This window comes from Triticum urartu, chromosome 5, assembly GCF_003073215.2.
Source record: "Triticum urartu cultivar G1812 chromosome 5, Tu2.1, whole genome shotgun sequence".
Classification (NCBI taxonomy): domain Eukaryota; kingdom Viridiplantae; phylum Streptophyta; class Magnoliopsida; order Poales; family Poaceae; genus Triticum; species Triticum urartu.
The window spans coordinates 610,665,119-610,734,735 of NC_053026.1; the positions used below are offsets into that span (position 1 = coordinate 610,665,119).

General features: G+C 46.1%; 7 protein-coding genes across 10 annotated transcripts; 5 read left to right on the plus strand and 2 right to left on the minus strand.

Annotated features, from left to right (window-relative positions):
- The first annotated feature begins 2,712 nt into the window (after nt 1-2,712).
- Nucleotides 2,713-4,331, plus strand: LOC125511213 (protein trichome birefringence-like 19). Its single transcript, XM_048676532.1, has 2 exons — nt 2,713-3,306; nt 3,410-4,331. Exons 1-2 carry the CDS (start codon nt 2,833-2,835, stop codon nt 4,181-4,183), a joined length of 1,248 nt encoding a protein of 415 aa, XP_048532489.1. The 5' UTR covers nt 2,713-2,832; the 3' UTR covers nt 4,184-4,331.
- A 3,347-nt stretch (nt 4,332-7,678) lies between these two features.
- On the plus strand, nt 7,679-10,702 carry LOC125511214 (probable mixed-linked glucan synthase 7). Its single transcript, XM_048676534.1, has 2 exons — nt 7,679-7,858; nt 8,376-10,702. Exons 1-2 carry the CDS (start codon nt 7,713-7,715, stop codon nt 10,651-10,653), a joined length of 2,424 nt encoding a protein of 807 aa, XP_048532491.1. The 5' UTR covers nt 7,679-7,712; the 3' UTR covers nt 10,654-10,702.
- Nucleotides 10,703-13,576: 2,874 nt separating this feature from the next.
- Nucleotides 13,577-14,349, plus strand: LOC125511215 (cyclin-dependent protein kinase inhibitor SMR4-like). The gene has a single exon (XM_048676535.1). The coding sequence runs from the start codon at nt 13,685-13,687 to the stop codon at nt 13,952-13,954; it is 270 nt and encodes an 89-aa protein (XP_048532492.1). The 5' UTR covers nt 13,577-13,684; the 3' UTR covers nt 13,955-14,349.
- Nucleotides 14,350-16,066: 1,717 nt separating this feature from the next.
- LOC125511216 (hsp70-binding protein 1) lies at nt 16,067-19,893 on the plus strand. 2 transcript variants are annotated; one of them, XM_048676536.1, is made up of 6 exons: nt 16,067-16,408; nt 17,035-17,189; nt 17,986-18,036; nt 18,136-18,357; nt 18,502-18,604; nt 19,217-19,893. In XM_048676536.1, exons 1-6 carry the CDS (start codon nt 16,308-16,310, stop codon nt 19,728-19,730), a joined length of 1,146 nt encoding a protein of 381 aa, XP_048532493.1. In that variant the 5' UTR covers nt 16,067-16,307; the 3' UTR covers nt 19,731-19,893. The 2 variants fall into 2 exon arrangements, with proteins under 2 accessions (XP_048532493.1, XP_048532494.1); XM_048676537.1 differs by having other exon boundaries at nt 16,072-16,408; nt 17,035-17,177.
- Nucleotides 19,894-23,423: 3,530 nt separating this feature from the next.
- Nucleotides 23,424-27,994, plus strand: LOC125511217 (kinetochore protein NDC80 homolog). The gene is made up of 4 exons (XM_048676538.1): nt 23,424-24,601; nt 26,035-26,281; nt 27,398-27,544; nt 27,637-27,994. Exons 1-4 carry the CDS (start codon nt 23,484-23,486, stop codon nt 27,829-27,831), a joined length of 1,707 nt encoding a protein of 568 aa, XP_048532495.1. The 5' UTR covers nt 23,424-23,483; the 3' UTR covers nt 27,832-27,994.
- A 9,932-nt stretch (nt 27,995-37,926) lies between these two features.
- On the minus strand, nt 37,927-41,268 carry LOC125511218 (putative B3 domain-containing protein Os04g0347400). 3 transcript variants are annotated; one of them, XM_048676540.1, is made up of 9 exons: nt 41,040-41,268; nt 40,312-40,375; nt 40,032-40,140; nt 39,662-39,941; nt 39,500-39,585; nt 39,097-39,391; nt 38,954-39,022; nt 38,682-38,872; nt 37,927-38,459 (listed from the first exon to the last, which is right to left on the minus strand). In XM_048676540.1, the coding sequence occupies exons 3-9, from the start codon at nt 40,104-40,106 to the stop codon at nt 38,220-38,222; spliced, it is 1,236 nt and encodes a 411-aa protein (XP_048532497.1). In that variant the 5' UTR covers nt 40,107-40,140; nt 40,312-40,375; nt 41,040-41,268; the 3' UTR covers nt 37,927-38,219. The 3 variants fall into 3 exon arrangements, with proteins under 3 accessions (XP_048532497.1, XP_048532498.1, XP_048532496.1); XM_048676541.1 differs by lacking the exon at nt 40,312-40,375 and having other exon boundaries at nt 38,954-39,013; XM_048676539.1 differs by lacking the exon at nt 40,312-40,375 and having other exon boundaries at nt 41,040-41,267.
- A 20,191-nt stretch (nt 41,269-61,459) lies between these two features.
- On the minus strand, nt 61,460-62,400 carry LOC125511220 (photosystem I reaction center subunit IV, chloroplastic). The gene is made up of 3 exons (XM_048676542.1): nt 61,989-62,400; nt 61,835-61,900; nt 61,460-61,730 (listed from the first exon to the last, which is right to left on the minus strand). Exons 1-3 carry the CDS (start codon nt 62,259-62,261, stop codon nt 61,623-61,625), a joined length of 447 nt encoding a protein of 148 aa, XP_048532499.1. The 5' UTR covers nt 62,262-62,400; the 3' UTR covers nt 61,460-61,622.
- Nucleotides 62,401-69,617: the final 7,217 nt, after the last annotated feature.

The following is a 69,617-nucleotide window of genomic DNA, read 5'->3' on the forward strand; positions in this document are numbered from 1 at the left end:
ATCCCACAATACCGCTGAAGCAAAATAAGACTAGTAGCGGCAAGAAAGTTGACAACATCTATGCCCACAACAAATTGTGTTCTACTCGTGCAAAGAGAACTACGCATAGACCTAGCTCATGATGCCACTGTTGGGGAACGTTGCAGAAAACAAAAATTTTCCTACGGTTTCACCAAGATCCATCTATGAGTTCATCTAGCAACGAGTGATCGGATTGCATCTACATACCTTTGTAGATCACGCGTGGAAGCATTCAAAGAACGGGGATGAGGAAGTCGTACTCGACGTGATCCAAATCACCGGAGATCCTAGCGCCGAACGGACGACACCTCCGTGTTCAACACACGTACAGTCAGCGTGACGTCTCCTCCTTCTTGATCCAGCAAGGGGGGAGGAGAGGTTGATGAAGATCCAGCAGCACGACGGTGTGGTGGTGGATGCAGGGCGTCACCGCAGCAGGGCTTCGCCGTTATACTTCGAGAGGGAGAGGTGTGGCAAGGGAGAGGGAGGCGCCAAGACTCAAGGGTGTTGCTGCCCCCTCCCCCCCCCCCCCCCCCCCCCGTTATATAGGCCCCCTAGGGGGGTGCGCCGGCCCTAGGAGATGGGATCTCCTAGGGGGGCGGCGGCCAAGGGGTGGAGTGCCCCGCAAGCCAGGTGGGGCGCCCCCCCACCCTAGGGTTCCCAACCCTAGGCGCATGGGGTGGGCCAAGGGGGGCGCACCAGCCCACTATGGGCTGGTTCCCCTCCCCACTTTGGCCCATGGGGCCCTCCGGGATGGGTGACCCCACCCGGTGGACCCCCGGGACCTTTTCGGTGGTCCCGGTACAATACCGGTGACCCCGAAACTCTCCCGATGGCCGAAACTGCACTTCCTATATATTATTCTTCACCTCCGGACCATTCCGGAACTCCTCGTGACGTCCAGGATCTCATCCGGGACTCCGAACAACTTTCGGGTTACTGCATATTCATATCTCTACAACCCTAGCGTCATCGAACCTTAAGTGTGTAGACCCTACGGGTTCGGGAGACATGTAGACATGACCGAGACGGCTCTGCGGTCAATAACCAACAGCGGGATCTGGATACCCATGTTAGCTCCCACATGCTCCTCGATGATCTCATCGGATGAACCACGATGTCGAGGATTCAAGCAACCCCGTATACAATTCCCTTTGTCAATCGGTACGTTACTTGCCCAAGATTCGATCGTCGGTATCCCAATACCTCGTTCAATCTCGTTACCGGCAAGTCACTTTACTCGTACCGCAATGCATGATCCCGTGACCAGACACTTGGTCACTTTGAGCTCATTATGATGATGCATTACCGAGTGGGCCCAGAGATACCTCTCCGTCATACGGAGTGACAAATCCCAGTCTTGATCCGTGTCAACCCAACAGACACTTTCGGAGATACCCGTAGTATACCTTTATAGTCACCCAGTTACGTTGTGACGTTTGGTATACCCAGAGCACTCCTACGGTATCTGGGAGTTACACGATCTCATGGTCTAAGGAAAAGATACTTGACATTGGAAAAACTCTAGCAAACGAACTATACGATCTTGTGCTATGTTTAGGATTGGGTCTTGTCCATCACACCATTCTCCTAATGATGTGATCCCGTTATCAATGACATCCCCATGTCCATAGCCAGGAAACCATGACTATCTGTTGATCAACGAGCTAGTCAACTAGAGGCTCACTAGGGACACATTGTGGTCTATGTATTCACACATGTATTACGATTTCCGGATAATACAATTAAAGCATGAATAATAGACAATTATCATGAACAAGGAAATATAATAATCATTTTATTATTGCCTCTAGGGCATATTTCCAACACCTTCTGCATGTCCAGACGAGCTCGATCCAGCGCCGACCATGTTGATGTGGTGACGGTGGTGTCGTGGACAGAGAGTGGATGACAACGGTGGTGGAGCTTCCCGTGAGCACCGCGCTAACCCTAGATCGGTAGGGAATATCGGTGGGGTTTGTGGCAGCGGTGAACCTCGTGACTCGTGCCCCGGACCCCACCTCTGTTAATATAGCGCGGGTCACAGGGGGCCACCAACCATGGTTTGGTTGGGTGCCCCCGATCAGGACGCGATGCAAGGGTCCGTTCGACCCGTTGGGTTCGAACGGGGAAGAGATCAACCTAACAACTTCATCATAAGGCGCCGAGTACATGTCTGCATATCTGCATGTCGCAAGCCAATTGGTAAACTGGCTACACAAAGAAGCGCTGGTCCTCGGCTCAACGAGTGGCTGATCAGCGGCAGGTGCGTGTGGGAGAGATACAGATGACCTCAGTTTTTTTTTTTTTAGGGAAAGATGGCCTCAGAATGTTTATCAGTTTTTGAAGAACCAGGAGTCGAACCTGTTTGGATCATCACAGGTAGTTCAATCCTGAGATCGGTATCTTCTGCAACAAAGACTATCTTCTGTCATGGACTCTTCTTGAGGCTATGGCTGGTGAGGTTTGGTTGGGCTGTGGGCTGGCTGTGGTGGGAGACCACTGTAATTTGAGTGAATCGTTTGTTTGAGTGCTACTTTGACGTATCATACCACGAATGATTCGGCGTATAGAGGCTGATTAGTACAGTAGCGCATGTGCGCAGCCCACTGTTGCAGTTTTATATTGGCATAGAGAAGAGAAGAAAACAATTAGTGAGCCAATCATCCTCTATCAAGGACGATGGATCAAGATAGCTGCTGACCACACCGGCCGGCACCAGTGAAGTGATTGCCTCGCCATTCTCATGCATGATCATCATCATATATGGCTGGCTAATGCGCACAATCGAACTCAAATGCACACCGGACCATGAGGGCCCTTCTTCACATGTGCAATCCCCATGTCCATGTGAGCAGCAGCAGATGCTTCGTCCCCGTCGTGTCCCTCATGCTCCTCGCTGCTCTTCTCGCGGCTTCCAACCTGCTGTGCACCACCTTCCCACACCCATGGCGCGTGTTTTCTTCTCACCTTCACACAGGATCACGACCTGGCGAGGGCGGGGGCTGCGACATCTTCAGGGGCGACTGGGTGCCCGACCCGGACGCGCCCTACTACACCAACGACACCTGCTCGGTCATCCACGAGCACTACGACTGCATGAGGTTCGGCAAGCCCGACCTCGGCTTCGTCAACTGGCGGTGGCGCCCCGACGGCGACGGCTGCGACCTGCCCCGCTTCGACCCGGCCCGCTTCCTCGCCCTGATGAGGGGCAAGACCATCGCCTTCGTCGGGGACTCCCTCGCCAGGAACCACAAGGACTCCCTCATCTGCCTCCTCACCAGAGTACGTACCTCCGATCCTAAGCGAGCTCTCAATCATGGAGTCTCGCACCTTTCTCCTAATGCTATAATGATCTGCCCTGCCTCATGGCCGTGCGTGCGTGCAGGTCGCGGAGCCTACGACGAGCTGGCCGAGCAGCAAGCACACGGTGTACCACTACGGCGAGTACAACTTCACCGTGGCCAGCTTCTGGGCGCCGTACCTGGTCCGGCACGAGCAGATCGACGACGACGGGCCGGCGCACACGGGCCTCTGGAACCTCCACCTCGACGAGGCGGAGGACGTGTGGGCGGCGCGCATCCCGGAGCTCGACTACGTCGTCGTGTCGGCGTCGAGCTGGTTCTACCGCCCGTCCATGCTGTACGAGGCCGGCCGGCTCGTCGGCTGCCACTACTGCCAGCTGCCCAACGTCACGGACCTCACGCCGCGGTACGCGCTGCGCATGGCCACGCGGGCCGCGCTGGGGGCGCTGTCCGGCGCCGACGGCCGGTTCCGCGGCACTGCGCTGCTGCGCACCGTGGACCCATCGCAGTACGAGGGCGGGCAGTGGAACAGCGAGAACGGTAACTGCGTGCGGACGGCGCCGTCCCGGCGCGGCGAGAAGAGGGTCGAGGGCTTCGAGCGCGACTTCCGCGAGCTGCAGCTGGAGGAATTCGCGGCGGCGGCGGAGAGGGCAGCGGCGGGCGTCAAGGTGAAGATGATGCTGATGGACACGACGGAGGCGATGATACTGCGCGCGGACGCGCACCCCAGCAAGTACCGCGGCTGGACTCCGGAGAAGCACTTCACCCTGTACAACGACTGCGTGCACTGGTGCCTGCCGGGGGCCATCGACACCTGGAACGATATGCTGCTCCATATGCTCAACTCTACTGCATAAAATAACATGAGTGGTCGATCGATAATAAATATATAGTGTACTTCAGTTGGATTATAAATCAGCAAGCAATATATAGCAAATACTGCCCTGCTATATGTAGAACCCATTTGACTATCGAAAAAAAATGTAAAACCCATTTGTACAGCTACTTGTAAAATGGCTGCCGTATGTCAAGAGTGCATCAGTGTGTGTGAGAGAGCCGAGTACTCGTTGATGATGATGGAGCTTTGCTAATCTATAGGCCATTTCACACGGAAAGGAAGTTACGGACTGACATGGCCCAGTTAAAATCAAAGGATGGGGTCAGCTAAAATCAATCCGTGGCACTCTTTCCGTAAGTGTAGAATTTTCGATGATGATGCCGAGTTACCTAAGTTTGGCCAATTGAGAGATCAAGGGCCCACAAACACGGTGGTGATTCCCAGTATAGATCCGAGCGTCCCGTTGCCGGATCTAGCGCACATCGCTCCCCCAGTCGTCCTGGATCACTGCAGGCCCGTGATGTAGTCATGGTGTTGCCGTGCTTCACCTCCCTTCCTAGGTCGGCCTCGGTATTGGATCTGGTCTTTCTCGGTCGCCATCAATGAGATTTGGCGGTGAATTGGATGTTTGTTATTATGGTCGTGGGTTCAATTTTTTTCAGTCGCAACTCCCTATTAGAGAGGGGAGTACCTAGAACTTATCTAGATGAGACGTAATTTGGTCTCATTCACCTGAAAAATAAGAACCGATACAACCCACGTCAGCACACACGCATCTTATAGCACCACATTCAATGGTTATAAAAGGTGAATGAGACCAAATTAAATCTTATCTAGATGAGTTCTAGCAAAACTGATTAGAGAGATCTGGCGATAGCTCCGCTGGATTTGGCGCATCCGCCCGGTCGGCCCTTCTCCAACCGAAGGGTGAATTTTGGTTTGTGGTCGTCTGGTGGTTCCTCGCTGGCTGGTCGTTGGTTCAAGCGTTGTTCGGAACGCGTCGCCGGCTCCCCCAGTAACCCAGTTCATGGTTGGCTTCACCCTCTGTGCCTGTGTGCGCCTTTCTGCTTCCCCGATTTGTGCCTGTTCACCCCCATGGCTCCTCTTTTATGGCCTAGGTGGATGCAGGTCCGACGATTTTGGGCACATAGCCTTGTCGTTCGGTGATGTTGCGCCTATATATACTCGTGCAAATGGTTTGGCTCAAGACTTGTGACGGATCTATCCCTATGATGTTTGGGCTTCATTCACCTTTGTCATCTTGGTAGTCGTGCTTGGATTGTGAAGTTTGTGGTTGTGTTGTAGCCTTGTAGGTTTCGCAGTGCACGGATCTCACTTTCATGCCGTGTGATCTGTGATGTATCTTTTGCCCTAGTATAAGTTGGGTTCAGTAGTCTTCTACTTGCCGATAGCTGAGGTCGTGCCTCTATGTCATTGCATGGGCCTTGTCTTCTTTGAGGTGTATCATCTTCTTTCTTAATGAATACACATGCATCTCTTCTACATTATTTTTTAATTTACAGAAGTGGTGATTCCGGTGAATAAACAAGTTCCCTTTTTCCTGGCATAAAAAGATTAGTAGCGACTAGTTACCTATATATAACCCCATCAACCAGTCAAACGACGTAGATGTATACACCACACACACATCACAATGCACTCAAAATTTGTTGGTTGAACTGACGTACGTCCCAACTAGATTACCTTGTGCTCCTTTTCTATCTAGTTGAAGCGACGTAGGATTGCTAAGTGAACTGCATGCATGCGCATGCGTCATCCTTATGAGTAAGATAATGCTGATCGAAACCACACTGAATAGTGGGTTCCAAGCAACGCAAGTGTATGCACGCGATATGCATACACTGCATCTCTTGCGATATATGGGCTACCGTGCTTGCACTGTCAGCTTCCTAAGAACAAAATTATTCTCATGACCAAATAAGACATTTGTAACTTTGCATATACAAATTAGCTAGTTGGTAAGGAGCAACTGAATGCAAATGACAACATGGATTCCATGTATGCATCAACAACAAAGTGGATAGCAGTCTATGACCACCACCACTACAACACACTAAACACATGTTAGACAGCTTGTGTTGGGTCCACTGTGCATCACATGTCAATCCCTAGATCAATAGCTGATACACACATACTTAGCAAAATGATAACATAACCCAGTGGGATACTGTATTACCTAAAATAATACATGATACGAAGAAACAACGGAACGGTAGCCCATTCCTAGTGTAGACGTAACCATAATCTTCGATAATGCTTCGGTGTCTTCTCACATGAATTCAACAAATAAGGAATATTGACATAAATACTTGGCATGCCCCAACACAAGGGATGTTGTTGTTATATTCATAGGATAAATCAAGGAAAGGAGCATAGGGTCTATTTGAGAAAAGAACAATTCTATATGCAGGGTTTTAGTTTGTAAAGTATTTTAAGGTGGGGTTTTGATAAATATACTTGAACTTGGGATTATATTTATATTTATGAAAAGGTTGTTTTCCCTGGAGAGAAACGATCAATCTCATCGGTTCTGCAATTTCAGTCTTGCCAGCTCTGTGCCAGTTCAACAACATCCATCGACATTCAGAAAGCACATACCCCTTAAAAACACCTTCTTAAGCTATATGCTTCTCCTTCTCCTCGTCGTAGTGTGTCTTGGTAGAGCTTTGTGCTAATAACATGTTGAGACTATGATGGAAAACACACACGAGTAGTATATAAGAAAATTAAAAGGGGGAAACAAAGTAGACACAATATGTAGGGCTATATAGATGGCATGCACGTACCCGCTTAGGAGTCCACCACCCTTGGCTTGGCAAAAGGTTGACCACCAAGTGGGATCAGTTTCCAGCAGACCCATCGCTAATACTTTTCAAAGGAAGAATCACCACTTAAAATTGTGTCATAAGTCACATTAGGACCATCACTAAGATCATTAGTGATGTGTTATGTTATCACCTGCTTAAGAGTGCAAATTTCATCTAAAAAGTTATGACAATTCATGAGTGGCAAGTGAATGTTAGGCCTCGACCCGAAAGCCATACAAGTGATGGGTCGCCGTAGGACTCATCACTAATTGATCATAACAAGTGCATGTCACAAAGACACGCCACTTATTGTGCATCACCTATGTGTGTTTTAATGTAACGACCCTTTGTTTAGTATTGGACTAGCAAATGGAGCGTGGAAACAAATCAGCAATGTGGACCAAATTTAGTGCTCGGGTGTGCTCATGCCACTTATGAGCCGCGAAGTGCATGGAATCTATCACCAATCTTTGGTGCCGTGAACAAACTAAGCGTGTGTAAAGTTCTTGCACATTTTGGTGAGATAAGAGTCAAAAATAGCCACGGGTTAATAAAATACTAAATGAATAAGCTAGGATAAGTACGGAAGTCTAGTATAAAGTTAAAGCAGAAAAGAAGTAGCGATGATGGGTCAATGACATGTCCTCCATATATAGGGTTGATTCCACACCCGAGCTAGCCTTCCTGTCAAGAACAATATAGCGTTTGGCCAGTGGGAGCATGTCAATGACATATATCACCAAGAAGCACGACTATGTTGCAAGCTTGGATGGGAAGGAGTCGCCCGAGCATGAGAAGTCGGCCAGCGTTGAGAGGCTACTTGTCCGAACCACAAAACTTACCACAGTTACCATCAAGCTGTACAGGTAATCATCAGCTATGTACATACTTAGTTATTCGAATATGTGCGGTGTTTAATTACAAAACCTAAGAGTTCTTCATGATAAAACTTGTGAACATATATATATATATATATATATATATATATAGACACACACACACACTACACACTATCATGACTCATGAGTAGTTCAACTAGTTCATATGAAATGCGCAGAGTTAAAATTTGTTATGTGCAGCTAGCAGAGTTCCAAGGGAAGTAAAAAAAGAAAGTAAAACAATTGGATGTGATAGTTGTTTGACCAATTATTTTCTTGTTTACTTTACAATTGGATGCTGAATCTGATAAGAATTTACTGCGACAAATGATGAGTTCTTATAACCTTTTTCTTTATCGTGTCATGAAATCTAGTGCTCAAAAGTGACATTTAAAAATGTCGAATTCACCCTATCAATTGAGTGAGTGGGAGTGCGTATAGAAATATTACTCTACAAATTATGTGGAAAATGACAAAGTGGCGAAAATCATGGTGTTTGTTGCAGGCTCGTGGTCTTTGTTCGGATGATCATCTTCGTGCTGTTCTTCAAATGGCGAAGCAGCACTGCTCTTGCGATGATCAGCGACGGCACAACTACAGTTCGTGCAATGTGGACCATGTCCATCGCCGGGGAGCTCTGGTTCGCCCTGATGTGGGTGCTGGACCAGCTGCCCAAGATGCAGCCTGTCCGGCGCACCGTCTACGCCACGGCGCTCGAGGAGTCGCTGCTTCCGGCCATGGATGTGTTCGTCACCACCGCCGACCCGGAGAAGGAGCCGCCGCTGGTGACCGTGAACACTATCCTCTCCATCCTCGCCGCGGACTACCCCCCAGACAAGCTCACGTGCTACGTCTCAGACGACGGCGGCGCTCTGCTCACCCGCGAGGCGGTGGCGCAGGCTGCCTGGTTCGCTAGACTGTGGGTGCCGTTCTGCCGGAAGCACGGGGTCGAGCCGAGGAACCCAGAGGCCTACTTCTGCCCCGGCGTCAAGGCGAGGGTGGTGTCAAGGGCTGACTATAGGGCAAAGTCGTGGCCCGAGCTGGCACGGGACCGGAGGCGCGTGCGCCGGGAGTACGAAGAACTGCGGCTGCGGATCGACGCGCTTCACGCCGGAGACGTGCGGCGCCAGCAGTGGTCGCGCGGCACGGCGGAAGATCATGCCGGAGTTGTTGAAGTGCTAGTCGGCCCTCCGGGCAGTACGCCGGAGCTCGGCGTCAGTGATCTTCTGGACCTCGGCTCCGTCGACGTGCGGGTTCCAGCGGTGGTGTACATGTGCCGGGAGAAGCGCCACGGCCGCGTGCACCACCGGAAGGCAGGTGCCATGAACGCGCTGCTCCGCACCTCGGCCGTGCTCTCCAACGCGCCCTTCATCCTCAACCTCGACTGCGACCACTACGTCAACAACTCGCAGGCCCTCCGCGCCGGCGTCTGCCTCATGCTCGACCGCGGCGGCAGCAACGTGGCGTTCGTCCAGTTCCCGCAGCGCTTCGACGGCGTCGACCCCGCCGACCGATACGCCAACCACAACCGCGTCTTCTTCGACTGCACGGAGCTCGGCCTGGACGGCCTCCAGGGACCCATTTACGTGGGCACCGGCTGCATGTTTCGCCGTGCGGCGCTATACAACGCCGACCCGCCGCTCTGGAGGCCACATGGTGACCGCGACGCTGGCAAGGACGTCGCCGCAGAGGCTGACAAGTTTGGCATCTCGACACCGTTCCTTGGCTCGGTGCGTGCGGCCTTGAACTTGAACCAGTCGGAGCAATGGAACACCACTTCACCGCCGCGCTCGTTCGACGGGGCTGCCGTCGGCGAGGCAACCGCGCTTGTCTCGTGCGGCTACGAGGACAGGACAGCGTGGGGCCGGGACATCGGCTGGATATACGGCACCGTGACAGAGGACGTTGCCACGGGCTTCTGCATGCACCGGCGAGGGTGGAGCTCCGCCTACTGCGCCACCGCGCCAGACGCATTCCGCGGCACCGCGCCCATCAACCTCACAGACCGGCTGCACCAGGTCCTCCGCTGGGCGGCGGGCTCCCTCGAGATATTCTTCTCCCGCAACAACGCCCTCCTCGCCGGGCCCCGGCTCCACCCGCTGCAGCGCCTGGCGTACCTCAACACGACGGTGTACCCGTTCACCTCCATCTTTCTCCTACTCTACTGCCTCCTGCCGGCGATCCCGCTCGTGACCCGGAACGCGAGCACGAGCGCCTTCACAGTCAACACGCCGCCGTCGGCCACGTACATCGCCTTTGTGGCGGCGCTGATGCTGACGCTGGCCATGGTGGCCGTGCTAGAGGTGAGGTGGTCGGGCATAACGCTGGGCGACTGGTGGCGGAACGAGCAGTTCTGGATGGTGTCCGCCACGAGCGCGTACGCGGCCGCGGTGGTGCAGGTGGCGCTCAAGGTTGCGGCGGGGAAGGAGATAGCGTTCAAGCTGACGTCCAAGCACCGGGCGTCGAACTCCGGCGGCGGTGTAGTAAAAGACAGGTTCGCAGAGCTGTACGCCGTGAGATGGACGGTGCTGATGGTTCCGACGGCCGTGGTGCTGGCCGTGAACGTGACGTCCATGGCGGCAGCAGTACAGGAGGGACGGTGGAGGAAAGGCCCCGCGGCGGTGCTCGCGATGGCGTTCAACGCGTGGGTGGTGGTGCATCTCCACCCCTTCGCCCTTGGTCTCATGGGCCGTTGGAGCAAGACGTTGAGCCCGCTGCTCTTGCTTGTCGTAGTGTTCACAGTTCTATCACTATGTTTTGTCCTCCATTTGCATATGCTTTGATATACCTGTTATTTGGCCCACTAGTAAAATTTCAAATGCAACTTCTTTACTAACTTAACTTTCTAGTAACTACTTCATCCGCCCATAATTTGACTCAGATTTGTCTGGGTACGGATGTATGTAAATATATTTTAGTGTTAGGTTTGGATACATCATATCTAGAAAATCTAAGACAACTAATTGGACGGAAATAATATTTGGAGTTAATTGCATGTTGGCACCACAATTGGGATAGGGTAACAAATTGGTACCACTTTGCATTTTTTTTACATGTCAATATCAAGTCTGGGCAGACCGTAACAAATTGAGCTAAACCTTGTATAAACCCATTTTGACAGGGAAACTGATGACCAGGGCCCACTTGTCAAGTACCGATGTGTTTGTAGAACTCCCTTGCTTTATATTTAATCACGCAAAAGCCTTCATTTGCTTAAAACAAGGCTATTCTTCCTGATTTATAATTTTCACTTTCATGATAAAGCCTTCCGTCGCAACAAGCCCAAGCTGGAGCTCGCCTCCGTCGGCCACTGGCAGCAGCAGTTGCGCCCCAGCGCCGCCTAGCCCTTCCTTCCTCATGTTTCGTACTTCTCCTCCTCCTCAGTCTTGGTCTCTCATCTTCCCGTCTCTCCCGGTGCAAGAACCTCCATGGATGAACGCCCGAGCTCCCCTGCCGCTGATCTGGAAGCCATCCGTCGTCGAAACCCTTGGGCTGCCGACCAGATCCGGTGACCCGCGGCCGGATCCGTCCATTCCCGCTACCCCAGACTTGTACTGACATGAAGAAAAAACATAAAATGGTACCAATTCTCTATCCTAGCCCTAATTATGGTACCAACATGCAATTAACTCTAATATTTGTAATCATAACTTAGTTGCGATGAGCTGATAATTCTTCATGTACGGGCTTTCTGCGCCTGTGTCTAGCTATTAGCCAGGATCAACGTCAATGCTATATCTAACTCATTGCAAGTTGCACATCATACTCATCGATAGTTGCGCCGCGCATGGCTAGCCTAACATTGGGTGATATTTCTCCTTCGGTTCGTAGCTCCGGTTGTTTCCTGTGGTTTTCTTTAGGTTTTCTCCAGGAACTAAGTTTATCTGTTTTGTTGTTCTTTTTTCTCTTTTCAATTGATCATTTGTTTCTTCTCTCGCCTTTCTTTTTCTTTCACCAGAATTCTGTTTTTTTGTTTCTTATCCTTTTTCTCAAAATATAATTATGTTTACAAACACAAGGTTTTCTCTAAAATGTGTGACCTATTTAAAATTACACGAACATTCTTTTTGCAATGTAAATATTTTTTAAAAATTGCATGAACATCTTTTATGAAGACATATTTTTTTGAATTATGTGAGTATTTTAAAAATGCATTACTCTTTAGTTAGAAAAATGTTTTTAAACATGGTCGGCTTGAAAGAACAATTCTTTTTCATATCAGGGGTATTTGACTATACTTATATTTTCTAGAGAAGCCGTAATAATCAGACTAGGAGCGTCGGAGTGTGATGAATTTTTATCCGGTTGAAATGCATGACATTGAGATGTAATATTTAGTGATCTAAATGCTCTTATATTTTTTTTATGGAGGGAGTACTTCAGATGTTCTATATATCGCCATGATGTTTGATAAATAGATGGAATTTTTTTCCATAAAAGAAATGTAGTTCAGATCAATTTACTCGGAGTCACCCCACGTAAGCTTCACGTCGTGATCCTCAAATGATGAAAGAAATTTTGTGGACCATTGCCCTATGGTCAAGAAAACCGTGGTTAGTAAGAACTGGTATTTTCTCTCGTTACAAAACGTGTACGGGTATTTGCGTGTTGTTCGTCGAAGAAAAAAGACAGACGTCGGTATTTGCTCAGGTGACCGAGAAACGCGCGCCCACGCGGACGCTCCAGCTCGCGCGCGAACACGAGGGGCCCTATACGGAAAACCAACTCGATTCTAGCCAATCCACGTGCCCACGAACTGGGCGCGCACGGCGACGCTCTAGCTTGGAAACACGAGAAGCTCTGCGGCACCGAGCTCCGGAGCAGCTGTGTGTGTCAATGCGGCGGCGCCACGTACTCCGCCCGGCCACGCTGGCCCGCGCTTTTGCTGCCCGCGCCACGGAGCCGCCTCCACGTGGTCGCCGCCCCCGCCACAACTCCTCTGCGTGCGGCGCCGAGCAGAGCAGGACGACCGAGGAGATAGACACGCCCCCCTCTCTCTCCCTCTCCAGTTCCAGGGCATTCTCCCTTCTCCAAACCGCAGAGATAAACCAATGCTTGAGGCTCAGTTTGAACCGCCCGCCTCGCCTCGCCTCGGATCCACTGCGCGACCCAGTTACCTTGTCTAAAATACAGCCAGCCTTCGCATAAAATTATAATGAAAGCGATGTGACCCTTGGCCATCTCAAATAGCTGAGCTACTCTAAAGCGTCGAGGCAAAGAACAAAATGAAGCATGTAGTATAAACATATTTTGCTGACAAAAAAAAAGAGGAATGGTTTGATCGGTGTCTTGGATCCGTACGGCCGGTGTGCAGTGGTTTTCAGGGCACGATCACGACGCGACGCCAGCCATGATCCATCCCTGGCGGTCGTGTCGCGGGAGCGAGCGAGGCGGCCGCAGAGGATCCGAGGCGAGGGCGCTCGCTCTAGACCGTTCCCCCGCTTTCGACCGACGCCGGCTCCCGCGCGTTCGCGACCCCGCGCCACGTACGGCGGCTCTGCTGGCCTGGCTTCCTCACGCGCACCCGCGCTTACCCGTCTCGCCGACAGCGGAGCCCACGTCCACCAGGGTCCCGCAGTTCATGGCGTGAGTTAGTGTACAATCCCAGAGCCGCGTCGCCACCGCAATGCCGCTGTACTCCACCACGCTACGCGCTCGTACCACTATATTAGACACGCAGCCTGGCCGCCGTGGTTGCTCACCTCACTTCATTCACTCTCCCTGTTCCTTCTTGGTAGCTTGCTCACCGGCCAGCTGCTGCTGCTCAAACCAAACCCGCTTGGTAGGAGTCTAGGAGAAGACAGTCCACGGGGTATGGAGGTGGAGGTGCCGATGGAGTATGGCGTGACGACGACGACGGTGGCGGAGGAGCAGGGGTGGGAGACGCCGAGGAGGGAGGACTGCCGCATCCCGGCCTTGCCGACGTGCCCGCCGCCGCCGCCAAGGAAGAAGCCCGCGGCGGAGCTCGGCAGGGCGGCGCCGCGCCGGGGGCCGCCCAAGGGTGGCTACTTCCAGCCGCCGGACATCGAGTCCCTCTTCCTGCTCGCGCCGCCGCGCAGGCACGCCGGCTCCACCTGCGCGTAAACGATCCTCTGCAGACTACAGCAACTAGCTGTCTCCTAGCCTAGGGAATAGCCACTAGCCAGGGATGTTGGCTGCACGTCTTGTTTTGGTTTCGGAGAGAGGAAGATGTGCGGGCGCGTCCCTCTTCTGCTTCAGTTCCTGACGCGAAAATTGTAGCATCAGGAAGAAGCTAGGCTGCTCGTGTGTGGGTGTCACTGTGTCTGGCCTGCTGGCCACAGGTAGGTAGCTAGGCAGTCGGGAGATTAGGAGTAGGAAAGGTTCGAAGGTGTAGCCCACTCGTACAAACGTGTGCATGTACCGTGTAAATGTTCTTGCAAGCTGGAAGAAATATGGTTCTTGCAAAATGTTCCTTCTGGTGCACTGCTAGCTACTTGCCTCTTTGTTCGTCCAACATTTAGGGCCTCTTTGATTCGCAGGTCCTTCAAAATGAAGGAATAGGAAAAATACAGGAATAGGATGGCATGTTTCATAGTATCCTACAGGATCTGAAAGAATGTTTGATAGTGCAAGAAAAACAATGTTTGATAGTGCAAGAAAAACAGAGAAACTTTACAAAGAGGTTTGAGTGGATGGAAATCTTCCTCCAAAATGTAGTACAAATGGATTTTATGGAAAAATTTCTAAGGATGCCAATCTTACAAATCAAACAAGCATCACAGAAAAAAATTCTAAGGGTTCAAATCCTTCAAAAATCCTATGCAACCTATGCAATTCCTTCGGGGCTCATTCGGTTTGGAGGATTTCATAATCTAGGAATTAGAACTAGTATAGGAATTTTATAGGATGGCACTTGCCATCCTAAGGATTTGACTTGTTTTGTTCCTACGCGTAAAATGAGCTTTGAGTGGATATGTAATTTCCTCAAAAACAGAGAAAATGAATAGTATTCCTATGATATTTCTGTACACAGTTTCTACAAACCGAATGCATCTATAGGAAATTTTTCTCTGGAATCCTTGTTCCTATGTGTTTTCTATGAAAATCTTCCAAACCGAATAGGCCCTTGAATTAAAGGAGCCCTTAGGGCCTCTTTGATTCATAGGATTGCAAAAATTGCAAAAACACAGGAATAGGAAAAACGCAGGATTGAAATGGTATGTCCATTGGATCCTAGGAAAAATTCCTAAGGGTTTAAATCTTTCAAAAATCCTATGCAATTCCTTTGAATCAAAGGAGCCCTTAGGGCCTCTTTGATTCATAGGATTGCAAAAACACAGGAATAGGAAAAATGCAGGATTAAAATGGTATGTTCATTGGATCTTTATAGAATTTGAGTTTGTTTGATTGTGTCAAGGGAAAAACAAAGGATTTCTTTTAAGAGGTTTGAGTGGATGCTAGAATTTCTGTGAAATGTAGTACAAATGAATTCTTAGAAAAAAAATCCTACAGGATTCAATCATGAATCCTATGAATCAAACGAGCAACATAAGAAAAATTCCTAAGGATTCTAATCCTTCAAAGATCAAAATCCTTTGAATCAAACTTTTCCTTATCTCTGCTCAACTATGACATTCTGTGTGCTTCGCGAATGGTGGATTTTCTGTGTTCTGTGTGTGCGCGTCCCTCTTCTGCTTCCATGACCAAATGCCCAACACCAAACGGTTTCTTCTCTCCCTTTGTTCTCGAATCTTGACGAGGCATGTTCTTTTCTCTTTTTTGGGAAGAAGGATATTGAGGCACATTTTCTTCTTCTCTCCCTTTGTTCTTGAATCTTGACGAGGCATATTCTTTTCTTTTCTTCGGGAAGAAGGACAGTGAGGCACATTCCAGAAATTCAATTCGGCTCCCGAGCATGCTCAAAAATAACTTTTGAAAATGTCAAAAGAAAAAGGACAATTTTTCAGGTGCTCTTAGTCACGTTCAAATGCTACCACAAATTTTGAGGCAAAAAGGTTAAGCATTTTGGCCTGTGTAAAAAAAATTAAACACTAAACGTTACGCAAATGTTTGTTTTTCACCCATGAAACACTGATGCAAAGCCCAAGCGCTTATAGTAGTACAAGACAAAAAGGGCTCTCTTCGTAGCCCAGTTTACGCAACAGGCCCGGCTAGCTTTCCACATTGTTCAAGGCCCGAAGACCCGGCGCGGCGGCCGGCCCAAAGACGCTTTGGCTTCCTCCTCCGCAGGTTCTAGAGCACTCCAGACCCCCGCCGCCGCCGAGCGGTCCCTCCGTCTCCACCACACCAAGCCACGGCCGACCAAGGCGAGGAGAGACCAACCAAACCAAAGAGAGCACTACAAAAGGAGGAGGGAGAGAGCCAGAAGCTCTACCACGTTCGACCACGCACGCACGCACGCACGCCTGAAGAATCAATCTCGCAGCTCCAGCAGCGGCGGCGCCTCTCCGGCGGCATGGCCAAGGAAGGAGCAGGAGGAGGGCCCGACTGGAACGGCCTGCTCAAGTGGAGCCTCGCCCACGGCAGCGACGGCACCAACCCGCCCCGCGCGCTCAGGTCCGCTCTCGCCCAGATCCCCTCCCCAAACCCCTTCCTTCGTGCTCCTCGTTCATAGTTTTTTTTTTTTGGTTCAAGTAAGGCCGTTGCTCCCCGTACATAGTTAGTTACCCGATTCGTTTCCTTGCTCGGTCCCCGTTTAGATTCTGGGGATGAATCTGGTGCGGGTTTTCCAGATTTTAAGGAAGGCTATATAGAGTTACTGGTTCTAGGTTTTACGGCTATGTTTCAATTGGGATTCAGATTTTATAAGGCTAAGTTACTGGTATGTTCTAGTAGTCTGTATCAGTTGGGATGTTCAGTTCGTTCTTGTACACTACCAGTTCATGTTGTGGATGAAGAATCATGATGCTCTAGCTGTATTGCTAAAATTGTCGCCATACTTCCTGTTTGAATATTCTTCTATACTACCATTTGGGTTGATGCGACTCACTCGTCCTGATGTAGCATTACAATTAACTAGATAAAGCTGTTGTTTGATCTAGAACTCTGTTCGATCATTCAAGGTTTATTTATTTAGTTGGAGCCGTTCGATTTTTCTGCAGTTCAAAATGATTGGAACACATTGCGACTGGGCGGCGAGTATATTCCTGTTGCTAATACTTCCCCTGATTTCCGGTTTGCAGCGAGGAGGACAGGAAATGGTTTATGGAGGCGATGCAGGCAAATACAGTCGATGTTGTTGGCAGGATGAAGGAGATTGCCCAGGTGATGAAAACCCCTGATGATGTGTTGCAGTCTCATGGCGTCACTCCAGAGAACATTGAAGGTACCTTCACAGGTGTTCCTGTTTTTGTGATCATCATATTCTCAAACCTACATGTTTCTTATCATGCTTTCACATTCCTTCTGTTGTTTACCTGTAGATGTTTTTCTGTTAGACATGCAATTTTATACCCCACAGATTGTTTGGATGCTATTGTTCACATCTGAGAGCATTTTCATCGCTCTAGACACTGGCTGTTGTGTGCCGTATGTGCTCTACAACATGCAACTAGCAAATATTTAATGCTTGGAGCTTAAAATTAGGGCTGAGGATACTTGTTTAAATTCATAGCATTTGCATGCGGATATGATATATAAATAAAATGCGGCAAACACTGTGAATGGATAGGCCTGACATTAGCAATGGGCAGTTATTCCTGAACTGATTTTTAACCAGTTGGCTTGCTGTTATTCTCCCTTTACGGTGCAAATTTTATTTAATTTTTTTTACTTGATTGTGCAATATGTGTGCCTTGTGGTATTGAAATTCACACAACTAATATGTGGCAGAAATAATTGCTGTTGTTTGATAGAAAGTAAGAAATTTGTTCTTTTATACTTTCTGATAAACATTTGGGGAGAGGTAGATATTCGTCACAGTCCATGAAGTTTTTCTGTTTGTGTGCTGCTAAATTTTTACCATTCCCACTTCAATTAGAAATGCATCTTATGATGATTATTTTGATCAGACCCTGCTTTTCCTTTCACACCCTTTGTTCATGTATGTTTAAAATTACCTTCCGCACCCGATTCTGATTTGTCAGTGCATGCTAAAGTCCATTGAGCTAAACATTTTCTAACTTTGTGCGCAGATATGCTTGATGAGTTACAAGAGCATGTGGAATCCATTGATATGGCAAATGGTAAGATCACTGATGAGCCAGATGATGATCTATCTGCTTTTAAATAGTTAGTGCGGTTAACCATATGGAATTTGTTAAATGTTTGAATTGTCCAAGCAGATCTTCATTCTATTGGTGGACTAGATCCTCTACTTGGTTACTTAAAAAATTCACATGCTGGCATCCGAGCAAAGGCAGCAGAAGTTGTGAGTACGGTTGTTCAGAATAACCCGAAAAGCCAGCAACTTGTCATGGAATCTAATGGACTGGAGCCACTATTGACAAACTTCAGGTCTGATCCTAGCACGACTGCGCGCACAAAAGCTCTTGGAGCTATCTCTTGTAAGCCATATCTTCTTTGTCTTTGTATTTGTGCATTTCATATATGACAAAAGAAATCGCATGCAAGGATCACTAGTTCAACTTCATGTAGTCCTCTTTTGTTGTTTTCATGCTAATAATTGTTTTCATACCCTTGTGTTGCAGCTCTGATTCGCAATAACCAATCTGGTCTTGCTGCATTTCGTCTAGGAAATGGACATGCTGCACTGAAAGATGCACTTGGTTCTGATGATGCTAGACTTCAGAGGTATGTTTTGTGGTATTTAGAACAGCTATGTGCCTATCCTCCTATGGCACACCATTGCATATTTTCATAAGAGAATTTTTGAATTGGTTGGGTTTGTTAGGACAAGAAATATACACCAGAACAGTACTCTGAACTTTCCCTGTATCCAAGAAATTGTACCATCTTCTAGCAAGACATTTAAAGAACAAGCAGAAATTCTATATGGGAACAGCTTGCATGTCTACCCTTGTCAGTAGAAGAGGAATCACTCAGAAATTGTTTTTACTCGAATCATGCAACTTATACTTCCCGTTTCTTTTGATAACCTGGCTTTCTATTGTCATAATATCCACCATCAGTGGAACTGGGGCAACCAGGTTCTCTATTCAGATATGGTCTGCATTCGCACATCACTAAAAGAGTTATCACAAGAATTCTAGCGATGTGAATAGACATGTTAAGTTGTTAATCAACTTTGCTAATGAAACTATCCTATCAACATATGCAACGCCCGGTTTATTCATGCTGGTGTTTTTGTACTAGTTTTGTTGATTCTGGCTAAGAAAATTCTGTTGCTACTGGAATTACACACCTGGAATGTCCATAACAGTTGTCCTGTCTGTATCATCCCAGGAAAGCTCTGCATCTCACACAGTACCTGCTGAACAACAAGGCGGATAGGAACGTTGCTGAAAAGATTGGTCTTCCGAATCAACTTATACACCTCGCATCCAGCGACGATTCTGGAGTCCGGGAGGCTGCCCTGGGCGGCCTTCTAGAGCTGGCGCGTGACAAGACACCAGCTGCACGCAACGCTCTACCTGACCAAGACAAGCTGAAAGACGTCCTCAAGAGTCGAATCGAAGGCATCAGCGCCATGGACGCAGACGACCTGCAAGCAGCCCGTGAGGAGCGGCAGCTGGTGGACTCCCTCTGGAAAGAGTGCTATGGCGAGCCATCTTCTCTAAGGGAGAAGGGCCTCGTGGTGCTCCCCGGGGAGGACGCGCCGCAGCAGCCGCCGCCAGATGTCGTGGGGAAGATGTTTGAGCCGCCACTCCGTGTGTGGGCTGTGCCGAGGCCTGCTCCAGCAGAGGACCCCGACTCTGGGAGCGGGAAGAAGGACCCACCCCTTCTGCTAGGACCGTGACCGTCTTCCAGCTCCAGTTGGTAGAACCATCTCGGAAGCCTGGAGAGCAGGCATGGTGGAAATCTAGTGATTCTGCGCGTACAACTCTGTAACTTTTATTCGGTTGAGTTTGACAGATGCTTGTGTTATTATCCTTTGCCTCTTAAGCGACGATCTTTCTACATACTCCCTCCGGTCCTTTTTACTCTGCATATTAGAATACTTTGAAGTCAAACTTCACAAAGTTTGACCGTATTTATATGAAAAATATAAACATTTGCCATGCTAAAGTTATACAATATGAAACTTCAAGTCAGATTGTGAATGTTGTTACTTTTTTTTATAAAGTTGATCAAACTTTATAAGGCTTGACTTCAGTCAAATCTTATATGCGAACTAAAAAGGACCGGAGGGAGTACAGCTGATACAATCTGCAAGAGAAAACAGGGAAAGCACACTGAAATCAATAGCTGATGCTTGGAACAAAAATGAAGGACAGCCCAAACCTTTTTGTTCAGACCCTTACTGAAAACTAAACCTTTTTGTTCAATATCTGAAGTGTAATCTCTAAAAGGGGATCTCCACGATCTCTCATCTCGACAATGACCTATTGAAACCTGCGCAGCTAAATGCTCGATGCACTATTAACTATAATCCTCGATGCCCATTTATCAATGTTAAATAGAAAACTATATATCCTGCCGTCTTTGGTTGCTCAGAAACCTCCGGGTGGAAGTTCCCTGACACGGATGCCTCGCGTCCTGTGCATGGATGGATAACGGTACTGGATGAGACCAAACGGCGTCTTTGCTGGGATATCCACGTTCATGTGGAATGTGTTTGGTTGGATGGCTATCCCTCGAGTAGACACGGATAGCTTTTTTTTTTTACATGGCTAGGGTGCATGGAGTGTAGAGTGCATCATACTAGGGATAAAGTAGCCTGAAAGCACTTCAACATAATAACTACTTTTATGGTGAAAATACTACATAAAAGCACTTCACTCGTCATCTTCTAATATATATAAAAATTATAGAGGGCATATGTAATACAGGGAATCTAAAATAGCTCTTCACACCAAAACTTTTTAAAGTTTTGTTAGCGTTTTTTGTCAAGAAAAAATAGTTATGCTAGAGTTGTGATTACCTCTTCCATTCTCGCTCTATTAGAGCATCTACAATTGGATTGAGCTAATTTGGCCCCTATATGTCCACGAACGTGTTCGGATGTTCGCTTTGAACCCCCAATCTTCATACACACAATTGACTGTATCACTTAAATGCATGTGATTGATAGGGATGAAGAGAAAGAGAAAGAAAATAAAATAAAGAATAAGATAAAATGGTCTGGGTGGGCCGGGTCTGATGTGGCGGACTGCGTCGGCATTTCCGGATGCCCTCATATCCTCTCTACATATGGTCTAAGTTTGAGGGTTTGCAGATAGCTCGGACATGTAGAGACAAAATGAGGGGTTTGATTGGGTAGCCTCTTTCCTTCTCTCTCATGTCCAGGTACAGTCAGGTTGTCCTTCCAGATGTATAGGAACAAAGTGGGGGCGGTTGTAGATGCTTTTGGACAATCCAAGTTGCAGATAAGTAGTTAGATATTGTGCGTGCAATGTGTGCTGCAGATTTCGTATTGTATGTAATAGCTCATAGTAGATTTGTGCATGCAATTTTATCCAACTATGAGAGGAGAGTGTGCCATCATAAGAAGAAAAATCTTTATCTCTACTAATAAAGCGGCTATCGCTTCTGGTCGTCCGTCATTAAAATTACCTTCAAAGTTGGTAAAAATTATCCATCGATGCCACCCGTAAATGGAAAAATGATACTTTTTTTTCTTAAGTCGCCGTCGATAGCGTCTGATTCATCTACAGAAATGCCCTTGCACAACAAAAGAAAACAAACTACCCTACCGGCTTAGGCATTTCTCTACCATCTAGGAGACCTGGGTTTGAACCCGGACCCTGCCCATTTTTCAGCCTTATTTTCGTGAATTTCAGTTGGCGTAATATAGAGCAACTCCCCTCGTTTTAAAATAGATGACCTAACTTTGTGTTAACTTTCAGTTGACGTAATATAGAGCTACCTTGCCAAGTGTCGCTTAAAAGATGGTCTACACAGTATAATTACGGCCAAAATATTATCTTTTTAACTTTTTTTTTGCAAATTGAAGTATTTTTTTTAATATTCATATCTTTCAAACCCCAACTCCAAATTTAGCATATTATATATGGAGATCGCTCACAAAAAATTGCAGATTCTAAATACAATATTATCTTGCATGTTAATTATTTTTAAAATTATTTTATGTTGTACCCGTAATTAGTACTTTCCTTTTTCTATTAAAGGCACAGACGTTTCTTACTCCCTTTCTTTTGTACATCGATTGTTACCAGATTTTCATCCGTCGTTTGGTTCGTCCATTTGCACATAAAATAAAAATTAAAATAAAAAATGTTCACAAATTTTAAAAATGTTTGCAAATAGTATAAAATGTTCATGAATTCAAAAAATGTTCTTGATTTCAGAATATGTTCAAAAATTTGTAAAAATGTTCACAAATTTATGATTTCAAATATGTGCACAAGTTTTAGAAAATGTTCACGATTTCAAAAATTGTTCATCATTTCACGAAATTGAGAGTGATGGTGTCTCTCGATGATGCAACAAAATGTGGTCATGGCTATTGATGATTATGTAAAAAAAAATCTCCCGTTGCAACGCACGGACCTTTTTGCTAGTAGATAAATAAATCAAAATATGCTATATTGATGAATAATGATAGATGCCCTATTATGAGTATTACATACAAGACAAAAAGAGTCAGACTTGAACAGGGTATGATATATCATCATGCTAAATGAAAATCAACCCGTCAAATAATCGGCTGGATAGACCATCGTCGGCCTTTGGTTCTTCAGAAAACCTCCGGGTTGAAGTTCCCCGGCATGGAGGCCCCGCCGCCCGCGTTCCTGAGGTGCATGGACAGCACATACTTGTCCGCCTCGAGCTGCCGGACCTGCTCCCGGTGCTGGGCGACCTGGCCCTGGAGCTCCCTGCCCTTCTCCTCGTCCTCCACGTGCCGCCGGTGCTGGAGCAGCACCGCCTTCTTCAGGATGCTGTTCTGCCGCCGGATGTTCGCCAGCTCCCGGTCCTTATCGGCGAGGACATGGCCGGCGGGAGTGCAGACGGCGCCCCCGAAGGCCTCGAGGATCTTTGCGGCGCGGCGCCGGGCGTCGTCCATGGAGGCGGCGCTCGCCATCTCGCCCACCAGGACCTCCGTCCATTCAGCCGCCGATTGTTTTACTTTTGCGTGGTCGTCGTCCGCGGCGGCGGGCCGCGCCGGGGCGTCCTGAGGAGCGGTGGCCCCGTCGCCGTCCGGCGGGCAATCCAGCCGCAGATGGAGCATCCTCTCCAGCACCGCTTGGAACTCGTCCGTGTCCATGGCGGACGGCTGGCTGGCTGGCTGGCAACGCCGACCCCCCCTTGCTCGGCTCGAATCCTTTTGGCAGGAAGGGCGTGGAGAAGTATATATGGGAAGCGATGGTTGGAGGCCGAGTCAGACGTCCGACCTGGACAGTAACTGGCCGGCCTAACGGGCCTAGCGGCCCAACCTTGTTTCCGAGTTCGGCCACGTAGCCCACGTAAAAGCCCAGCCCAGGGCCTCCCAACCGCATAGCGTTCTGCATTTTTCTCCACTTGGTCCCCAAATCAAATAGAAACCCCGGAATTTCCAGACCAAACCCCTACCCCAACTCCGGCACCGGAAATGCGGCGCGGGCGCGGCGGCGGGCGCCACCCGAAGGCCCCCACCTCCTCGGCGGCCGTCGACCGCACCCCGATGACGGACCAGCCGCTCTACCCGCGGAACCTCGACCACGCCTTCTCCCGCCGCGACTCCGACGCCTTCAGCGTCTCCTCGATGGGCACGGCGCCCTCCCACGCCGCCCCCATCACCAGCCTCTCCGACCGCGCCTCCCAGGCCGCCGCCCTGCGCGCCGTCAACGCCTACCTCGTCCCCGCCGCCATCCACCTCCGCCCGCCCCTCCCACCCGCCAAGGACATCGTCGCCGCCTTCCACCACCTCGCCGACCGCCTCCGCTACCCCCTCAAGGGCGCCGCCTGGGAGGACGACCTCCTCGCCCTCCTCCGCTCCCTCGCATGCCCCTACAAGGTCACCAGATCCGCCCTCAAGGCCCCCGGCACCCCGCACTCCTGGCCGCCGCTCCTCTCCGTCCTCTACTGGCTCACCCTCCTCTGCCGCGCCACCGACGGCCTCGGCGCGAACCCTCCCCCCTCCACTGACCTGATGACCTACATCACCGAGAGCTACTACCTGTTCCTCACAGGCGAGGATGACGCCGTCGCTGCCCTCGACGACGACTACCACTCCAAGGCCCGCGCCCAAGTCGATGCGTTGGGAGTGGCCATTCAGGACCTGGAGAAGGAGGTCCAGGATCTCGAGGCCAAGCGGAGCAAGCAAATCTCGGCGCCCTCTCGCCTCAAGGCGCTGGAGGAGAAGAAGGATGCATTTACTGCCGACGTTCAGAAGTTCGAGGCGGTGGTGAAGAGCTGGTCCACCAAGATCAAGGAGAAGGAAGATGCCTTGGTGGAGAAGGAGAAGGAGCTGGAGGCCAAGGTGATGAATTGCCAGCAGACGATGGCCGAGAATGAGGAGCTGCTGAAACAGGTGGAGACGCAGGTGGTGAATGTCAGGGACGTCGATAGGATGGCTAGGGAGATGCAAGCGGTGGAGCATGATATCTCCAAGTTGGAGAATGCAAATGCTGTACTGGAGGAGAAGGGGTGGGAACTTGAAGCTGCACTTGTCAGCAAGCTCGAGGAGATCGAGGGCCTTGCCGAGCTGTGCAACCAGTCCCTCCGGAAGTATGAATTCCCAAAAGAACTTTGAATCTCCTGATTCTTCGATTTTTTTTCTCCATGTTTTTATTCTTTCACCAATGGTTCGATTGTTATCTAAGCACCTTTAAACTGACCTTAACTGAGTAACCATGACTCTCTTATTTATTGTGCAGAAATATAACTTAAAGAAGCATCTATCTATTGTAATGCTGAAATGGTGCTCTATAGTTCAATATGTCTGGTCTTCTTAACCTCCATAGTTCAAATATTAGTTCATTTGGAGACTCATCTAATTTTGTTCATGCCTAAGCACTCTAATTTTTAATGTCAGAATTCTTTTTGTATGATCTTTTGCTTTGTTTAGGATATGCGGTCATGCAGTTTACAAGATTGTACTTTAGCCTGTGATATTGCTCTCTTGATTGTGCAATTTGTCTCGTGTCTTTTGTATTTTACCTTTTACCTTGTTGTTTGTCATTCTTAACTTGTTTTACTGCTTGTTTCCTTAACGGTCTAGAGTACACTCTGCTAGTCTGCTGTATGTGCAATTATATAGCTTAGGGTAAAGCCTTATTTTTCCTTGGATTATCATTGAGATGTCAGGTTAGATTAAGTAAACTGCTTTCTGTTCAAAAACAATAATTATACTATCAGTCGTTTGATATTAAGATCTGTGCGTACACAGGCTTCTGATTGAGACAATAAATAAGAGTGTGCATGAGGCAGTCCTCTAGTAGTTTACATTAGCTGAATAGAGACGGTTCCAACTTTGCAGTGTTGTCCATCAGAAAGTGCGGGAAAGTTGTAGGACATGATATGTTTTTGCCCTTGTTTTACTTTGTCTCCCATTTTCCCTCCAATTGTTCATGTAGCTTAACTCTGTGTAATCCCTTCACCCACTCTTCCTGATCATAATTTCTTTAGTTCTTCTGTTGAACATAGTATCATGTTGCAAATCGACGACTTCATGTGTGAAAGCATTTCCAGCAAGGTTGTAACTATTTTTAGTCTATGTGATAATTTAGCTTTCTTTTGGGTGATGGACACATGTTTAGGCAAACTTAGTTATACTTCATTCATACTGCCCCTCTATTGCTACATTGTATCAGATGTTTATATATTAATTCGTTATTGCTGTGATACATACATCTTTACAAAGAGCTTCTAATATGTTTCGCATCATAGCATTCTTCATAATTGAGAAATATAAAAATTAAGTAACATTTTTCAATTAAAAGAAAACATCGCTGGGACAGATTTTGTGTAACACGGTATTCCTAAGTATTGTCCCTCAGTGCTTAGTTAGTGGCAGACTGAAGCAAACAAAGATCAAAATCTCAGAAAGATAAGAGTATCATTTTATTGTGGTTTTGTTGTTTATTCTTCAAGTTCTGTTTCTTCAATTTATATGTAGAGCTTGTTGCCTTACTGTCAAACACTGCCGTACCATTTTGCAGGTTGAAACCCAGTATTGATTTCCAGTTCGAGGTAAATGCAAAAGGATCCTCCCCGGCTGAGATCCTTGGTACCACCTACAAAACCATCCTGAAGCCCGCGCTCAATGCTCTTGCTAATGAGACTAAACGGCTAATTATCTCAAAGCATGATGAGTCAATTGATCTACAAAAGCAGTTGCAAGGAATTGTTAAAATGCTGGAAGAGAAAAAGAGTCATGTTTCTGTTCTACAGGCTAAACATAATGAGGTCAGTCACCTTATACTATAAATGATATATCACAGCATGAAAAAGTAAAGCAAATACCTGAAGTCCATTTTTAACCCTTAGTATGTTTATGATTGACTTTTTAAACTCATGCTTCAAAATGGAAATTCTTTCTGTATAATTTTTTTGCGAAACTTGTCTACAATCCTGGCAAAATGGAGATTCTGTAGTATGGGTTGATAAAATTAGTCCACTAGTCTAAAAATGTCATGAATTTAGTACTCATTACAGTGTAGAAAATCGTTGGCTTATTAGTTATGTGCTGTGCATCATGGAAAAAGTACTCAAGTGAACTCTTTTTTTATTTAAAATCTCAAGTCAACACTGGCCAATGGCTTACTTCCTTGTCTTATACTCCCTCAGTTCAACAATACATGTTATTTTGTGTTTTGACTTTTGACATTGTCTCTAGCGTGCATTTTTGGTCCTTAGTTTTCATATGAATAAGTTAGCAAAGAGTCATAAGACTATAATTTTAGTAAATATTTTCATGGCAAACCTAATCATACTGTTTTCACTCTGCCAATCCAAATTATAAACATCAGTTGTCAAAGTTGGAGATGCGTTACTTATGTTCCTGAATGAAGATACTAATTGGTTACAACGTTCCGTTGACCTGCATTTTATGGTAGAAAACTTGCTATATTGCTGGTACTGTGGTTTGTTTTATTTCTCTGCTCCAACTGCTGGGGAACCAGTGTCCTAAGGGCATGTGTAATGGGGTGATGTCAGTCTTCTCTTGGTAATGCCCCTGCCACGTAGGATAATTGCTGAGTTGGAAGAGAGAAGTGAAAAGAAGGGTGTGCCTTCTCTTAACTAAGAGATGTTCTCTCAGCGCTTAAGATGTTTTTATCGATGGAGTCAGATGCCATATCTTGGTCTTATTTAGTTATCGCTACATAATTTTAGGGGCATGCAAATATTACTTGCTAGAAACAACATAAAGAGATAATCTGTTGTCTAACATGTTCGAATTATCATCTTTAAATGACATGGAAGCTTAAGAGAAGGTTGCCTTCTCGACTACTGCACATGCCCTGAAAGGCATCACCGGTACTAGTAGTTATATTTCATTTACATTGTGGTTTCTGTTCCCAGATGACTGGTCAGCTGGATTCACTGGATCGTGAAATCCAGAATCACGTTTCACGCTGCGCAGTCGATGCTAGAAAATTGAAAGACGAGCTAGAGAAAAAGGAACATCACATGAGCACTGTTGAGAAGGAGGCAGAGGAGTTTTTGAAGGTAACATGGTCTTTTAATTTGCTCTGTTCCTGTAGCACGACACACGTACCACCATCAGATAAATTATTTACATCATTGTTGTGATTCGGCAGAACTCCGAAGAGGGTCTCCAGGCCGCATTGAGGGAGACCGACGAAGAAACCCAGATGTGCGCGAGGGAGCTGCTTAAGCTCATCGATTCAATCGCGGAGTACAAGGAGTTTGTGGAACAGTCGACTGCCGAGATGAAGAAAGACCTCTACGAATGCGTGGACGACATAGCTTCGCTGTCAGCCAAGATAGTCTGAGGCCGGTTACACGTTGGAAGCGAGTTAGATGTACTCCCTCGGTTCCATAATGCAGTGACAACTCAAAAAATCTATACGCACTAGTAGATTATTGAACAGAGGGAGTAGTATGTATGATGCGTTTAGAGATCGTTGAAATGACAGCTGTGTCTTGAGCTCCCAATTTCATTACTAACAGTTCTTGTGCAGTTGCAGGGGAGGGGACAGCCCCCACGCACTGCCATTAGCTAAAAAACAGAGCTAACTGAAAGTAGGGAAACAGCAGCAAAATAACACCAAACTGCAGCGACTGTAAACAGATTCAGCAGCACTGCGTTCAATTCAACATACAGAACAACACTTTTAGCATGGGTATGTGGACAAAATAAACGAATATCCATTTCGGCTCCCCAGTTGAAGAAAAATAAACTAAATTTATAAAATTCTGACTTTTTTTCTGCGTGATACTCCCTCTGTAAACTAATATAAGAACGCTCTTATATTAGTTTACGGAGGGAATAGATATTTTAGTGTGTGAGTTCAGCTCCAAATTTCATCGCATTTTGGTGCACAAACAGTAAACTTTTTGACATACCTCAATTTTGTTTTTTTCTAAGAGCTGCTCAGATATACAAATGGACTAAAATTTGGCGTGAACCCTACGCACTAACACATATTTCATGGTGAACCAACCTGTGGTTAGATGGTTAGAGGGACTGTGATATCCTCAGTCCATCAGGGTCAAGTCCTGGTGCTCGCATTTATTCCTGGATTTATTACATGATTTTCAGCGATGCGCATTTAGTGGAAGGAGAGGAGACGTTCTCGTCAACGATGAGGTGTCTATGATGACTTCGTAAATTTCAAGATCATATGTCGGCTTAGTCTTTCGGAGGTGCTCATAGGGATAGAGTGTGCGTATGTGCGTTCATAGGGGTGAGTGTATGCGCGTGTGTGCGTGTGGACGTTGCTTGCCATAGCGTCCAGGCCTGGACGCTGTCTACAGTAGCATCCAGAGCTGGACGCTGTCCTTAATGGCGTCCTTCCTATTTTTAAAATTTTCACCCACCTTTGACCAGTTTCACAATTACTGAATTATTAATTACTATTAACAAAGAATTGGGAAGTGTTTGGGTCTGTACTGTGTAAAAGAAACCATCTTCCACCGAAAAAATATTTGGAATTTCTTGTTTTTTTATTTTAACACTTTTTTGAAGTCTTGCATGGTTTGATAACTCCAAATAAATATGCATGTGAATACTACATACGGATAAGAGATGAATATGCATGTGAGAACAAAGTTCATCTATATGTAAATCTGGATCAAAATTTCATCTATATGTGAATAGACGTTTTGCCGTAATTTCATAAATTAATCATATGTGAATCTATAAATATGCGAATCTAATCTATATATAAGCATACGAATCAAATGTAAAATTCATGTATAGTCTATAAACATGGAGAGAGGCGTTTTGGACGCCGAGCTCCATGGAGGCCTTTATTATTGAAAAATTCAAATTCAAACTTTTATGATTCAAAAAATTCTGAAAAAATATGCACGTATGCAAGGATGTAACCCACATGTGTGTAAAAATTCATGAAGAAATACCTTGAGTTGCAACCTGTATAAAAAAGACAAATTCATGACTTGGGAGAATAATAGTATCATGTGTTAAATAGCCCCAGATTTGTCTTTTTTGCACAGCCGTCATTTCAATGTATTTTGAACTAAAAATTTACACATATGTATGTTATGCCTTCATGTATAGCTGTAATTTTTTTCAGCATTTTTTAAAATGTAAAAATATGAATTTCGATGGAATTTCAAATTTGAATTTGGAGGCCTAACTGGAGGCCGAGCTCCAAAAGTGATTTATGATAAACATGTGAATATATTATAAATGTTCATATCTAAATTCTATACATATGTGAATCTACACATTTAGTTACTTGTACACCGCTGATACGTCTTCATCGTATCTATTTTTTCTAACGCTTTTGCTCTTGTTTTGGACTTTAATTTGCATGATTTGAATGAAACTAACCCAGACTGACGCCGTTTTCAGCAGAACTATCATGGTGTTGTTTTTGTGCAGAAATAAAAAAATTCGGATTTTGACGAAACTTTTTAAAGAATTATTTTGGAATAAAAAAATATTGGAACCAAGACCCATCGGAGGGGGTGCCCTGACTGCCCACAAGACACCAGGGCGCCCCCCTCTGGCGCCCTGGTGGGTGGTGGGGCCCTCGGGGCTCCGCTGACCCTAACCCCGATGCTATAAAATCCTATTTTTTCAGAAAAATAGGAGAGGAAGTTTCACCGCGTTTTATGATATGGAGCCGCCGCCACCTCCTGTTCTTTATCGGGAGACCAGATCTGGAGCCCGTTCGGGGCTCCGGAGAGAGGGACTTCGGTCTTCGTCATCACCAACCAGTCTCCATCATCAATTCTATGATGCTCCCCACCGGGGGTGAGTAATTCCTTCGTAGGCTCGCTGGTCGGTGAGGAGTTGGATGAGATTCATCATGTAATCGAGTTAGTTTTCTTAGGGCTTGATCCCTAGTATCCACTATGTTCTGAGATTGATGTTACTATGACTTTGCGGTGCTTAATGCTTGTCACTAGGGCTCGAGAGCCATGATTTCAGATCTGAACCGTTATGTTTTCACCACTATATCTATGTTCTGATCCAATCTTGCAAGTCATTGATACGTCTCTAACGTATCTATAATTTATGAAGTATCCATGCTGTTATATTATCATTCTTGGGTGTTTAACAATCATTTTATAGCAACTTTATATCATTTTTTGGACTAACCTATTGACCCAATGCCCAGTGTCAGTTGTTGTTTCAATATCAAACGGAGTCCAAACACCGCAAAACTTGTTGTGGTTTTTATGGACCAGGAGACATCCAATGGGCCAGAGCAGCACCTGGGGGTGCCCCGAGGGGGGGCAAAACCCACCAGGGCGCGCTTGGGCCCCCAGACGCGCCCCGGTGGGTTGTGCCCACCTCGGTGGCCTCCCGCACCCCCTCTTCGCCCTATAAATCGTCAAATATTCCAAAAACCCTCACGGAGACCCTAGATCAGAAGTTCCCCCGCCGCAAGTCTTTGTAGCCACGAGAAACCAATCTAGATCCTGTTCCGACACCCTGCCGGAGGGGGGAATCATCCTTCATCATCCCGGCAGCCACCATGATGAGGAGGGAGTAGTCCACCCTCGGGGCTGAGGATTTCTACCAGTAGCTGTGTGTTTAATCTCTCTCTCTCTCTCTCTCTCTCTCGTGTTCTTGAGATGGCACGATCTTGATGCATCGCGGGCATTGTTAATATAGTTGGACATATGGTGTTTTCCCCTTTCTATCTTGTTGTGAATTGAGTTTTCCCTTTGAGATTTCGTTTTATCGGATTGAATACTTTTATGGGTTTGAGAACACTTGATGTATGTCTTGCTATGAATATCCGTGGTGACAATGGGGTATCATATTGATTCACTTGATATATGTTTTGGCACTCAACTCGCGGATTCCCGAGGTGACATTGGGGTAATCTATGCATAGGGGTTGATGCACGTTCTTGTCTTTGTTTCTCTGGTAGAAATCCTGGAGCACTCTTTGAGGTTCTTTGTGTTGGATTAGTATTATGAATCTGAAATTATTTGGTGTTATTTTAGTACGAACTCTTGGATAGATCGATCGGAAAGAATAGCTTCGAGGTGGTTTCGTACCCTACATATAATTTCTTCTTATGTTCTCCGCTAGATAGGAACTTTGGAATGATTCTTCATCGCACTTTGAGGGATGGTTATATGATCCAATTATATTAGCATTGTTGAGAGATTGCAGTAGCAAAAGTACGGACCCTAGGCCTCATTTTCAAGCATTGCAATACCGTTTGTGCTCCGTTTTATCAATTGCTACCTTGCTGTTTTTATTTGTTTCTATTACAAAAATCAATATCTACTATCATTACTACACTTGTATCACCATCTCTTCATCGAACTAGTGCACCTATATAATTTACCATTGTATTTGGTGTGTTGGGGACACAAGAGACTTTTTATTATTTGGTTGCAGGGTTGTTTAAAAGAGACCATCTTCATCCTACACCTCCCACGGATTGATAAATCTTAGGTCATCCACTTGAGGGAAAATTGCTACTGTCCTACAAAACTCTACGCTTGGAGGCCCAACACGAGTCTACAAGAATAAAGTTGTGTAGTAGACATCAGTCATATGCACCTATTACGTGTTATGATCCATAAACCCCAGGGTAACAGTAATTGGGATAATTTTCGGCCTTGACCGTAGTTTGAGGAGTTCATGTATTCACTATGTGTTAATGTTTTGTTTCGCTTCTCTATTAAAAGGAGGCCTTAATACCCCTTAGTTTTCTTATGGACCCCGCTGCCATGGGAGGGTAGGACAAAAGATGTCATGCAAGTTCTTTTCCGTAAGCACATATGACTATTTACGGAAGACATGCCTACATTATATTTATGAACTTGAGCTAGTTCTGTGTTGACCTAGGTTATGACTGTTATATGATGAATATTATCCAACGAATTCACTGATCCAATGCCTACGAGTTTTTCATATATTGTTCTTGCTAAGTTACTATTGATATTGCTACTGTTACAACTACTACTGCTGTTACCGTTACCACTGCTATCAAAATTATAATATTACTGTGCTACTGATAACTTTGTTGTAGATATTTAATCTTCAGGTGTGGTTGAATTGTCAACTCAGCTGCTAATACTTACAAATATTCTTTGACCCCCCTTGTGTCGAATCAATAAATTTGGGTTGAATACTCTATCCACTAAAACTGTTGCAATCCTCTATACTTGTGGGTTATCAAGGGGGGTTAGGGCGACATCCACGAGAGAGAGGTGAGAGTTATGATTTGAATTTTTGGTCCAATTTTTTTGTGTCACAAGAGAGATGGTTTTGGGAGGGGGGAAGAGAAACCACCCACGCAGGAATAGCAGCGGCGGGTGCAATCAATGGCCATACATGTGGCTGCTATGCCCAGCAGCGACAGGCGTAAGAGATCGCCAACCACTATTAAATGGGCAGAAACCTCTTCGGCACACACAAAGCAACATTTTTCTAAATCACTTTAACCTCAAACTTTTCCTATGATTACTACACCCCATCCAAAGCCCCATGATCAAATTTGATCACTTTTTGAGTCGGGTCTCTATTTTCGAGTCATTAATTGACTTTCCAGCAACTATATAGGGAAGAACCCTCTTTGACACGAAATAGCGGAAAAATGAGCTCCGAAAGGGGTGAAACTTTGCATGCTATCTTCATTGGACACATTTATGGGTGTGGTAAAAAATTGAGATCGTTACAGCAAAAACCTAGTGCACATCGTGTACAAGCCGAACACTCTCCCACAAAGTGTCGGGGTTTTGAACGAAAACCGCCGCCTTACACACACAAGAACATTTTTCTAAACCATTTTAACCTCTTTTCTATGATTACTACACCCCATCCAAAGCCCCATGATCAAATTTGAGCACTTTTTGAGTTGGTTTTCTATTTTGGAGGCATTAATTGACTTTCCGACAACTATATAGGGCATAACTCTCTCATAGCGGCACACAGGCTCCGATGAAGCTTTGCATGCTATCTTCATTGGACACATCTAAGGTGTGGTAAAAATTTGAGATCGTTACGGCAAAAATTTGGTGCACATCTTGTACAAACCGCTTTTATGTGTGGCAGTTGGTTACTATGGCCCGTCACAGCTAACTTATGTGTGGCGGGTGGCTACTATGGCCCGCCGCAGCTAACTTCTGGATATTTGATTTCTTTGTGCGGGTTTCCAAAATTTATTTATGGCGGGCGATTTTGTGCACCCCTCACTGTTAGATTTCATCATGCAGGCAAATTTGGAAGAGTTTGCTTGTGGCGATTAAGTATTTTCGCCCACCAGTGATGGTTCCATTGTGGTGGCGGGTTCTTTTTGTTACCCACCACTAATTTAAGGCCACCTATATGTCTTTTCCCTGCAGTGGTAAGCACTAGTACTAGTGCTCGCCTAGCCAGATCCTAAGACAGAGGACCACATGTTCAGCCCCCATGCCAACAAACCCAATGACATGTGCCCTATTATCTAACAGGTGGCTAAGAACCACCATCAGAGTTTCCTAACTGAAGCCAGCCATGTCCATGGTGATGTTGTACAGGGAAGGGTGGATGTCAACATGCTTGCTCTCCTTGATGGTGTTACCACCTCCTTGATGGCCTCGGTCATGCTGCTAAAGACGTTGAACTCCTCTTTCATCAAGTCGCCCATCTTCCTCACAGGAGCAGGACCATGATTAGTAGCACCATTCTTGTTAGGGCCATCAAATATGACAGTCTTTGACTCTTGTGTGTCTGGCGTAGGCATGGCCGAATCGAGAGGCTCAGTACAGCCCATGGGCATGCTTGGCGGTAGCAAGACCCCACGCGAAGATGGTCTGCATCTATGAGTAGTTCTTGATGGGAGTGTTGAGAAACTCAACGTCCTTGGGGTGGTCCTAGTAAAGAAAGAGACATTGTTGTTAGTTGTGATTGACTTGTTAGAGAAGCTAAACAAGTCTAAGAAGTCACATGTTAGGTAACTATGGTGTGGCCTTGGCAGTGCTTTATCTCCAATAGGGTGTGAAGGTGTCCTGATCTCATTGTGCGCCACTAAGGTCTCTGAGCTTGGTCACATAGATCCATCTAGCTCTCCACTTATTGAGGTTGTTGTAGACTTGGGTTGAAGTCACCTCTTGGCCACAATATTCAAAGATCTTCGTGGCAACAATGTTGAGGTGTACCTGCTTGAAGCCCTTGTCAGTTCTCGCTTCATTAGATATGATGTCATCTTGTTAAGCACTAACGTGGACATGAAAGGATGTCATTTCATTTTGTTCCTCTTCCCTTGATGGAGTAGGGGTGAAGGCGTGGAACATGTCGGAAAAGAGAAAGAAGAAGAATCATCGCCGTCGTCTACCGTCAACTGGAGAAGATGGTTCGGCTGTGAGCGCTAAATAAGGCGAACAAATCGGTGGAGGTGCCCAATTCCTCCCGTTGCTTTTCGGGAATGCATGCGAGCTCGCACCATCTCCATGCTCGCATGAGCTCGACGCCACGCTTCACGCTTCCCTCCCCTGCATGTCATGAGCCTGGCTGAGGAAAAACGGTTGAATCGGTACTTCGGTAGACCCCCCATACAAACTGTATAAAAGGGTAATATGGACCTTCCACTCTTTCGTATGTATAGCGAGTCGTTCGTCCATATGTATATACGTATTAGGCCCATATGTTCATCTTTTTTTTCTCTTCACTTAAAGTTTCATCAATTTTTTAAAGTGTAAGGTTAGAACTAGAGACCTCCTGCTAGACTGTACACCAACGTGACCAGCAGGCCAGGTTAGCATTTGTGATATTTAGAGGTACAAAAGCTCTCTTTATAATAGTCAGTGGTTTTTCTTTCTTTTGTTTTGGCCGAGTTTTCATCTGTTTTTTCTCGTTTTAATTATTTTATTTTTCTTTTTTAAATTTCGTGAAATTTTATTGATTATACGAAATATTTTCCAAATCTGTGAATTTTTTGAATCCTTAGTTTTTTTAAAAAATCGTGAATTTTTTTCAAATACACGAACCTTTTTCAAAATTGATGAACTTTTTTCATATAGATTTTTTTTCAAAATCGATGATTTGTTTTTCAAAAACCGGCTGGCAAGCTGAGGTTCCCAAAAGCAGGAACATTTTTTTTTGCATCTTTCTTTAGTGAACTTCGTTTTTGAAAATCAATGAAAATTTTCATATCTGTGAACATTTTTCTAAAAATGGATGAACTTTTTAAAATCCACGAACGCTTAGGCAGGCCTAACATGTGCCTGACAGGAGCGATGTTATCGCCTAGTTGGGCCAAAGCCTAAGCATTTTTTTATTTTTTATTTTTTGTTTTTATGTTAATTCTTTTTTCTGCTTTTTGAACTTTATTATTGTTTTAAAATTGGTCAATTTTTTAGATAATAATTGTAAATGCTTTTTTACTTAAAACCTGACATGGAAGACAAAACAAACAACATTTTTAACAGAGGGTGCCCAGGTGGCCACAAGGCTCCATCTGAGAGCACGCTGTATCCGGTGAACTTTATTCAAATAGAAAACAAACATTTTTCAAATACATGGTGAACTTTTTGAAATGCACGCTAAACAAAATTGCTATATACGATGAACATGTTCTTATACATAGTGAATATTTTTTCCAATGCATGGTGAACATTTTTCTTCAATATGGAGAACTTTTTTTAACATGATATTTTTTTTGGAAAGTGAACAAAATTAGAATTTTGAACCTTTATTGGTTCTAGCATCGAGTAACCCGACCAACTCAGGCACCCGTCGGTTCTGGCATTTGATTACCTTTTCATTTTACTCATTCAATGCATGTCATGGTTGATCACTCATCAAGAGCATACGCCTGATCGCTTCTTCATGGTTCGACCGAAAAAACTTCTTTATGGTTGACCTAGACAAAAGGTTGACCATTGACATGTTTCACCTTTGACCGTTGACATTAAAAAATAGTTCATCTTTTTGGATAAGTTCATGGATTTGAAAATTTTAGTAGATTTGCAAAATGTTGACAAATTAAAAATACCATGAATTAAAAAAATGACGAATTTTGGAAAAAAAATCATAGATTTGAAAAAAGTTAACAAATTTTGAAAAAGTTGAAGAATTTTTAAAAAAGTTCAACGATTTTGAAAAAAAGTTTAACAATTTTTTTAAAAGTCCATCGATTTTCCAAAAGAAAAAATCATCAACTTTGAAAAATTCAATCTTCATCAATTTTTTTTAAAAAGGCTCATTGATTTTGAATGAAGTTCAACGACTTTCAAAAAAGCTCATTTATTTGTTTTAAAAAATAAAACTAAAGAGGTTTGCACATTGCAAAAGAAAAGGAAGAACAAAAAGGAACAGGAAAAAGAAAAATAAAAACGGAACAAAAGCATTTGAAAAAAAAGAGAAAAATGGAAACAAGAAAAAGGGAAAAAAGAAAAAAGAAAGAAAGAGGAAAGATGACGGAAGAAAAGAACGAGAATGATGACATAAATACAACAATTGATGGTGGCTGCTTGGTTATTGCCGTCGCCACGCGCATTGGAGGCTTCCTTCGGTGAGCAGCGATCTCCGTCGAAGCAAACTAGTGTAGCAAATTCGGCCGAGCAGAGATGGCCCGCAATGCCTAGCAAGAATCATTTGCCATGTCCGCAATGGTGAGCCTGGTAGAGCTGTTGAGGTCTTTGTGGTCCTTTACAGTTTACAGCGAGCTCTTTGCACGCAAGGTTCTGCCCGTGTCGTCCTCCTCAGGTTGCTCTCCACGTCGTCACAACTTCTGCTCGGAGTAATAATTAGTATTCCCTCCGTTTCAAAATATAGTGCTTTCTCTATTTTCGTGCTTCAATTTTGATTATAAATTTAACCAACGAGACCGACTGTGGCGGAAGCAAAAGTTATACCAGTAAATTCGTATTCAAAAAAGTTTTCAATTATATATTTTTTTCGTTTGTTAAATTTATGGTCAAAGTTGAACCTCGGGAAGCGCGTGCGCACTATATTTTGGAATGGAGGGAGTAGCAAACTAGCAGCCTCTGCTCATGTCGGATTTCTCTTCAGAACAGCACACACAATGCAATGTTCAGAGGTTAGCTTAAATTGGCCCAGAACATACCAGGCAATGTTTGGCCATGGCTGGACCAAAATAAACGTTACAACGATCTCATTGTGCTCCATTCGAAGCGAATTTCGGTTTGCAATGGGAACAAAATTCCATTGTATCATGTATAATCTTGAAAGCGGAAGAGTGAGAAATAAATGTAGCAATTCTGGAGTAATTCTTAGGAGCAGTTAATTCTTGGGAAAAAATAAAGGGGGTTAGAAATAGCTAGTCTTACTAGATGAAAGATACAAGATTCCTCTACAAAACCAGTATGAGTTATAATTTTTATGCAGAAAACTACCGGTAATGGCAGCACATTAACCATTTTCCCCGGCGACGAGGTTAACCCTCATTTTTTGTATACTTGGACAAAGATAAAGGAGACTTATGTGAATGAGTAATAATAGACTAATAGGAGCACTGAGGCTAAACAATAAATATAGCGCACTGCTGCATTACAGCGATAAAACCAACTCCTAGCAGGTTAAATATCATGCCTTGACAAGCCAACCACCTAATCACAAGTCATGGAACACAAACTCCTAGCAGGTTATCATGTCCAAAAGCCAGAAACCAACACCAGCTGTGGATTATCATGTCACCACAATATTCATCATGATACTACTTAGGTTTGCAAAACCAGCAGGTCCGCCATCAGCCATGATCATCTATGAACCGTATTTCTAGCAGTGGTCGATGACAACATGCCACAGCGTGCTGTTGACGACTTTGAAGGTGCAGATGTCTCCTGCCTTGAGCTCGTTCTCCTTACAGAAGGCCTTCCAGCCTCTCGTAAGACAATTATAGGACCTGCTGGTGCCTGGATGGTAGTTGACACCTTCCACCTCCCAAGACTTGTTCCTCTCCACGGACTTGAGCGTGATCTTGCAACGCTCCAGGAATCCAAAGCGCGCTGGAAAATGCTGCAAGCCATTGCGATCGCACGGGTTATTTGTATCACAGTTCATGGGTGTATGATGACAAATATTATGCACCGAGTTGATAATACACTGGCATGTCAAGTAGTTTGATTGGTTGGTTGGTTCCCTTATTTCCAAATGGTGCACTCTTATTTCTTACTTTCTTTTTTCAAATAAGTTCCTAATTTGCTCAGTTGATAATAAACTGGCATGTCAAGTACTTACAAGATATCTTTTAAGCGCGAGTTCGTTGATCTCCTTCCTTAACCAAGCCTGCGACCCCGTCGACCCAAGCTCGCAGAGAGCCTTCTTTCGGTGCTGTGAAGTTGTGGATCCGTCTAGCATGCTTTTGACTTCGCTTTGTTTCCTTTTCCGGCTGCAAACATGTTCTTCCTCTTGGCTTTGTGCTCCAGGTGCTAAGAGGACAATGGTAGTAATCAATTTAATCTATTACCAAGATATATAGTTTTTCAGAAAAGTTGAGGCTTGTTTCATACTTTTGCCATTGTTTTGTGTCCTTCTCCGAGTGGAAACATGTTCTTCCTCTTGGCATTGTGCTGCAGGTGCTAAGAGGACAATGGTAGTGATCAATTAAATCTATTGCCAAGATATAATTTTTCAGAAAAAATTGTTTACTCACATTGCTCGCTTTGCTGAGACGAGCTTGTTTTTTCCTCGATGTGCTCATTATTCCCATTTTGGAAGGTCTCGAATGAGAAGTTCATGCACCCCTGATACTTGATCAGCAGGACATCAGTTTCAGCAATTTCAAAGTAGGCCAGAAACTTTGGCCATTCAGAACCAGTGAAGAAGACATTCGGGCCATCCTTCTTGAGCTCGATATGCCAGGATGTTAAAAAAGTGGCGATCGGTCTCGGTCTGTTCAGGTCTTCTTCCGAGATGTATCCTCGTTGCAGAAACTCGGGAGGAATAGGCTGCGAGGACAGATGAAACAGCATAATGGAGTGAACATACTCAGCAGCTTAATGATGGTGCACTTAATGACTTGGTTCTGAACATTTAAACAAGAAAAGTAAGCAAACCATCTTTTCCATGAAACTTCTCTGGAGTGGCACGATGAACTGTGGCTTACGAGCAAAGGCGTTCTCAATCTCGGCTGGGCTCAAAACTAAACATGAACAAGAGTGAATTAGCTATGAATTTTTAGGCCGAAAGTACGAGTAACTGTGAAAGTCCAAACACACCAGTGATAGTCAGGCCGAACTCTTTAATGACAAAGCTGGCGTCGAACGCCTTTAGAGTGAGCACGCCGCACCCTTCATGCCGGATCACCAAGTACCAGCCAACGCCGATACCGTGCGCGGCAACAAACTGTGGCCACCCATCACCCAGGAATGCCCCTTTGGCGTCTCGGTCGACCTTGACAGGCCAGACATTCTTGCCGAACGGACTGAGAACGAGGGCCGTCCGCCCGTCGCCATGATCTTCGGTACCAAAGCACCCAGCGAGCTCATCGTTGATGTGCTGCATAACCAAAGTGGGGGTCGTCACGGAAGGATATATCAGAATTTAAGATGGACAACACAACAGCAGTAACAGTGGTGTCGTTCTTACAAGATATTTGGAATCAGGCAATTTCACACACTGCTGGATCTTGATTGTCTTAGCACAGTTACTTGACAATCCCATTGCTTTAACGGATCCAAGAAAGAAGTTCCACCACCTGCAAGCAGTGAATAACATGTAAATGTGCATGAGAATGACAGAGCAATGCATGAATCAGCTTGGGGACCCAAGCATCAAGTGTAAAAGAATGTTACAGTTTTTTTCAGTGTTTTATGTACTGAAGGAAAGAGCCCGTAACTGCAAAGGCCCGCTTATTAGCTTGCATTACCTTCTGGTCCAGTGAACAGAGTATCTATTCCAAAGCAACACTATGCACAACGAATGTATGGAGGCTGGTGCAAGTAAAAATTATTAGCTGATTATTTACAGTCGCATGTCTTAGTAGTAGATGAAAGAGAATTGTATATGCTAAACTGTTTAATCTTAGGGATGCTCTTGGGTATATCTTCTAGTCCTCCTTTATATATATATGTGCCCTGTGAAGAGTTCTATTTCTGGATTTTCAACAACCGTGTGATTGCTGCCTGGCTGTGTCCTCTTCACGCTGCCGGACACCTAATCTTAGGGATTCTTTCTTTCTTATAAAAAATTTGTGATTTTTTTGAGCCAACAAAAAAAAAGTGTGATGGCAATGCTAAATTTTAGCATCGTGTAGTTTATTTGCACTGGGCCTTAGGGATGCTTTAAAAAATGTGACAGCTTTGGAGTTGGCCATCCCTCGTGCACGGAGTAGAGCGCGGCGCCGCAGGCGTACTCCCGCCGCCGCCGCCTCTTCCTCCTCGCAAGTAGCCCGTCCCTCCCCCGCCTCACACCCTCGTCCCCATCAAGAACCGGCCGGACGCGACGCCCAAGCCGACGAGGTCGCCGCTACCGCAGATCCATTCCCCGCTCACCCTCGATTTGAGTGAGAGAAACTAATTGCATCTAACAAGCCAAGGGTTTCAATCAAGAATTTAGGAGAGGAGAGGGGGGAAAGGAGGGAGGAGATGGGGTTACCTCCTGCCCTTCCGGCCTTGCGCGCTGGCCGTCGGCCGTCGGCCGCCGCGCCAAGCTGCGCGCGTGCCTACGCTAAGGAAGGGGAGGGGAACTGGAGGAACGGGGCGAGGGAGGGGAGGGGAGGCCAGCGGCGGACGAGCTAGTCGATGATACTCCTTTACTGCACTGCATTCACTGGAGTCTTGAGTGGAGAGCTCGCTTCCTTTCTTGGCTTGTCACCGTGTCATATGGATTTGTTTGCCTTGCCTCCAAGTTCATGTCTTTTTTCTTTGCCAGAAAATTGGTTAGTTCAAGTCATGCTCTTGCCTCATACTACTACTCTTGTAGAGAAAGATCAAGACTTTTGACATATGCACAATCTGTGATGTGAAACACGAGGATACTTTCCACGCTTTTTTAGATGTCCGATGGCCCAAGGACTCCGGCGTGCGATGAGTGAATATTGGAGGATGCCCCAGCTGGAAAACATCGAGCATATAGGAGGGGAGTGGTTGCTGCATCTTCTCAACAAGAGCAGTGAGGAGGAACGACTTTCTATATTGATGACACTATGGCATATACACAACGAGCTGACACCACAAGACGGTGACTTCCATTGCTACATCCTGTCAATTTTTGAATAGTTATATGATGTCGCTCTTGTGCTTAAAGCAGAATCATGTACTACCTCCGATTCAGTTTATAAGTCCTACGCGTATACCTAGGCTGTCAATTTTATCACCTTAATATAAACTATATAACACAAAAATTATACGGTTTGAAAATAGAGCATCTGAAGTTTATATTGGTATATTTTTTGTAATATATGACTTGTATTAAGTTGGTTAAATTAACGACCTAGGGGCACGCGCACGCTCTATAAACTGAGAGAGAGGTAGTAGCAAATTTTGAGAAGGGGAAGATGGTGGTGTATCAGGACAGACATAGCCATGCATGCCAACCAGTGCAAGTAAAAGATGCAAGTACATGTAAAAGATGGAACTGACCACCGGCGGGCTGGAACAAGCTGAATACAGACGGAGCCTTCAGGGAGGAGGACGGGACGGGAGGAGCCGGTATGATACTGTGGAACCGTGAGGGACATATCGTCTTTGCATCATGTCGTTTTCTTCGTACATGTTCTAGCGCCCTTTTTTTTAGAAAAGGATGTTCTAGCGCACTTGAAGCGGAAGTTTCAGCATGTGCAGAAGGCATTGCACTCGCCTTGGAGTGGAGCACAAAGCGTTTCATCATCGAAACAGACTATTATGTGGCTGCTTAAATGCTTATGGATGACACCAGTGGCGGAGCCAACGCCCGGCTAGCCTGGGCACTTGCCCGGGCTCACTAGCTACATGCAAGCTAGCGATGGCCATGTCACAACGGGAAAAGTTGTCATCCCACCGTGGTTTACCTGGGCAGAAGTGGCCGAATGAGCTTCCGTTTGCTCAGTTCATGAAACGAGAAGGCCTACTAGTGTAGTAGTAGCTGGACTAATACAATAGATTAATGGGTTAATTATGGTTTACTTGCGCGTTTCCTTCTGTAATGGGCTACGTAAGACATGTGGTTTGGCTCATCGGCTGTTGCTTTCTTTACCGAAAAATGCTAGACCTACCAGAGCTTTTTACTCTCTCAAAAAAAGTAAGCTTTTTACTCCCTCCATTCCAAAACAACTGTGGTACTTTCAACCCAAATTTGAACTAAAAGCATGACACTTATTTTGGAATGAACAAAACAAAAAAACAAAAAGCTTTTTACTCTCTCTAAAAGAATGTAAGATTTTTACTCCTTCTGATCCAAAATAAATGTCGTGGTTTTTGCTCAAATTTATTTGGAACGGATGAAACTTACTTCCACACTAACCAAATGCCTCCTCTAAATTTCAGGGTGGGCCGACCGCCTCATTAGTTCCAATTAAACGCTGTCAAATCGCTCCCTAACTCCCTCCACTTCGTAATTACATGTAGGTGTAGCAAAACTCGTTTACTCGAGATGAGACACAATCGGTCAATCGCTCCACCCCTCCGCGACCCTGCCTGTTTGGCTATTCCTGTTCAAGATGGCACAATCCTTGGTTGATTTGAGAAATGGAGATGGATCAGCCGCGAGTGGAGGCTAGCATGGGTGCGTGCCTAGCAGCTGGTGGAGCCGTAGCGGATCCGTCCGATACTCCGAGGAATGACTTGCATCATAGCCGGCTTATCCCTTTCTTCATAATTAGATGAGATTGCTAACTGATTTTAAGAAAGCGAGACTTGTAAGGGCTTATTTTGAGGTCAGGGTGTGGGTAATTGGTCACTGGTGACGATCCTTCGTGATTGTAGTCTTTTGTCTAAAGATTTGTTCTAAATAGTTGATGTTAACTTCAAATTTTAAATTATATAATTCGGAGATGAGGAGGTTTTGGGTTAATAGACCAATCACTCCAAATGTGAATAGAGTGTAATCGGAAACAGAAGTAGAGCCACAGCCACCACCTAACGTTGCCAATTAGTTCAATCCAAATGAGATTGAGCATGTTCCAAGAAAGACAAAAAATTGTTAGTATTCTCCTAATATCCAACACATAAAATATTAATAGAATTTCTGGTTCAGAAATTTGGTGTCATTTTATATGTTGTACTTCCAAACACCCAATTTTCTTTCACCTAAGGCTCAAACTTGCCCAGGCTCCAGAAAAGTTCTGCCTCCGCCACTGGATGACACGTCAAATAGATCTTCAATGGCTGCTTTAGTTGAGGAAGGGAAACTACTACTTAAGTCTGGACGTGATTACTCTATAGCACATGTTAGGAGAAGCCAAAATAATATAGCTCATGCTTTAACACAAAAATGGGTAGATCATCTACTCGCACGGCCGCCTGGCTCCGTCATGGCCCAAATGAAATTGGCACTCTTTGCCAATAGGATTGTAATGAACCACCTTGATTGAAATGAAATTAATATTTTTTCACAAAAAAATGAAGTTTATTTGTTGCACATGAATGGATGAACAATACCTGGTCTGATCAGGATTAGTTAGTTTATATTTACCCACTACATTCTTTACTATTGGCTATTGACTTCTGAATTTGTTAGAGCATCTCCAGCCGTGCCCCCAGGAACGCCCCCCAGGCCATTTTTCTAGCGCCGGCGGTAAAAAATCCTCCCACTCACGCCCCCAAAGCCTCACTTTTCGCCGGATTTGGAGAAAAACGACGCCGGCAAACCCACCCCAAACCCAGCCCCCCGGGGGGCAGCTGGGCGTGCCGGCGATTACTTTTTCTCGTTGTTGGCCCACTCTTAGTCTCCCACCTCCCTCTCTCCTCTCTTTTCATCTGGCCCCCACCCACGTGCCCACACCCTCTCTCCTCTCTTTTCCTCTCTCCTCGCCCATGCCCCTCTCTCTCGAGCGCGCCGACGAGGCAGCGGGGCAGCGAGGCCAGCGTCCGGCGTGCAAGCCAGCGAGGTCGCGTGGCCGGCGTTCGGCGTGCTTGACGAGGTCGCCTCGGGCGGATGCTTCGCAGGCTCGCCGGCGTGAGGGGGCGCCCGGGTGCATCTCCACGCCCTGCTTCCTCCTCGACGAGCACTCACGCCGCGCCCTGCTTCCTCGCCGCCTCCTCGACGCCCGGGCGGCCGTACGTGCCCTACTTCCTCCTCGCCGAGCTACGGTAGTGGCCTCGACCTTGGCGTGGCTCGGCCCGGTCCTCGTCCTCGCCGGCCTGCTCTGCGCACTGGTCTGTGTTGGCCTTGGCCTCGTGGCGCGGTGCGCGTGCTCGTCCTCGGCCTTAGCCTCATGGCGCGGACGCCCCGCCCGTCGCCAACGCACGCTGCCCACCGTCAGGTACGTCGCCGACGACGGCGAGGCGTCGGAGGCGGATGGATGCGCCATCTGCCTCGCCGAGTTCGAGGACGGCCAAGACATTCGGGTGCTGCCGCAGTGCAGCCACGCATTCCACGTGGCCTGCGTCGACGCCCTGCCGCAGAGCGACCGCTGGGTTGCGCGAACACGCCGGAGGACGGCCTCCTGCAAGCTGAAGCAGGGGGAGCTGGGCCACGCGGAGAGTAGGAGAAGCACGCGGGCGCAGCTCCAGCGGTGGCTCTTCCTCTTGGTCAGCCGCGCATGGAGGTGGCGGTGGAGTCGCAGGTGTGGTCGCCGCGGGCGACGAGGAGGACGAGCTGCTGCACGGCGGCGAATCTGGAGGTGAGCGACCTCTTGGCGCCGGAGTCCGGGGTGTACTGGCGGAGCGTGACCACGCCCTGCACGAGGCTCATCGCCTTGGGATTGGGCGGCCGCGTGGAGTCCAGGGCGGCGGCGAGCCAGTCGGTGGCGATCCAGACATAGCCGGACGCTATCGTGCCGAGGGAGCGTGCGGTGGCGAAGACGGCGAGGCCGGAGTCTGGGTTGACGTGGACGACGCAGACGCGGGAGGGCGTCGACGGCCATGATGGGAGGAGTCACCTGCGCTGGGAGGGTGTCGACGGCTGGAAAATTTGTCGTTCCCAGAGCAAAAAATCCGCCGGTGCCTCCCCAGGAGGCGGAAAAAATGCCTCCTGGGGGGCACAACGGCTGGAGATGCCCTTAGCTCCGGCTCCTCAAAAGTGACCCTTGTATATGTCTACGAACCGTCTCGCGTTTCCGCAACAGGGTCTGGTCAACCCTCATTTCCACTGCAACCTCGAACCTCAAATCTCATATTGTTTTTTATACTATATCATGTAGCATAAAATGAGCTAGTAGTATAGTGTCAAAAACGCTCTTATATTATAAAACAGAGGGAGAACTAAGTAGCTACAATTTTTCTAGTTCTCCAGACGTTTACGACCTCACTGCCGGCAGTGCCGCGCAGTATCTATGAGGAAGCAATCCATAGCATTCACACTTATCTAGAAAATTTTAGAGTGTTTGTTAAAGTTGTCTATGATTAATCATGTCTCAAGTAGTCATTAACCACAGACACGACTATTTCAATAGGTTTCAACCATGCCGGGGTGTACTTTTACACACATGCTCCATCAATTACCACCTTGGGATGGAGTCCTCAAGAGGATACCAGTGAGGATGTTACCACGACAATAGACCAGGGAAATCGCCTATCTGAGTGGGAACTCGCGATTGGAAGTTCGGCCGAAGTTCTCAACACGGTCTCAAACGTTGTGTGCAGGGCCCAAGCCTGTCCTGATTGGGCCATTCATCCACTTCGTAGGTCGTGTCGCGTCCTACAAACGCTTCAAACTACTATGACTCCTAGACTGAGATCAAGGAAATTTAAAAGTCGAGAGGGTCGTTAGCCGCAATCCGTAGTTCTGGCTCCTCGTCGTACTCCATGTCCGTGAAGACTGTTGGAAATATGCCCTAGAGGCAATAATAAATAGTTATTATTATATTTCCTTGTTCATGATAAATCGTTTATTATCCATGCTAGAATTGTATTGATAGGAAACTCAGATACATGTGTGGATACATAGACAACACCATGTCCCTAGTAAGCCTCTAGTTGACTAGCTCGTTGATCAATAGATGGTTACGGTTTCCTGACCATGGACATTGGATGTCATTGATAACGGGATCACATCATTAGGAGAATGATGTGATGGACAAGACCCAATCCTAAGCATAGCACAAGATCGTGTAGTTCGTATGCTAAAGCTTTTCTAATGTCAAGGTATCATTTCCTTAGACCATGAGATTGTGCAACTCCCGGATACCGTAGGAGTGCTTTGGGTGTGCCAAACGTCACAACGTAACTGGGTGGCTGTAAAGCTACACTACAGGTATCTCCGAAAGTGTCTGTTGGGTTGGCACGAATCGAGACTGGGATTTGTCACTCCGTGTAAACGGAGAGGTATCTCTGGGCCCACTCGGTAGGACATCATCATAATGTGCACAATGTGACCAAGGAGTTGATCACAGGATGATGTGTTACGGAACGAGTAAAGAGACTTGCCAGTAACGAGATTCAACAAGGTATCAGGATACCGACGATCGAATCTCGGGCAAGTATCGTACCGCTAGACAAAGGGAATTGTATACGGGATTGATCAAATCCTCGACATCGTGGTTCATCCGATGAGATCATCATGGAACATGGGGGAGCCAACATGGGTATCCAGATCCCGCTGTTGGTTATTGACCGGAGAACGTCTCGGTCATGTCTGCATGGTTCCCGAACCCGTAGGGTCTACACACTTAAGGTTCGGTGACGCTAGGGTTATAGAGATATTAGTATGCGGTAACCCGAAAGCTGTTCGGACGTCACGAGGAGTTCCGGAATGGTCCGGAGGTAAAGAATTATATATAGGAAGTGCTATTTCGGCCATCGGGACAAGTTTCGGGGTCACCGGTATTGTACCGGGACCACCGAAGGGTCCCGGGGGTCCACCGGGTGGGCCACCTGCCCCGGGGGGCCACATGGGCTGTAGGGGGTGCGCCTTGGCCTACATGGGCCAAGGGCACCAGCCCCTAGAGGCCCATGCGCCAAAGGGACAAGAGGAGGGGAGAGTCCTAAAGGGGGAAGGCACCTCCGAGGTGCCTTGGGGAGGATGGACTCCTCCCCCCCTTGCCGCACCCTTCCTTGGAGGAAGGGGCAAGGCTGGCGCCTCCCCCTCTCCCTTGGCCCTATATATAGTGGGGGGAAGGGAGGGGAACCAACCTAAGCCCTGGCGCCTCCCTCTCCCTCCCATGACACATCTCCCTCCTCCCGCAGCGCTTGGCGAAGCCCTTTGGAATCCCGCTACTTTCACCACCACGCCGTCGTGCTGCTGGATCTCCATCAACTTCTCCTCCCCCCTTACTGAATCAAGAAGGAGGAGACGTCGCTGCTCCCTACGTGTGTTGAACGCGGAGGTGCCGTCCGTTCGGTGCTAGGATCATCGGTGATTTGGATCACGACGAGTACGACTCCATCAACCCCGTTCTCTTGAACGCTTCCGCGCGCGATCTACAAGGGTATGTAGATCCACTCCTCCCTCGTTGCTAGATGACTCCATAGATAGATCTTGGTGACACGTAGGAAAATTTTGAATTTATGCTACGTTCCCCAACAGTGGCATCATGAGCTAGGTCTATGCGTAGTTTCTATGCACGAGTAGAACACAAAGTAGTTGTGGGCGTTGATTTTGTTCAATATGCTTGCCGTTACTAGTCTTATCTTGATTCGGCGGCATCGTGGGATGAAGCGGCCCGGACCGACCTTACACGTACTCTTACGTGAGACTGGTTCCACCGACTGACATGCACTAGTTGCATAAGGTGGCTAGCGGGTGCCTGTCTCTCCCACTTTAGTCGGATCGGATTCGATGAACAGGGTCCTTATGAAGGGTAAATAGCAATTGGCATATCACGTTGTGGTCTTTGCGTAGGTAAGAAACGTTCTTGCTAGAAACCCATAGCAGCCACGTAAAACATGCAAACAACAATTAGAGGACGTCTAACTTGTTTTTGCAGGGTATGCTATGTGATGTGATATGGCCAAAGGATGTGATGAATGATATATGTGATGTATGAGATTGATCATGTTCTTGTAATAGGAATCACGACTTGCATGTCGATGAGTATGACAACCGGCAGGAGCCATAGGAGTTGTCTTTATTTATTTATGACCTGCGTGTCAACATAAACGTCATGTAATTACTTTACTTTATTGCTAACCGTTAGCCATAGAAGTAGAAGTAATAGTTGGCGAGACAACTTCATGAAGACACGATGATGGAGATCATGGTGTCATGCCGGTGACGATGATGATCATGGAGCCCCGAAGATGGAGATCAAAAGGAGCAATATGATATTGGCCATATCATGTCACTATTTGATTGCATATGATGTTTATCATGTTTATACATCTTATTTGCTTAGAACGACGGTAGTAAATAAGATGATCCCTCGTTAAAATTTCAAGAAAGTGTTCCCCCTAACTGTGCACCGTTGCGACAGTTCGTGTTTCGAAGCACCACGTGATGATCGGGTGTTAGATTCTTACGTTCACATACAACGGGTGTAAGCCAGATTTACACACGCGAAACACTTAGGTTGACTTGACGAGCCTAGCATGTACAGACATGGCCTCGGGACACAGAAGACCGAAAGGTCGAACATGAGTCGTATAGAAGATACGATCAACATGAAGATGTTCACCGATGTTGACTAGTCCGTCTCACGTGATGATTGGACACGGCCTAGTTGACTCGGATCATGTAATCACTTAGATGACTAGAGGGATGTCTATCTGAGTGGGAGTTCATAAGATGAACTTGTTTATCCTGAACATAGTCAAAAGGATTTTGCAAATTATGTCATAGCTCGCGCTTTAGTTCTACTGTTTAGATATGTTCCTAGAGAAAATTTAGTTGAAAGTTGATAGTAGAATTATGCGGACTAGGTCCGTAAACTGAGGATTGTCCTCATTGCTTCATAGAAGGCTTATGTCCTTAATGTACCGCTCAGTGTGCTGAACCTCGAACGTCGTCTGTGGATGTTGCGAACATCTGACATACACATTTTGATAACTACGTGATAGTTCAGTTAAACGGTTTAAAGTTGAGGCACCGAAGACGTTTTTGAAACGTCGCAAAACATATGAGATGTTTTGAGGGCTGAAATTGGGATTTCAGGCTCGTGCCCACGTCAAGAGGTATAAGACCTCCGACGATTTTCTGAGCCTGCAAACTAAGGGAGGAAAGCTCAATTGTTGAGCTTGTGCTCAGACTGTCTGAATACAACAATCATTTGAATCGAGTGGGAGTTGATCTTCCAGATGATACAGTGATGTTTCTCCAAAGTCATTGCCACCAAGCTGCTAGAGCTTCGTGATGAACTATAATATATCAGGGACATATATGATGATCCTTGAGATATTCGCGATGTTTACCACAAAAGTAGAAATCAAGAAGGAGCATCAATTATTGATGGTTGGTGAAACCACTAGTTTCAAGAAGGGCAAGGGAACAAAGGGATACTTCATGAAACGGCAATTCAGCTGCTGCTCTAGTGAAGAAACCCAAGGTTGAACCCAAACCCGAGACTAAGTGCTTCTGTAATAAGGGGAACAGCCACTGGAGCAGAATTACCCTAGATACTTGGTAGATTAGAAGGCTGGCAAGGTCGATATAAGTATATTGGATATACATTGTGTTGATGTGTACTTTACTAGTACTCCTAGTAGCACCAGGGTATTAGATACCGGTTCGGTTGCTAAGTGTTAGTAACTCGAAATAAAAGCTACGGAATAAACGGAGACTAGCTAAAGGTGAGCTGACGATATGTGTTGGAAGTGTTTCCAATGTTGATAGGATCAAGCATCGCACGCTCCCTCTACCATCGAGATTTGTGTTAAACCTAAATAATGGTTATTTGGTGTTTGCGTTGAGCATAGACATGATTGGATTATGCCTATCGCAATACGGTTATTCATTTAAGGAGAATAATCGTTACTCTGTTTATTTGAATAATACCTTCAATGGTCTTACGCCTAAAATGAATGGTTTATTGAATCTCGATCGTAGTGATACACATGTTCATGCCAAAAGATATAAGATAGTAATGATAGTACCACCTACTTGTGGCACTGCCACGTAAGTCATATCGGTGTAAAACGCATTAAGAAGCTCCATGTTGATGGATCTTTGGGCTCACTCGTTTTTGAAAAGTTTGAGACATCCGAACCATGTCTATTGGTGTATATGCATGAAGAAACTCCATGCAAATGGACCGTTTGAACTCACTTGATCTTGAATCACTTGAGACATGCAAATCATACCACATGGGCAAGATGACTGAAATCCTCGGTTTCAGTAAAATGGAACTAGAAAGCAACTTGTTGGAAGAAATACATTTTGATGTGTGCAGTCCAATGAGTGCTGAGGCGTGTAGTGGATATCGTTATGTTCTTACTTCACAAATGATTTGAGTAGATCTTGAGTACATTTACTTGATAAATCACGAGTCAGAATTATTGAAAGGTTCAAGTAATTTCAGGGTGAAGTTGAAAGATCGTCGTGACAAGAGGATAAAATATCTATGATATGATCATAGAGATGAATATCTGAATTACGAGTTTGGCACAGAATTAAGACATTGTGGAAATTGTTTCACAACTGATACAGCCTGGAACATCATAGTGTGATGGTGTGTCCGAACATCATAATTGCGCCCTATTGGATATGATGCATACCATGATGTCTCTTATCGAATTACCACAATAGTTTATGGGTTAGGCATTAAAGACAACCACATTCACTTTAAATAGGGCACCACGTAATTCCGATGAGATGACACCGTATGAACTATGGTTTAGGGAAACCTAAGCTGTCATTTCTTAAAAGTTTGGGGCTGCGACGCTTATGTGAAAAAGTTTCAGGCTGATAAGCTCAAACCCAAAGCGGATAAATGCATCTTCATAGGACACCCAAAAACAGTTGGGTATACCTCATGTCTCAGATTCGAAAGCAATAAGGGATTGTTTCTAGAATCGGGTCCTTTCTCGAGGAAAAGTTTCTCTCGAAAGAATTGAGTGGGAGGATGGTGGAGACTTGATGAGGTTATTGAACCGTCTCTTCAACTAGTGTGTGGCAGGGCACAGGAAGTTGTTCCTGTGACACCTACACCAATTGAAGTGGAAGCTTATGATAGTGATCATGAAACTTCAGATCAAGTCACTACCAAACCTCGTGGGATGACAAGGATGCGTACTACTTCAGAGTGGTACGTAATCCTGTCTTGGAAGTCATGTTGCTAGACAACAATGAACCTACGAGCTATGGAGAAGCGATGGTGGGCCCGGATTCCAGTAAATGGCTCGAGGCCATAAAATCCGAGAGAGGATCCATGTATGAAAACAAAGTGTAGACTTTGGAAGAACTACTTGATGGTCGTGAGGCTGTTGAGTACAGATGGATTTAAAAGGAAGACGGACAATGATGGTAAATGTCACCATTAAGAAAGCTCGACTTGTCATTAAGAAGTTTCCCGACAAGTTCAAGGAGTTGACTACGGTGAGACTTTCTCACTCGTAGCGATGCTAAGAGTCTGTTGGAATTATATTAGCAATTACTGCATCATTTATGAAATCTTGTAGATAGGATATCAAAACATTGTTTCCTCGACGATTTTTGAGGAAAGGTTGTATGTGATACAACCGGAAGGTTTTGTCAATCTTGAAATATGCTAATAAGTATGCAAAGCTCCAGCAATCCTTCTGGGGACTGGAGTAAGCATCTCGGAGTTGGAATGTATGCTTTGATGAGATGATCAAAGATTTTGGGTGTATACAAAGTTTATGAGAAACTTGTATTTCCAAAGAAGTGAGTGGGAGCACTATAGAATTTCTGATGAGTATATGTTGTTGACATATTGTGGATCAGAAATGACGTAGAATTTCTGGAAAGCATATAGGGTTATTTGGAAAGTGTTTTTCAATGGAAAGCCTGGATTAAGCTACTTGAACATTGAGCATCAAGATCTATAAGGATAGATCAAAAACGCTTAATGGTACTTTCAAATGAGCACATACCTTGACATGATCTTGAAGGTGTTCAAGATGGATCAGTCAAAGAAGGAGTTCTTGCCTGAGTTGTAAGGTATGAAGTTAAGACTTAAAGCTCGACCACGGCAGAAGAAAGAGGAAGGACGAAGGTCGTCCCCTATGCTTTTATCATAGGCTCTTTACAGTATGCTATGCTGTGTACCGCACCTGAAGTGTGCATTGCCATGAGTCAGTCAAGGGGTACAAGAGTGATCCAAGAATGGATCACAGGACAGCGGTCAAAGTTATCCTTAGTAACTAGTGGACTAAGGAATTTTCTCGATTATGGAGGTGGTAAAAGAGTTCGTCGTAAAGGGTTACGCCGATGCAAGCTTAACACCTATCCGGATAGCTCTGATTAGAGATACCGGATACGTATAATGGAGCAACAATTTAGAATAGCTCCAAGTAGAACAGTTATTTGGAATAGCTCCAAATAGAACGTGGTAGCTACATCTAGGAGATGACATAGAGATTTGTAAAGCACACACGGATCTGAAAGGTTCAGACCCGCTGACTAAAACCTCTCTCACAAGCAACATGATCAAACCCATAACTCATTGAGTGTTAATCACATAGTGATGTGAACTAGATTATTGACTCTAGTAAACTCTTTGGATGTTGGTCACATGGCGATGTGACCCGTGAGTGTTAATCACATGACGATGTGAACTAGATTATTGACTCTAGTGCAAGTGGGAGACTATTGGAAATATGCCCTAGAGGCAATAATAAATAGTTATTATTATATTTCCTTGTTCATGATAAATCGTTTATTATCCATGCTAGAATTGTATTGATAGGAAACTCAGATACATGTGTGGATACATAGACAACACCATATCCCTAGTAAGCCTCTAGTTGACTAGCTCGTTGATCAATAGATGGTTACGGTTTCCTGACCATGGACATTGGATGTCATTGATAACGGGATCACATCATTAGGAGAATGATGTGATGGACAAGACCCAATCCTAAGCATAGCACAAGATCGTGTAGTTCGTATGCTAAAGCTTTTCTAATGTCAAGTATCATTTCCTTAGACCATGAGATTGTGCAACTCCCGGATACCGTAGGAGTGCTTTGGGTGTGCCAAACGTCACAAGTAACTGGGTGGCTATAAAGGTACACTACGGGTATCTCCAAAAGTGTCTGTTGGGTTGGCACGAATCGAGATTGGGATTTGTCACTCCGTGTGACGGAGAGGTGTCTCTAGGCCCACTCGGTAGGACATCATCATAATGTGCACAATGTGATCAAGGAGTTGATCACGGGATGATGTGTTACGAAACGAGTAAAGAGACTTGCCGGTAACGAGATTGAACAAGGTATCGGGATACCGACGATCGAATCTCGGGCAAGTATCGTGCCGCTAGACAAAGGGAATTGTATACGGGATTGATTAAGTCCTTGACATCGTGGTTCATCCGATGAGATCATCGTGGAACATGTGGGAGCCAACATGGGTATCCAGATCCTGCTGTTGGTTATTGGCCGGAGAGTCATCTCGGTCATGTCTGCATGTCTCCCGAACTCGTAGGGTCTACACACTTAAGGTTCAGTGACGCTAGGGTTATAGAGATATTAGTATGCGGTAACCCGAAAGTTGTTCGGAGTCCCGGATGAGATCCCGGACGTCACGAGGAGTTCCGGAATGGTCCGGAGGTAAAGAATTATATATAGGAAGTGCTATTTCGGCCATCGGGACAAGTTTCGGGGTCACCAGTATTGTACCGGGACCACCGGAAGGGTCCCGGGGGTCCACCGGGTGGGGCCACCTGCCCCGAGGGGCCACATGGGCTGTAGGGGGTGCGCCTTGGCCTATATGGGCCAAGGGCACCAGCCCCTAGAGGCCCATGTGCCAAAGGGGACAAGAGGAGGGGAGAGTCCTAAAGGGGGAAGGCACCTCCGAGGTGCCTTGGGGAGGATGGATTCCTCCCCCCCTTGGCCGCACCCTTCCTTGGAGGAAGGGGCAAGGCTGCGCCCTCCCCCTCTCCCTTGGCCCTATATATAGTGGGGGGGGGAAGGGAGGGCAACCATACCTAAGCCCTGGCGCCTCCCTCTCCCTCCCATGACACATCTCCCTCCTCCCGCAGCACTTGGCGAAGCTCTGTTGGAATCCCGCTACTTCCACCACCACGCCGTCGTGCTGCTGGATCTCCATCAACCTCTCCTTCCCCCTTGCTGGATCAAGAAGGAGGAGACGTCGCTGCTCCGTACGTGTGTTGAACGCGGAGGTGCCGTCCGTTCGGCGCTAGGATCATCGGTGATTTGGATCACGACGAGTACGACTCCATCAACCCCGTTCTCTTGAACGCTTCCGCGCGCGATCTACAAGGGTATGTAGATCCACTCCTCCCTCGTTGCTAGATGACTCCATAGATAGATCTTGGTGACACGTAGGAAAATTTTGAATTTATGCTACGTTACCCTACAAAGACTTCATCCAGCTTGTATCGTGGAGGATTACCGTGACCTCGAGCTCCGGCCGGATGGACTCAAGGATGGCCTACTGCTCTGCCGCCTCCTTTGCTTGGGCCAACACGTCATCCATGACGAATCTGGTCGAAGGAAGAGCCAGATTCGCCTCGCCGCCCACCTCCTCCTCTTCATCTGTTTTCGCATCCCGTGTTTGCTGCTCCGCCTCCTCCTACTCTAGCGACGCCTTCTCTGCCTCGTCCTACTTCAGAGAGTCCGGACGTAAGCCGGTGACGATGTGAGCGGCGCGCCGTGCCTCGATCTTCACCCACCACTACAGAGTGAGCATCTTGTACACGGTGATTCGTTGGCGGACCATGGTTGTCGGCGGGCGGCGAGCTTGGAGTGTGAATGCTATGGGAGTGTCTAGGGTTGAGGCTCATCGCCCGTCTAAAATAGCCAGATTTAGCCCCTTGGGAGGCGTGCCGGAGCGGTGACATGAATGCATCCTCACTAGGCTGATAGGTTTTGACGTGTGTCCACGTGGGTCATCCACGTCAGTCTGAAGTGGCAGGCGCAATTGCTTTTCCTCATATCCACCCTGGATATGGGATGGGTATAAGGAGTGTCGGTCAGTCCAGACGTATAAGGCCCGTTTGAGGAATCTGATTGGGTTATGATTTTGTGACCAGTCATTGATTGAGTCGTCCTCCTGGACGTATAGGTTGCATTTGAGGAGACGGGCTGTAGATGCTTTATGGGGGCATTTGGCACGTTGCATTATTCTTGTGTTATTTGCACTTGTGGCTGAGGTGGCCCTGGCTGAGTGAATATAGGCCAAAACCTATGTTTTGTATATAGTTTGGTAGCCCGCATTGCAACACTGAGCAGTTTCATGCCTGATATTTGCGGCAATTATGTGTTATGATTGTCAATGTGCAAACACATGGCGTTTGGTTGTGGTCACTCTTTCTCACTAATAGTGACCTTACCACATATTACACTACATATGCATTACAAAATAAATATCAATAAATTGCAGTACAAATTAACAGCCATACGTCTCAATAGGAGAAAGTTCATTGACGTAGAATAGGGTGAAGTCCATCCTTCTCTACTACTACTCCTTCTTCTTCTTCAGATCCTTGTGTTACCTTTGTTTGCCTGTATTGCCTCAGCCCACTCCAACCTTTTACTTTTCTAAGTTTCATTGTCATATGCCTCCACACAATGACTAGGGTTTTCAACATCATCAGTTGTCACATCTTTCTCCTGCGTTACAAGCTCATCAGAACCCCATTTTAGGATCTAATTATGGAGAAATGCAACATGCAAGAACAAGTCTAACTTGAGTCAGGAAAGGGTTGGAATGGTTTCTGATCCAGGATCTTATATATATATTCTCTCAAAGCTCCAAATGTCCTCTTAACCGTAACTCTAAGGATAGAGTGTATGAGATTGAACAATTCGTGTGCGGTCTTAGAATATTTCCTATAAGATAACTCGTTCAGATCGTATCTGGTTTTTCTGAAGGGTGGAAGAACACCAGGCCAACATGCCATGGGAAATCCTGCACGACACGGACACGGGTTGTAGCTGGTATGTGTTCTTGAACGGGGAGGTTTTTGATCAGCATAGAACCCTCATGATCGATGAAGGGTGTGAAAATTTTCACTGGAAAACATTGATTCAGGCCTAGTCGGTTGGGGAATTTGAGTTCGTCTACCAAGGTGAATATCATGGAGATTACTTTCAAGAATTGTGTCATTTCGTTTGGCCAAATTGTTTAAGTTTTTGAGAAAAGTATACTTTTCGTCCCTTAACTTTTGACGAAGTCTAGATTTAGTCTCTCAACTACAAAACCGGACAACTTGCATCCTCAACTATTGACACCGGACAAGTTTAGTCCCTAGTCTCGGCTGACCCGGTATCGTTGCTGACTTAGGGTGGTTTTGACCGGTCTATCTCTCTCCTTCCTTCTTCCTTCTCACATTGGCTTACTGAAAACATTTCATCAAACACCTTGCACGCATTGCCTGTGCCAACCACGACCAAACAGCGGTGGCTAGCTACTCCCGCTGGTGCTCACGTTGCTCGTGCAGGTGCACTACGCAGTGGACGGCTGCTGGCCGACGCCCTGTGCGCCGGCGTGCTGCTTCGCTTAGGCCAAAAGAAAGCCACAGTTGGGGCCAGTGCAGCTCAGTATCAACATCTCCGTCATGCTCTGCTCCATGTTGGTCGCAAACTCGCAACTCGCCAGGGAGCAGTGCAGCTCGGCATCGTCTCAGCTGCTGCGGTCCTCGCCGACGGAGCCCTCGCCGCAGCAACTGGGCGATATGGTTGTTTGGCTTGGCACGCGGCGTCCGAGGAAAATGCCCGTTGTCCACCAGTCATTGTCGCCTGATTTGATCGGGACTCCTTCATCAACCACGTCTCCATCCAGCTCCGTTGCACCACACAGCTTCATGCATGGCATTGTGGCACCATGCTATGTGCACAGGTATACACCAATGCACAAATGTGGATGGCTGCTTGCACGTCCTGCGTTGGCCTGCTGGCTCACCAATCCGCGTACACCAACACCGTCCACGAGTCAGAGACGCGTACGCGACGCACCAGCCAAGCAGCATATCTACAGCGGATTCTCCTGGCTTCCTGCATGGTGGCACGCCATGTGCAGCAGGAGTACGCTCTGGCCGATGCGCGTTCGTGATGCCGTGTGCAACAGAATGATCGCTGTCGTCTACACGCCCTGACTTCGCGAGCGAGCGAATTGACCGTCCGAGATCACGGGAGTTCACACGCACGCCGGCGCGCCAGCTTGTCCGCCACCAGCCGCACCACGCCCACCACCGTCGCCTTGGAGAGGCTGTACTGGAGCTCCGCGATCCCGCCCAGCATGCCCGTGGTGCTGCCTCGTCGCGCTGCTACTATGCGCCAGATGGAGATGGCGGACACGCTCAGCTTCTCCTCGTCGCCGCCCCTGCACTGGGTTCCACGTGCTCCCAGGCAGTGGAGAAGAGGAAGTCGAGGACAAGCACGAGGTAGCGCCACCGCGCGCGTAGCTTGCCTGCATCCTCCGTGGCCTCGTGGGACACAGTGCATGTGTTTGATGAAATACCTCAATAAGCCAATATGAGAAGGAAGAAGATAGGAGAGAGAAATACTGTCACAAGGACGAAGACCGGTCAAAACTATGCTGATACCGGGTTTGCGCAGACAATGGACTGAACTTATCCGGTTTCAAGAGTTTGGGGTGCAAGTTGTCCGATTTTAGAGTTGAGGGACTAAATCTAGACTTCGCGAGGAATTGAGAGACGAAAAGTATACTTTTCTCTAAGTTTTTTATAAGCTCTGTGGTTTCACAACGACATTGTTGTGGCCATGGATGGTACGAGGGCGGCCGCCTCGGCCTCGCACACTGCATGGAATGACCAAATCCACCACACGCCAAGCTGCCCCGTGGCACAGAGCTTACGGACCTCGGGGTGTGAGGTCGGTGCGGAGGTTGCCGGCGATGAACATGGCGATGGCGTTGGTGCGCGTCCGCATGGCCAAGAAGGTGTCATGGCTCTTCATCATCTCCCTCGCCGCTCCTGCCAACGAGGCCACGACCATAGGGAGGTTTCCTATGCAGAGCAGAATGAGTGGCCCATGCTGGAGGACAGTGCGAGAGCGCGCCCACAAGGTGGTGCATGATGTCGATCACCACCAGCTACCATGGCCCCGGAGGCAGGTTCGACGGCGGTGTCGCCTGAGCTTGACGAGGACGAGAACGGGGAGCAGCAGGATGACGGTCATGGCTCGAGACCAAATCGAGTGTAGTTTATGCTGGAGCTAGTAGCTGCATACTCTAGTTTCTCCCAAAATGGTTAGGTGATGGATGCCATTTGAGTAGATTGCGAACGATGCTGCTAGCGTCGTTCCAAAATGGATCATATTTTAGAATTACTAGTTCTATCATACGACCAAGCTCGGTAAAGTTGAAGAGTGTAACATAAAAATATGCATTACTTAGGGTAGCTCTAACCAGCCCCCTATCTGTTAGAGAGGATATGGTCAAGTGTCTTTAGAGGAGGATACCTATCCTCTAACGAGGGACGGACGTAACTGATCCCCTATATTTAGAGTAGAATATATATTTTTCTTAATTCTTTTTGCCTAGTCGCATACATTTTAAATAATTTTACCGTATATTATCAATCATTCAAATATTTCAAGATAAACATACACAACATATAAACCATGAACACGCATAAATATGCATGAATCGAGCAATTCAAATTAAAACACGTGAATAGTTCATCCAAAAGGCATCACATCGATCAAGTTGAATCCAAAATCACCACACTATAGCATGTTTTATGTGGCTACTCGAGCCCAACCAAAGACATGCAACACGAACTCAAACACCATCCTCACCAAAGAAATCATGACCACCTCCATCATCACCACCATCTCCACAGGCACCCCATCTACATGGCCACCACCACCACCATCCACACGGCCACCACCACCATCATCCACACAGACAACACCATCACCATTTCGAAGAGAGACCTCTGTTTGGGTCAAGATCTCTTCAGGAGTGAGCTCCCAAAACTTGTTTTCCATGCCATCCATTGTGGTTGGGTTCATGAACATGATAGCACATTCTCCGGTCTACATTTCGTTTCAAATCCACTCCTCCTCGAGTGCAAGCCTACGTTCCCCCGCCTTCAACTTTCTTTCTTCGGGGCCAACTTTGACCTCCAACTTGAGCTCATTCCATCTCGCGCCCTCTCTTCTTTGCGTTCAACCTCCAAGGCTTTCTTGGTCTCAATCATGGACACAAGCTCTTCTTTGTATGTGTTGTCAAATGCTCCTCTCCTCTTCCTCTATTTTGCAATCTTTTTGCCATCCGATCTCTTAGTGGATCTTCAGCCTCCTCGTCTCATCCTCAATGGGTATGCTTAACCTTGATCTCTTTGATGTGGTCTCGGAGTTTGTTCTAATCCACTTCTGATTGGTGCAAAGTTATCTGTAGCAATGGTACAATGTGAAGGGCATGTGACCGTGCTTCTTGTTGCATTGCTTGAAAAGGTCTTGGATGATAGGCCCATACTCCGAGACTTGCACACCGCCCGGTGGCACATGGTTGACTTAATCAATACAATGGTCTATCATGTTCATGAGGTTGCATTGGTCTGTTCCTTTGATTGATCTTGGATGGTACCCCAATGGTGCCCAAGAGAACCTTGGTTGCGGCTCGATGTGACATCCATGATGTTGTTGTAGTACTCGGCAATCCTCCCTCAAAACCGTTCCTTTGATTGATCTGTTCAAACCAATGCATCAAGGGAGATGTTCATCCAAGCCTAACACAAAGGTACATCTTCATCTTGAGAATAGTTGTGAGTCTTTTCTCTTGATGGTGGCTTCGTGGTTGATTGTGTCTCCATGTGATCGTCAACATCTTCGGCCTTGGCCTCCTCTTTGAGCACTTGATGATCAAACACTGAGTCATAGTTGAAATCTTCAAGCCCAAGCATACGTGGCTCCTTAACAACGAAAAGAATTTAGTTGCGTTCATCTCCGCACTATGACAACACCACCACCAGACAATGCATTAGCCGAAATGAAAAGACATTTTATTACCTTGATGGCATTTCATCGACCACTTGGCAGCCACAATCCTTGTTGCCGGCAATGGCGGTCGGACGCATAGGAGGAGTAGCCGTAGCGGTGGCCTGAGACGGGGTCCATGGCACCGGACGAGGGCGAGGCACCGAAGGCACCTTCTTGTTGTTCTTCTTCGCCACGTCATCGACGAGTGCCGACAATTGTCGTCTGCTTCCTTGCCCTCTTGCCGCGGCTGGAGCAGTGGGAGGGCGGCCTGCCGTCACCGGAGACATAGCGGTTGTCTACTTCCTTGCCCGCTTACCGATGGCTAGAGCAGTAGGAGGGCGGTGAACCGTCGAAGATGCAACAGCCTTGCCACCGACCTTGCTGCCGGCGGTGGTTGCCGGTGAGGTGGCCCTGAGGAGGTTTTGGTGCCCAACCTCTTTTTTGGTGCGGGCGGCGGCGCGGGGTCGTTTTCGGCAGTGAAGCCCCGGTGGCGGTGGCGGAAGGATCTTGCCTCTCCATCCCATCCGGAATCGGGGGCATTGGTGGTGACTGCGGCGAGTAGGGGGAAACGGCGACAGGATAGCCGCTCGGGCGGGAGAAAGGGTAAAAGAAAATTTTACTCCGCCCGGCCTCGGTCGAGTATATTTGAGATACTTGGCCGAAGTTTTCAGGCCGAGGAGGATAATTTGTCGTCCACTAAAGGATTGCACCTCCACTAAAGGATCGTAGGGGATCCGTTAGAGATGTAACCGATTTGATCAATAATGTCCAATCTTGACTAAAAATAAATCAATAATCGACTGGATATGTCTTTGTGAACCTTGTTGTTCTGTGCATGCTGTATTGCTCTGTGTAGCCTTCCGGTAACATGAACAACCGATCTTTTGTACAAAAGTGAGCAAGAATGCAATCATCTTAAGCAACAGGAGGAGATTATTAGGTCCATGAGGAAGCAGGCAAATACATATAATCGCAGAGGTATTACACATAAGGTTTGTGAGAGGCTAACATTCACATCGTCACTTGACGAGCTACTGATACAAACATTGGATGGAGCACACGCGGCAGCTTCGATCGTTTAAGCAGCAACCTCCTTGATCTCGTCCAGGGCGTAGTTGTTGGTCGACACGCCGGCGTAGTTCACCTTGGCGAAACGCACCACCACCGGGTAACGGGTGTTGGGATCCTACACGCGCCATCCATCAGTATTTGGTGATCGAGTTCACTAACAGAAGCATTCCATTGCATTTGCAAGAAGTGAAGATTGGAGGGGACAAGCCCGTTGGTTACCTGATCAACCGTGACGACGGATCCGGTCCCGTTGTACCAGTAGGACTCCCTCCTCAGAATCTTCACCTGATCATATTTCATTTCAGGCAAGAGTTGAGCCACGATTGCCCCAGCCGCTTCACAGAGATGCTAACAATGGAGTGTACTGACGTACCTTGGTTCCCCTCTTGGGTCCCCTCGGCGGCGGCTTGGCTTTGGCGGGCTCCTTGGTGGCCACGGTGGCGTCCGGTTTCTCCTCCGCGGCCGGTGCTGGTTCCGCCGGCGCGGCGGCAGTGGGCTCCTCCTCGGCGCGGGCCACGAGCTTCAAGCCCAGTCGGTTGGAGGGGACGAAGCTGACGCGGCTGCTCACGCCGCCGTTGGTGCCGCTGGGGATGCCCGCCGCCAGCATGAATCTGGAGGTGGCCGACGCCATGTTGGTGCTTGCCATCGGGACGGCAGCAAGGGCTGTTTGTCGGTGCTAGCTTAGCTCCTTCCTTGTGGTCGTGTGGCTCCGGCCGGCCAGCAAAAGTATGTGAGTCGATGGCGAGGTGTAAGGCGAAATAAGGTGCAACCGGCCCTGGTCGGGATGGCGAGCGGAGATAGGCGGATTATCTATCTCCAGCCAAGTGGGTGATTTGTGCCGGCCACTGCGGTGCCGCCGCATGGCATATCTTATCCTCCCATGTGGATAACCTCCCATCCATGCGATGCACTCGCTTGCTCGCCCACATACACAGATTGCAATCTTGGTTCATTTCGGCTATCGTTGGTTACCGTCGAGTTTTCTTTCTTTTTTTGAACATCATACATTTTATTCCTCAAACAATTGACATATCGTTTACAATGTGGGGAAGAATAAAGTCGAGGATAGTAAAGTCACAGAGTTCAGACGAGTTAGAAACACAAGAAAATTTAGCTAAGCTATCAGCAACAACCACATTAGCTTCTCTGCAACAATAACCTTAGTCAAAACTAGCGAAATCCATAGCGGGCTGAATGCATTCTGCTATTACTGCCACATCAGGACCCATATAATCATCTGCGTAAACAAGTAATCGGCGGATTAGAGCGTTTTCAGCACACACTTCCTAACAGTGGATCCCGCTCGTCAGGAGCTGGTTTTGCAAAAAAGCCCACATGGACATTTTTTTTGCATCCAGCCACATGGACACTTTGACTAGTCTTTTCCCCTACTTCTCCTCTCTCTATCTCTAAAATGTCGCCGGCAATCATCCTCTTCGTGCACGGCCGCATGCTCCCGACCTATCTTGTCTTCCACCAGCGCCAAGCCCACGCCCACGACGACGCGCCCGTCGTAGCCTTGTTCTACGCAATGGCGCGATCCTCGCTAGACACATAATGTGCGTGGGTGCCGCGGTCTGCGGCTTGAGCTCACACACGTGAGCTAGCAACTTTCCCCAAGAGCGCGCCCACTGGCATGGGCAAGACGGTGCACCTCCTTCTAGTGCATTGTGGCGGTTCCTTCTCCAACCGCTCCACGTCCTTCTCTCCTGCTCCATCTAGTCGCTGACACCAGAACATCACCTCGACGCCCTAAGGCTAGCACGGGCGTGCCATCCGTCCTCCACCCAGTGCGGCTCCAATGGCACGTGCTTGCGCGGCGCCAAGCGCTCTGCAATCTCACTGTCAACCTCGCCGAGTAGAGCAGCACAACAGTGTGGTCCATGCGGCAGAGAGCATCTGCTACGCCATGTTCGGCTTGGTCACCGCCATGTGTTTTGATGCGGGACACTGCTGGAACAATCTTTCATGATACCAAAACAACTCACAACTAGCAACAACTATTTTGAGTTACAAAGCTCAGCAGGAAACACTCTCAAATATATTGGAACCTAGGTAGAATCACAAGATAGGACCACAATGACCCTATATGGACTAACGACATGCCCTCTAATCCACACACATGACCTAATACTCAATGGAAAATAGTGCTCACAACACAACACACACAACCTCACCGATTATTTACAGACTTAAACTCAGGAATCTCATCCCCCTCACATGTAACAGACCGGGAGTACTTAGAGGCACGTACTTGTTAGGTGTGAAAATAACTCAAAATGAAGGATTAATTTGTGAGTCCCAATCAATAGTAGGAGCAAACTTGTTGAGCCTCATTCTGTAATTAATTCCTGAATAATTTGCATGGGAGCTTACATAACTTTTGACTCAAGACCTTGAATGGCACAACATTTGTTTCACATGAAAACTAACATCCAATGCCATCTTATCCAGCCCCTAAAACGAACTAGACCCTTCTAGAATTAATTGTATGGTTGGTGGCATATGTGGTGTGGAGTCTACCTATAGCAGAACCTATTCTGTACCGGGATCGCCCACTTATGCACTTGAAGAGTGGATTAGAGATACAATAGTTCATATTAGTATGATGATTTTGGAATCCTCGAGGATGCTTTACTACTCAAGCACGTTCTCTACTAACTTAGTATCTTTTTCATTCCTGGCTTTACTTTTCTGTTCGTAGATTAGTAAAACTCATGTTTAATCTGTTTCTCCTAACAACCGACTATAGTATACTATTTTTAAACTTTGGTTTGGGTCCATACGGAACTGCGCAAGTGACAACAAGTTGCCGGGTTTGTTGTGCCTTCCTATTCCTACCTATGGGATCGATAAACCTTACTGCGAATTTACTACAAAGCAATGTGCACTCATAGGACATCACTGTGACGAACAACTTTGATTACATCGGCGCATGCTGGAATAGGTAACACCAAGCTTGACAAACCAACGACACAGTGCTGACATGCCTAGGAGCTTTCTAACCGGCTGCCAATGGTACACCAAGGGTGACCGTCGAACGGTACCCGAAAGCAACCACCAGCCACCGGCCTGTCAGTAGCTAACTAGAGATGGCGGACCTAATGGTTCTCATGGGCCCCGTGCTGGCTAGCTCAGGAAATGTTCAAATAGAGCTTGGTTCGTGAATTAAAAAAATACTCATGATTTTGAAAAACTATTCACGAAATCATAAAATATTCACGGATTCGGAAAATGCTAGTGATTTCAAAAAAAAGAAAAATATGTCCGTGAATCCAAAAAATATTCATGATTTTGTAAAAATCTTCAGGAATAAAAAAAATCATGAATACAAAAATCTTTGTAATTATGAGAAAAATATTCAGGTATTCAAAAAAATGTTCGTAAATTCAAAAAATGTTCTTGATTCTGGAAAACTATTCGGGAAATAATAAAATGTTCTTGTAATCAGAAAAATGTTTGTGATAATGGAAAAAGTATTGGCAAATCCAAAAAATATTCATGAATTCAAAAAATGTTCATGGTTTTGGATTAATTGTTCAGGAAATAATTAAATGTTTGCAGTTTCAAAACATGTTTGTGATATTGAAGAAATGTATGTGAATCCAAAAATGTTCGCAAATTCAAACAATGTTCACAATTTTGAAACAATTCGTGAAATTAAAAAATGTTCGTGGATACAAGAGATGACTATGATTATGAAAAAAATGTACGTAAATTTCCAAAAAAATGTTCTTGAATTCAAAAAATATTCATGATTTTGGGCTAGCAGTTCGGGAAATCAAAAAATGTCCGCGGATGCAAAAAAAGTTTCTGATTTTGAAACAATGTTCGTGTATGCAAAAAATGTTCATGAACCACAAAATGTTTGCAAATTCAAAAAATTGTCCTGACTTTTTAAAAATGTTCAGGAAATTAAAATTTGTGCACGGATAAAAAAAATGTGTGCTTATTCAAAAAATATCATGAATATCAGAGAATGTTTGCTCAAAAAATGTTCATGATTTTGAAAAAACTGTTTAGGGAATACAAAAATGTTTGTGGATACAAAATATGTATGTGATTATGAGAAAATATTCCTGAATTCAAAAAATTGTTCACGAATTTAAAGAATATTCATGATTTTGGAAAAAAATTAGGAAATTATAAAATATTTTAGGATTATAAATAACTCTGTGATTTTTAAACAATGTTCCCATATTCAAAAAAAGTGTCGTGACTCCAAAAAGTGTCCGCGAATTCAATTTTTTTAATCATTTTCAGAAAATGTTTGAGAAATCAAAAAATGTTTGTAGATATAATTTTTTTGTGATTATGAAATAATGTCCACGTATCTTTTTTTTTAATTTCACAAAATAAGTGAATTCAATTTATTTTTCTTGATTATGGAAAAACTGTTTGGAAAATCATAAAATGATTGTGGATTCAAAAAATGCTTGTGATTTTGAAAATAATATTCTCAAATTAAAAAAATCATGATTTTGAGAAAAGGCTAGAAATCATTAAGAAAAATTGGATTCAAATAAATATTTGTGGTTTTGAAATTTTTTGCTCTAATTAAAAATGTTCACAATTTTGATAAAATGTTTGTGAATACAGAAAATGCTCGGTAGGCCTCCGTTGACGTTCAACTTGGGCTGTATTTTCCGTGGGCCCAAAACCATCTGAGAGACACACAGTTCCGAGGTTCCCTCAAGAAGAAGAAAAACACAATGCCGAGGTGCATCGATCTCATATCCGGCTGGCTCCTCCTCCCCCAAATCCCTCACCGACAGGAGTGCGCCCCCCTCTGTCGCATGTCTTCCTTCCTCCTCCCCTCTAGTCTTGGTCTCTCCGTGCCAGCGCTACTGCAGGACCACTTGGAGCCGAGGTAAGTGAGCAGTGGAGAAGAGTGATACGTCCATTTTGCATCATGTTTTCTTGCTGTTATTTATAATGTTTTTATCCATAATAATGTTTTTTGGAGTAATTTTAATGCCTTTTCTCCTATAATTTGCAAGGAACACACCAAGAGGGAGAATTCCGGCAGCTGGAAATCTGGACCTGGGAAAGCTACGTCAGGCCACCTATTCTGCACAACTCCAAATAAGCCGAAACTTCACGGAGATTTTTTATGAATTATTTAAGAAATACTGGAGTCAATAAACACCAGAGGAGGCCCACCAGGTGGGCACAACCCACCTAGGCGCGCTAGGCCCCCCTGGCGCGCCCTGGTGGGTTGTGGCCTCCTTGGCCCACCTCCGGTGCCCATATTTTGGCATATAAGTCATTTTGACCTAGAAAATATCAGAGGAGGACTTTCGGGACGAAGCGCCACCGCCTCGAGGCGGAACTTGGGCAGGAGTAGTTTTGCCCTCCGGCGGAGCGACTCTGCCGGGGGAACTTCCCTCTTGAAGGGGGAAATCATCGTCATCATCATCAACAACAACTCTCCCATCTTGGGAAGGGCAATCTCCATCAACATCTTCACCAGCACCATCTCATCTCAAACCCTAGTTCATCTCCTGTATTCAATCTTGTTACCGGATCTATAGATTGTTTCTAGGAGGTGACTAGTAGTGTTGATTACATCTTGTAGTTGATTACTATATGGTTTATTTGGTGGAAGATTATATGTTCAGATCCATCATGCATATTAATACCCCTCTGATCATGAGCATGTTCACCGTTTGTGAGTAGTTACTTTTGTTCTTAAGGTCATGGGAGAAATCATGTTGCAAGTAATCATGTGAATTTGATATGTGTTCAATATATTGATAGTGTGTATGTTGCCATTCCCTTAGTGGTGTCATGTGAAAGTCGACTACATGACACTTCACCATATTTGGGCCTAAGGGAATGCATTGTGGAGTAGTAAATAGATGGTGGGTTGCGGGAGTGACAGAAACTTAAACCCCAGTTTATGCACTATTCCGTAAGGGACCGATTGGATCCTAGAGTTTAATGCTATGGTTAGAATTTATTCTTAATACTTTTCTCGTAGTTGCGGATGCTTGCGGGAGGGTTAATCATAAGCAGGAGGTTTGTTTAAGTAAGAACAACACCTAAGCACCGGTCCACCCACATATCAAATTATCAAAGTAGCGAACACAAATCAAACCAACATGATGAAAGTGACTAGATGAAATTCCCGTGTACCCTCAAGAACACTTTGCTCATTGTAAGAGACCGTCTTGGCTTGTACTTGGCATCAAAAGGATTGGGCTACCTTGCTGCATACTTGTTACAATTATCGTTACTTGCTCGTTACAAATTATCTTGTGCTATGAAACTGCTCGCTACGTACTTACAATTTCAGCACTTGCAGATATTACCTTACCAAAAATTACTTGTCATTTCCTTCTGCTCCTCGTTGGGTTCGACACTCTTACTTATCGAAAAGAGCTACAATTGATCCCCTATACTTGTGGGTCATCAAGGCTATTTTCTGGCGCCGCTGCCGGGGAGTGAAGTGATTTTGGTAAGTGGAATTCGGTAAGGAAACATTTATATAGTGTGCTGAAATTTATTGTCACTTGTCACTATGGAAAATGATTCTTTGAAGGGTTTGTTCGGGGTATCTTCACCTCATCCGGAACCACAATTAATTGCGCCTCAACCTACAACACCTACTGAAAATATTGAATATGAAATTCCTTCGGTTATGATAGAACAACTGCTAGCTAATCCTTATGCAGGAGATGGAACCGAACATCCCGATATGCACTTGATATATGTGGAACAAATTTGTGGATTGTTTAAGCTTGCACGTTTACCGGAGATGAGGTGATGAAAAAGGTTTTACCTTTATCTTTGAAGGGAAAAGTATTGGCATGGTATAGGCTATGCGATGATATTGGATCATGGAATTGGAATCGTCTAAAATTTGAGTTCCACCAAAAAAATTATCCTATGCATCTAGTTCATCGTGATCGAAATTATATATATAATTTTTGGCCTCGTGAAGGATAAAGTATCGCTCTAGCTTGGGGGAGGCTTAAGTCAATGTTATATTCATGCCCCAATCATGAGCTCTCAAGAGAAATTATTATCCAGAATTTTTATGCTCGGCTTTCTCGTAATAATCAAACCAGGCTTGATACTTCTTATGCTGGTTCTTTTATGAAGAAGACTATTGAATTCCGGTGGGATCTTTTGGAAAGAATTAAACGCAACTCTGAAGATTGGGAACTCGACGAAGGTAAAGAGTCTGGTATTAAACTTAAGTGTGATTGTGTTAAATCTTTTATGAATACCGATGCTTTTCAAAAGTTTAGCACTAAATATGGACTTGACTCTGAGATAGTAGCCTCCTTTTGTGAATCGTTTGTTACTCATGTTGAACTCCCTAAAGATAAGTGGCTTAAATATTACCCACCTATTAAAGAAGAAATTAAAGAGCCGGTACCAGATAAAGAAGAAACTATACTCTATAATGTTGATCCAGTTGTTCCTACTGCTTATATTGAGAAACCCCATTTTCCTGTTAGGATAAAGGAACATGCTAAAGTTTCAACTGTGGTTAACAAAAGCTTTGTTAGAACACCTAAACTTGATGAACAAATTAAAGTAGAACCTAGCATTGCTATGGTTCAAGATATCTTGGAAGAAGATATGGATGGGCATGCTATTTAATTCTACGAAGAAGCTGCTAGAATTGCTAAACCAGATGGAAAAGATACACATAAACTTGTTGTTGGCATGCCTGTTATCTCAGTTAAAATAGGAGGTCATTGTTATCATGGTTTATGTGACATGGGCGCTAGTGTGAGTGCTATTCCTTTCAAGTTGTCGGTGGGAACGACACCTATGGGATCACAAGAATCCCTACTGTGGTTAGCGGGGCGCGGGGTCGTGAGAAGAGCGGATCTCACAGGTAGCACACGGTTCGTTTATCCAGGTTCGGGCCGCGAGGATGCGTAAAACCCTACTCCTGCTTTGGTGGATTGTATATCTGTGTTCTTGAGCTAGCTATGGGGCGTGAGGAGCTCCAAAAAGCCGAATCCTTCCTCTGGTCGCCTCG

Coding starts and splice junctions, on each gene's coding strand:
- LOC125511213 (XM_048676532.1), top strand. CDS start 2,833: ATGAGGGCCCTTCTTCACATGTGCAATCCCCATGTCCATGTGAGCAGC. Junction 3,307..3,409: donor TCATCTGCCTCCTCACCAGA/GTACGTACCTCC, acceptor GCGTGCGTGCAG/GTCGCGGAGCCTACGACGAG.
- LOC125511214 (XM_048676534.1), top strand. CDS start 7,713: ATGTCAATGACATATATCACCAAGAAGCACGACTATGTTGCAAGCTTG. Junction 7,859..8,375: donor GTTACCATCAAGCTGTACAG/GTAATCATCAGC, acceptor TGTTTGTTGCAG/GCTCGTGGTCTTTGTTCGGA.
- LOC125511215 (XM_048676535.1), top strand. CDS start 13,685: ATGGAGGTGGAGGTGCCGATGGAGTATGGCGTGACGACGACGACGGTG.
- LOC125511216 (XM_048676536.1), top strand. CDS start 16,308: ATGGCCAAGGAAGGAGCAGGAGGAGGGCCCGACTGGAACGGCCTGCTC. Junction 18,037..18,135: donor ATCCATTGATATGGCAAATG/GTAAGATCACTG, acceptor TTGTCCAAGCAG/ATCTTCATTCTATTGGTGGA. Junction 18,358..18,501: donor AGCTCTTGGAGCTATCTCTT/GTAAGCCATATC, acceptor CTTGTGTTGCAG/CTCTGATTCGCAATAACCAA.
- LOC125511217 (XM_048676538.1), top strand. CDS start 23,484: ATGCGGCGCGGGCGCGGCGGCGGGCGCCACCCGAAGGCCCCCACCTCC. Junction 24,602..26,034: donor TGCAACCAGTCCCTCCGGAA/GTATGAATTCCC, acceptor ACCATTTTGCAG/GTTGAAACCCAGTATTGATT. Junction 27,545..27,636: donor AGGCAGAGGAGTTTTTGAAG/GTAACATGGTCT, acceptor GTGATTCGGCAG/AACTCCGAAGAGGGTCTCCA.
- LOC125511218 (XM_048676540.1), bottom strand. CDS start 40,106: ATGGGATTGTCAAGTAACTGTGCTAAGACAATCAAGATCCAGCAGTGT. Junction 39,942..40,031: donor TGCCTGATTCCAAATATCTT/GTAAGAACGACA, acceptor TTGGTTATGCAG/CACATCAACGATGAGCTCGC. Junction 38,460..38,681: donor TCGCGCTTAAAAGATATCTT/GTAAGTACTTGA, acceptor AATGGCTTGCAG/CATTTTCCAGCGCGCTTTGG.
- LOC125511220 (XM_048676542.1), bottom strand. CDS start 62,261: ATGGCAAGCACCAACATGGCGTCGGCCACCTCCAGATTCATGCTGGCG. Junction 61,901..61,988: donor GACCCAAGAGGGGAACCAAG/GTACGTCAGTAC, acceptor AAATATGATCAG/GTGAAGATTCTGAGGAGGGA. Junction 61,731..61,834: donor CCGTCGTCACGGTTGATCAG/GTAACCAACGGG, acceptor TGGCGCGTGTAG/GATCCCAACACCCGTTACCC.